Source organism: Podarcis cretensis (assembly GCF_951804945.1).
Source record: "Podarcis cretensis genome assembly, chromosome: 6".
Classification (NCBI taxonomy): domain Eukaryota; kingdom Metazoa; phylum Chordata; class Lepidosauria; order Squamata; family Lacertidae; genus Podarcis; species Podarcis cretensis.
In genome coordinates this window covers 37,580,904-37,652,992 of record NC_137175.1, presented here as the reverse complement: position 1 = coordinate 37,652,992, position 72,089 = coordinate 37,580,904, and the positions used below count along the sequence as shown (strand labels likewise).

General features: G+C 41.8%; 1 protein-coding gene across 2 annotated transcripts; it reads left to right on the top strand.

Moving 5' to 3' along the window:
• Window positions 1-26,370: 26,370 nt before the first annotated feature.
• CTTNBP2NL (CTTNBP2 N-terminal like) lies at window positions 26,371-57,054 on the top strand. 2 transcript variants are annotated; one of them, XM_079979300.1, is made up of 5 exons: window positions 26,371-26,429; window positions 35,364-35,471; window positions 49,727-49,957; window positions 51,342-51,449; window positions 52,294-57,054. In XM_079979300.1, the coding sequence occupies exons 2-5, from the start codon at window positions 35,373-35,375 to the stop codon at window positions 53,737-53,739; spliced, it is 1,884 nt and encodes a 627-aa protein (XP_079835426.1). In that variant the 5' UTR covers window positions 26,371-26,429; window positions 35,364-35,372; the 3' UTR covers window positions 53,740-57,054. The 2 variants fall into 2 exon arrangements, with proteins under 2 accessions (XP_079835426.1, XP_079835425.1); XM_079979299.1 differs by lacking the exon at window positions 26,371-26,429 and adding an exon at window positions 26,510-26,663.
• The last annotated feature ends 15,035 nt before the right edge of the window (window positions 57,055-72,089 follow it).

Below are 72,089 nucleotides of genomic sequence, written 5' to 3'. Positions count from 1 at the left end.
TATTATCGGGCAAATGATAGATTTTTGCAAGCTTAACTGGGGTCATGTACCACCTGTACATCATTTTCATAATATTCTCTCTTAAGGCACTACATGCAGTAAATTTAACCCCAGTGGTCCACAACTGTTCCCAGTCAGCAAACATAATGTTATGTCCAACAACTTGTGCCCATTTTATCATAGCAGATTTTCCCATTTCATCCTCAGTATTCCATTTCAGCAGCAGGTTATACATTCTTGATAGTATCTTAGCATTGGGTTCTAACAATTCTGTTTCTAGTTTTGATTTTTCCACCTGGAAGCCGATTTTTCTATCCAAATTGTAGGCCTCTCTTACTTGAAAATAGTGTAACCAATCCCGCACCTTGTCTTTAAGTTTCTCATAGCTCTGCAGTTTCAATTTATCGCCCTCCTATTCCAAAATTTCCCAGTATTTTGGCCAGTTAGTCTCCATATTAAGTTTTTTCAAAGCCTTTGCTTCCATAGGTGAAAGCCACCTTGGGGTTTTGTTCTCCAAAAAGTCTTTATATTTAGTCCAGACATTAAACAGTGCTTTTCTGACAATATGGTTTTTGAAAGCCCTATGCACTTTAACCTTACCATACCACAAATATGCATGCCACCCAAAAGCATTATCATAACCTTCTAAATCTAAAATGTCTGTGTTCTCAAGAAGCAGCCATTCTTTCAACCAGCAAAAAGCTGCTGATTCATAGTACAACTTAAGGTCCGGCAGGGCAAACCCCCCTCTATCTTTTGCATCCGTAAGTATCTTTCATTTTATTCTGGGCTTTTTGCCCTGCCAGACAAATCTAGAGATGTCCCTTTGCCACTTCTTGAAACAGTCCATCTTGTCTATGATTTGCAATGATTGAAACAAAAACAGCATTCTCAGCAATACATTCATCTTGATAACAGCAATTCGACCAAGTAAGGAAAGCTTCAAGTTTGACCAAATTTCAAAATCCTTTTTCACTTCTGACCAACACTTCTCATAATTGTCTTTAAATAAGTTAACATTCTTAGAAGTCATATTCACCCCCAGGTATTTTACTTTCTTTACTAATGTTAAATCTGTCTCCTTCTGAAACCTCTCTTTCTCAATCGGCGTTAAGTTTTTCTCCAAAACCTTAGTTTTTGACTTGTTCAGTTTAAAGCCTGCCACCTGACCAAATTCTTGGATTAGTTCGAGGGCCCTTTTAGTACTAGAGACTGGCTCCTGTAATGACAGTACTAGATCATCTGCAAAGGCTTTAAGTTTATATTGTTTAACTCCGACCTGGATACCTTGTATCTGGTGGTCCCTTCTAATCATGTTCAGCAAAACCTCCAGGACCGAAATGAAAAGCAATGGGGAAATTGGGCAGCCTTGTCGTGTCCCTTTCTCAATTTTAACTTCTTCTGTCACCACATTATTAACTATTAATTTAGCCTTTTGTTCTGAATAAATCGCACCTATACCATTTTCAAAGTTTTCTCCCACCCCCATCCCCTGAAGATTTTTCTTCATAAAACTCGAAGCAATGTTGTCAAAGGCTTTCTCTGCATCTACAAATATCAAAACTGCTTTTGAGTTGATGTTCACTTGTAACTTTTCCAGAATGTTAATTATATTCCTCGTATTATCCGATAAATGTCTGCCAGGGAGAAAACCAGCTTGGTCTTTATGTATCACCTCTGCTAATACTTTTTTCAATCTTTTAGCCAAAATGTCAGCGAAAATTTTGTAATCCACATTAAGCAGGGATATGGGGCGGTAGTTTTTAAGCTGTGTCTTTTCAGATTCAGTTTTCGGTATAAGTGTGATATAAGCTTCTTTCCACGACTCTGGCGCTTTTTCCCCCTCCATGATTTCATTGCAGACCTCCTTTAGTGGCTGAATTAAGTAGTCTTTCAAAGCTCTATGGTATTTGGAGGTTAACCCATCTGGCCCTGGAGACTTGCCCAGTTGCATGTTCTGAATGGCACCTTCCACCTCTTGTTCAGATATTTTGTAGTTCAATAGTAATTTACTTTCTTTGGAGATTTTTTTGTAATCCATTAGTTTTCAGAAATTGGTCAATTTTAGTCTCATTCTGTGGCCCTTGTGTATACAGTTGTTTAAAGTATCTCTGGAAGCAGTCCCTAATTTCCTGTGGGTTCTGTATATTCTTTCCATCCACTTCAAGATTGGTGACGGTGTTTAACTTTTGTCTCTTCTTCAACTGCCACGCTAATAACTTTCCACATTTATTAGCTGATTCAAAAGTCTTTTGTCTCATCTGTTTAATTTTCCATTCTATGTCCTGATTTATCATTTTCATATATTGAACTTGATATAACTTGATTTCTCTCAGGATCTCCTGTGATTTGGTTTAACTCTAAGCTTCTTCTCTCCTTCTCTTATTTTCTCCAAAATCTTTTCTTTTTTCTCCTCTTGGGTTCTCCTTTTTATTGCATTCTGTTGAATCAGAAACCCTCTCATTACAGCTTTACTTGCATCCCAGATTACTCTTTTTTCCACTGTGGTCTTCAAGTTTATTTCAAAATAGTCTTTCATAATTTTTTGGGCCTTCTTAATAATTTCTGGATCTCTAAACAAGGTGTCATTCATCCTCCATCTGAAGGAACCAGTCGATGTTGATTTCATTTCCATCTTCACAGGGTTATGGTCGGAGCAAGTTTTTGGGCAGATTTCCACTTTTCGGATCTTAGGAGTCATTCCTCTGGTTATCCAGATTTGGTCAATTCTTGTCCAGGTCATTTTGGCTTCAGAGAAGAAGGCCCCCTCTAAACCTAGGGGGTTCTTAATTCTCCAAGTATCAATTAAGTCCATATTGTCTGTCATTTCAAAGAAGGTTTTCGGTAATCTTCCATCTTTTGTCACTATCTGTCTTTCAGACATGTCCATATTTGTCGACACTATACCATTCATATCTCCCATCAAAATAATATTACAGTCCATAAAGTCCAACGTCTCATGCAATTTCTTAAAAAATTCTGATTTCCCCTCATTTGGCGCGTATACTCCTACTATCAAGAGTCTCTCTCCTTGAAATTGTATTTCAATAGCCACGAATCTTCCATGTTCATCTTTGATGATAAATTTTGGTGATAAACTTTCTTTTGCATAGATCACGACTCCTCTCTTTTTAACTTTGTCTGATGAAATAAATTCTTGGCCTAATCTTTTATTTACTAATACTTTCCTCTGTAGTCTGGTTACATGAGTTTCCTGCAGGCAAATCAAGTTCAATTGTTCCTTTTTCAACAGGTGAAAGACTCTTTTCCTCTTGTCAGGGGAATTAAGACCCCTAATGTTCCAAGTTAATATCTGCAGAGACATGTTGTAGTTATTTAGCTTTTCCTCCAACTGCTCCCAATAGCTGTTCTTGTTCCGTCGGCAGTGTCATTTTCTCTGGTTTGTCCAATCCCAAGGGATGCCTTCCTGGGTCTAATAGTCCTGATCTCGGTGCTTTCGGCTCTTTTTCTTCAGCCTCTTTTTGTAGATCTTCCTCGTAGTCTCTCAGGAATCTCACTTTATCTTCCTCTGATCTTATCCTTACTTTTTCCCCTCTAAAAGTAAAAGACAGGCCCTTAGGAAATTCCCACCTGAATATGATGCTGTTTCTTCTTAACAGGGCTACTAAATCTCTATAGTTAGCCCTGAGGTCCAATAAGTGTTTTGGGATGTCCTTAAAAATTTCTATTCTTGAGTCTTCTATTTCCAGTGATTTCTGGTAGTGGAGACTCAATATTTTGTCTCTCTCTTCTTTTGATCTAAAAGTAATCAAACAGTCTCTCACCCTGTTTTTCCTTCTACCTTTTCCAAGCCTGAAAGCACTCACTATCTTGAATTCTTGTTTATCTTGGTCCAGGCCCCAAAAATCTTCAAATTCCTGTGTGAGAAAATCACACAGGTCACCTTCTTCTGATTCCGGTACCGCCCTGACCCTCAGATTAGTCTGTTTATCCTTAAGTTCAATCATAGACAATTGTGCCCTATGGTCCTCTAGCTGTTTGTTAATTGACAGTATCTTTTCTTCTACCGCCAACACCTTCTCTTTCGCTTCTTCAGCAATCTTTTTTGTCTCTTTAGATTCCTGCAGCAACCTGTCAATAGCCTGTGTATTAGAGTTCACCTTTTGCCCCAAGTCATTAATGCTTGTAGTATTTAAGTTCACCTTCTGCCCCAAATTGTTGATACTTATAGTATTTAAGTCAATTTTAACTGTCAGATTTTGCAGGGCTCCAAGTATTTTGTCTAATGTTGCAGATACATTCTCTTCAGATCCTGTTCCTTTTGCTCCCGTCTGCACAGTATCTTCCCTTTCTGGGGCAGAAGGGGCTACCAATGATGGTCTTCGTTGCTGCTGTCTGGTTTTAATCCTTGTTGATTTTTCCTGAGGCTTATCTTGAGGTTGAGGTTGATCCATTACTTTATGTCTGAGAACCAAGGTCACTCTCAGAATTCAGACTTGTTTTTGTAGCAAGAGAGTAGCCAGCTGTGATGGAAAATCCCCAGTTTTAACACAAAGTTCCTCTAGGGGAGCACAGTAGCAATTTATCTTAGCAATACTTGTTTCCAAGAGTGTCTTCCCCAACTTTCCAATTGTTTCAATAGTAGAAAACAGTAACAAATTTGAAATTTCCTTCCAAAGTTTCAATTTCCTTGCAGAGTTCATGAAAAGTTACAATGTCTATAAACGGTGCTTCACCCAGGATGACCTTTCTATTGTTTTAGGCAGATCGATATCAAGGATTGAGCTGTGGTCTTTTTCTCTCCCTTTCTTTTCTAGAAGTTAGATATTTTCCTTCACCCCCCTCCCACAACTCGGTGAGGGGGTTCTTTTATCTGGCATTGAAATTTAAGACCTTCTAAATCAATTTTCACAGTTCGTAGTTCCGTTTATCTTTGCTTTAGATCTATTTACAAGACCGGAAAGGCGGACTTCCTGTTTTCGCCTTCCCGCTTCAGTGCCAAATTCAAGTTCGTAATATCGATCAAAGGGACAATTCCTTTGATCTTTCAGTCTTTCCAATTTCCTACTCACGGGTAGTTGTTTCAAATCGAAGTTTCACAGGAAAGAGGACAACGCTCTCCGGCAACAGCTGTGCAGCTTCACTCCGCAGAAGTAGCGATCAACTCTCGGCACCGCGCCACACTCCCGTCCCGCTCCGGAGCCCTTTGCAGGGTTCCTTTACAAGTTCGGGGGGGCCCAGAAGGTGCCCGCCGAGTCCCACGGTCACAGGCTTCACCCACCAGCGGTTTTCGAAAGGGTCCCCACTTCGCTGTAGTGGTAAGACCCGATTTCTGCGGGGCTTCTCCCTCCAAGTCAGAGGGAGTCTGCCATTGCCGATGGCGCTGTTGGGATTCAGAACTTACTGGGTTAATTTTGTTCTGAGTTGTGCCTCCCATTCTGACGTGTGGAAGGAGGGAGGAGCTCTACTTGTTGTTCTCTCTTGGTCTCTGAGAGAGACGGACGCCATGAATGCTAGCAGTCCAGGAGAATCTGAGAAATGCTGAGCTGTAAATATTTGCTGCAATAAAGAACTGATGAATTTGGACACACAGTGCTTGGTGTGTTTGTCTGGATCTGAAGCAGACTGCAACAGTTTTGATCCGCTGTGTTTTTACTCTGCAAGGTGAAACCGGAGAGAAGGAGGGTCTGCGCAGCTTGAGAGCCGGGAAGTGTGCCGGACCACATTATACTGGGGCTAATTGGGGCCATAAAGTAATTAGCCAGCCAGTGCCAACAGATTTCGTCACAGGTTATGGGAGACCTAATTACCGCTAATAAAACTGTTGCTGAGAGTCTGCCGGAGCCGGTGTGCTTTGAAGTCTGCTTTGAAGTCGGCTTGCTCATGCTGGGAAGACGCTACCGAAGCGGAGGTCTGCATTCTGTGTTTTGCCTGCTGCAAAGAGGCAAGTGTTGCTGAGAGCTGAGAGCTGAGAGCAGCTGGCTGGGACGCTGTGTTTTGCCTGATGCTGAGAGGCAGGAGAGCTGGGAAAGCAGCTGAAAAACCGGGTGCCGGAGAGCTGACTGGTGATACGTGAGTACAGCAGCTGGGGCCCCGGGAAAGAGGAGAGAATGGCAGACAGCCAGGTCCTTGAGGACGTTCCGCTTGAAAAGCTCACTTTAAGAAGTTGGGCAACCTGGTCCAGAAGAGTAAGGGGTTGGTTTCTGGTTACTGGGCTTTGGGATGTAAGCCAGAAAGAGCCATTACCCCTGAATTCAGGTCCTGAAGGGACAGACATTACAGGCTTTGAGGCTGCGTTGCCTGAAGATAGCCAGCAGAGAATGCAAAGAGAGCTTGCTATGCTAAAAGCATGTGTACACGCATCACTTTTGCCCAGTTTGGAGGGCGTAAAGTCAGCAAGGGCTGCCTGGGAGGTGCTGAGAAGTTTGTGTGAAACTTCAGCAGGAGGCCAGGGCCCTGGAGAAGTCATGAAGAGCCTGGAAATGGCTGTAGCCCCAGTCCCTGAGGTTCAAGTCGGGGGGGCTGAGAATTCCAAAGGCAAGTTTCAAAAGTTTTCCACTGTGAGTGCTGAAGTGAAACGCAGTTTCAGCGAGGGCAGGGCTGGCACAGAGGGCTCTTCCGGAAGAAGGGGGGCCAGGCCAGCTGAAAGGAGCCCTGGGCAGTATTTTTCCACTGAGGTTTGTCGTCAGCCAAAGTCTGGAAGGCTGCGGAGAAGAGCTAGACGTTTCAAGGTCGGCCACCTGGACAAAGTGAAGATAAGGCCTAAAGAGTCGCGTGGGAACGCAGAGGCCAGGCCGGTCTCCAAGGCAACGGAGGAGGCTACTTCTACGGAAGCTGCCAAGGTCCTGAGCAAGGGGGAGTTGGTTGCCAAGACAACCAGAGAGAACAGCTGCAGAAGCCCAAAGAGAGGGGGCAGCGAGACGTTTGTTGCCAGTATGGCTTTGTTTGAGGACAGCTCTGAGAGCGGCACTGACTTTCGCTTTGTAATCGACTCAGCAGCTAACTGCAACCTGATTCCAGAGACCCCTGCAGTCGAGATGTGGAATTGCACGGCAATTCCGGCTGGGAAAACTGTTCAGTTTGCAAATGGGACAAAGAAAAATGTGACTAACATTGCAAATGCATTTTTTTCTGTTTTGCAGGAGCAGATGGAAGTTTGCATTGTGCCAGGAGTGCAACACTGTATTTTATCTGTGCCTTATTTGTTGAAAAAGGGGTTTAAGGTTTGCTTTGAACACGATTTTTGTACAATCTCCAAAGGAGGGAAGCAACTGGTCAGAGTTGCAAAGGGGCAGAATGATCTCTTCATTCTTAAAACGTCTCTGGAGGGTGAGGGGAAGGTTGAGAAAGCACAAGCCCTGCGTGCTACAGTTCCCACTCATGTTTCATGTTCTTGTGCGTGGCATAAGAAGACAGCTCATGCTTGTCTTGAAGAACTACAGGTGCTACCTGAGGTTTCCAAAGGCTGTAGAATTGAGGAATGTGCAAGAGTCCTAGATTGTCAGGCTTGCAGACAGGCAAAGGTAAGAGGGTGCAGTTACCCCAGGGTGGAGAGGGTAACCACAAAACCTTTTGATCTTGTGCACATAGATCTGTTGGGTCCCATGAAGGAACCAAGTTTGGGAGGGGCCAGGTTTCTGCTGACGCTGCAGGATGATTTTTCGCAGAACACCTGGACACATGGTCTCAAATCCAAGGAAGATGCAGCACAGCTGATTAGACGTTGGATTGAGGAGGTGGAACTAAGGTTCTCCACGAAGGTGCAGGAAATTGCTAGTGACAGAGGTTCACAGTTTACTGGGTCTGCTTTGCAGAAGTTCTTTCACAAGAAAGGGATAAGTCACACAGTGACTTCTCCTCAACAGAGGGGGGTGGCAGAGCTCAGAAGTGAGGCTCTGGTTAAGGCTGCACAGGTGATGCTGTCAGATTCTGGGTTATCTCCAAAGTTTTGGATGGAGGCAATTAAATATGTGAGCTTCACCTGGAATCGGTCCTACAATTCAGTGGTAGGAGACACGCCGTTTTTCATGCTTCACGGGAGGAAACCGCAGGTACACTTCCTCCGTGCGTTTGGATTAACGGCCTCGGTGCCAGTGCCTGAAGCTTTGCGAGGGCCAGGTGAACCCAAGTTCCAGAAAATGATCTTCTGTGGGTATGAGCCAACGGCTCGTGCATGGAGGTTTGCGTACCCGTCAGGTGATCAGAGTAAGCTGCTGATCAGTAAACACGCTGAGTTCTGTAAGCAGGAGGAAAGGTCAAAGACCCCTGCCAGACGCGATATTCTTTCAGAATGTCTTTCTGATTCAGAGCAGGAAGGTTCTGATGAGGAGGAAGGAGAGCCAGGGGCTGAGTCTGCTGATGACGATCAGCTCACTGACCAAAGTCAGGAGCAGGATGGGGCATCTCCGCAAGTTGTAAAAAGAGAGCCCAAGAGTGAGCCTAGTTCTCCTGTGAGGGTAATACAAAGGGTTCAAAGACGCGTTAAGTCAGAGGGGGAATCCCAGGATGCAGAGGACACACCTGCTGACCACAGTGAGTCAGAGGCAGTGCCTGAGTTTGTGCCCAGGAGGTCCAGTCGCACAACGAAGGGAATTCCACCTGAGAGGTATCAGGCCACAGGTGCATGGGTAAGTTTCGCACAGTGCGAATCTGAGAGTTGTGAGGATGTTCCACAGATGCCTGACAGGAACGCCAGGAGAGGGCGCAAGGCATTGGGGAAGGGATTGATCTCACAGAGGTCTGCAAAGGTACATCCACAAATCACCTCAGGAATGGAGGCAAGAGGGGGTGTTGGGATTCAGAACTTACTGGGTTAATTTTGTTCTGAGTTGTGCCTCCCATTCTGACGTGTGGAAGGAGGGAGGAGCTCTACTTGTTGTTCTCTCTTGGTCTCTGAGAGAGACGGACGCCATGAATGCTAGCAGTCCAGGAGAATCTGAGAAATGCTGAGCTGTAAATATTTGCTGCAATAAAGAACTGATGAATTTGGACACACAGTGCTTGGTGTGTTTGTCTGGATCTGAAGCAGACTGCAACAGTTTTGATCCGCTGTGTTTTTACTCTGCAAGGCGAAACCGGAGAGAAGGAGGGTCTGCGCAGCTTGAGAGCCGGGAAGTGTGCCGGACCACATTATACTGGGGCTAATTGGGGCCATAAAGTAATTAGCCAGCCAGTGCCAACAGATTTCGTCACAGGCGCCGCCTCTGGAAGTCCCTAGCACTACTTATCTCCTTGACAAATCCAGCACTGTCAGTTGGTTGCATTTTCAGACAGTTGCAATATGGGTTCCTGCTTATTTCTGAAGCCTACCATTTTTGCCAAAACTATACTTTGGATGCCAGCTACCACCAATTGCTCTGCGGGGAGGACAGGAGATCAAGAAGGGCAGGTGGGGAAGTCACCACAGCCTGCTCCAGTTGGGCTGTTGTTTGCCCTTCACTCCACATGGCCAAAAACCAGAAACTGTCCTGCGGTAAGGATGGCAGGTGAAGAAGACATCTGGAGCCTGCTGTTGCTCCAGCTGGAGTTTCTCCTCCACACACAGAGCCATCTTCTAACAGTTGGTCTCTTGTAAGGGCCCGGCCCCCTGACTTCTAATGTACTGCTATTGCTTACTGTGTTCTTTTTTAAGTGCCTTAAGTCACATGTAACTCACCTTGGAAGGATTTGCATCCTGAAAGGTGGATTCTAAATTATTGTATTTTTTAATGTTGTGTGTTTATTATTGCCTGTTGTGCACTTGGCAGGCAAATAGGTCATGGTGGAGGCTGGAGGTTGGTTTAAAGTCTATTGATGTCACAAAATGAAGTGTCAAAATTTGATGATGACCACTAGCTTAGATGGTTCCAAAACAGGATTAGACAAATTCATGGGGGATAACGCTATCAATAGCTACTAATCATGAGAACTATATAGAGCAGCAGCACACTAACAAATACAATCTTCCGGTGCTTTATTTTTCTGCAGAAAATTTCCACCTCATAAGTTAATCAGTAGTGATGAATGGATGCCAACTGCAATTAAATATTATGCAAGCTTGGCAGTTCAAAGTTTGTAGCTTTGTTTACTATATACAAATAAAATAGGAAAGCTAAATTAGATCACTCTCCAGAGCATTAGAAAATGTTCCAATGCAAATGACTCTAATTTCCATTTGGTAAGTTTTCCAGAAAACCCACATCATGGCTGGGAAGCGTACTCACATCCCACTTCTTTTTAGATGGACATAACTAAGTGCTCATCCCTACTTCTGCATGTCCCATGACTAGAACGGTTTTCCACTTGTCCTGTGACTTTCTAGGCACAGGTCCAATGAGTTTTTCATCTGTCCTGCCACTTTCCCCAAGAAAACCCACTTTTTACCACTGAAGACTTTACCCTCCTCTATTCAGGGCTCCCAAAACAGTAAAGATTGTTCTTTCTGTGCTGGTGATCACAGGTCTTCTGCATTTTAATGGACAGATTTATGTCTGAGGATGCCCTTAAACCCACAAACCTGGCCTGGCAAGTAGTTTTTTTGAAAGCAGCTTTTAGGTAGGCTGGGAAGTGAGGTTTTAAGGAGGAAACAAATGTGCAGGGATGACCCGCTCGGTGTGTCTATATTTCCATGAGTGTATGCTCACCTGAGTGATTGATGTCTATGTGAATGAGTTTGTGTGTGTGTGTGTGTGTGTGTGTGTGTGTGTGTGTAGTGCCGGATTTACGTATAAGCTAAACAAGCTATAGCTTAGGGCCCCACTCTCTTGTTGTTGTTGTTTAGTCGTTTAGTCGTGTCCGACTCTTCGTGACCCCATGGACCAGAGAACGCCAGGCACTCCTGTCCTCCACTGCCCCCCGTAGCTTGGTCAGACTCATGCTGGTAACCTCGAAAACACTATCCAACCATCTCGTCCTCTGTCGCCCCCTTCTCCTTGTGCCCTCCATCTTTCCCAACATCAGGGTCTTCTCCAGGGAGTCTTCTCTTCTCATGAGGTGGCCAAAGTACTGGAGCCTCAGCTTCACAATCTGTCCTTCCAGTGAGCACTCAGGGCTGATTTCCTTCAGAATGGAGAGGTTTGATCTTCTTGCAGTCCATGGGACTCTCAAGAGTCTCCTCCAGCACCATAATTCAAAAGCATCAATTCTTCGGCGATCAGCCTTCTTTATGGTCCAGCTCTCACTTCCATACATCACTACTGGGAAAACCATAGCTTTAACTATACGGACCTTTGTTGGCAAGGTGATGTCTCTACTTCTCAAGATGCTGTCTAAGCCTGTCATTGCCCTTCTCCCAAGAAGCAGGCGTCTTTTAATTTCGTGGCTGCTGTCACCATCTGCAGTGATCATGGAGCCCAAGAAAGTAAAATCTCTCACTGCCTCCATTTCTTCCCCTTCTATTTGCCAGGAGGTGATGGGACCAGTAGCCATGATCTTCGTTTTTTTGATGTTGAGCTTCAGACCATATTTTGCACTCTCCTCTTTCACCCTCAATAAAAGGTTCTTTAATTCCTCCTCACTTTCTGCCATCAAGGTTGTGTCATCTGCATATCTGAGGTTGTTGATATTTCTTCCGGCAATCTTAATTCCGGCTAGGGATTCATCCAGCCCAGCCTTTCGCATGATGAATTCTGCATATAAGTTAAATAAGCAGGGAGACAAAATGCAGCCTTGTCGTACTCCTTTCCCAATTTTGAACCAGTCAGTTGTTCCATATCCAGTTCTAACTGTAGCTTCTTGTCCCACATAGAGATTTCTCAGGAGACAGATGAGGTGATCAGGCACTCCCATTTCTTTAAGAACTTGCCATAGTTTGCCATGGTCGACACAGTCAAAGGCTTTTGCATAGTCAATGAAGCAGAAGTAAATGTCTTTCTGGAACTCTCTAGCTTTCTCCATAATCCAGCGCATGTTTGCAATTTGGTCTCTGGTTCCTCTGCCTCTTCTAAATCCAGCTTGCACTTCTGGGAGTTCTCGGTCCACATACTGCTTGAGCCTTCCTTGTAGAATTTTAAGCATAACCTTGCTAGCGTGAGAAATTAGTGCAATTGTGCGATAGTTGGAGCATTCTTTGGCACTGCCCTTCTTTGGGATTGGGATGTAGACTGATCTTCTCCAATCTTCTGGCCACTGCTGAGTTTTCCAAACTTGCTGGCATATTGAGTGTAGCACCTTAACAGCATCATCTTTTAAAATTTTAAATAGTTCAGCTGGAATACCATCACTTCCACTGGCCTTGTTATTTGCAGTGCTTTCTAAGGCCCATTTGACTTCACTCTCCAGGATGTCTGGCTCAAGGTCAGCAACCACACTACCTGGGGTATATGAGACATCCGTTTCTTTCTGGTATAATTCCTCTGTGTATTCTTGCCACCTCTTCTTGATGTCTTCTGCTTCTGTTAGGTCCTTTCCACTTTTGTCCTTTATTATGGAAATCTTTGTATGAAATGTTCCTTTCATGGGCCCCAAAAAAAATTAAAGGGAAAAAACAACAACAGTGTGGACTACTATGGTGATATTGATATTGTATTTTAAAAATGCATTGTACTAACTACAATTGCATTGTACAGGTTATAACACTTAATTTCATATTAATAAAGCTATTTATAATTATTAGTAGTTTGCATCATATATTTACACCTATTATTATTTCATCTTATAGCAAGTTTATAGAGACTAGATTATGAGTCTCTGTAAATTGTGTTTCTAAAGGAACTTTTGTTATTGCCAAATGCCAATGTGTTTGCTTTATTAAGTTTGTTATGAATAAAAAAATCATTTTAAGTTAGAGCTTAATAATTATTTCGCTATTAATATACTTCTTCTTAATTGTATTTCAGTTCAACAATTACTTTGATAAAATACATTTTTTGTTATGTGCAAATGGCGTTAGATACCTATTAGGTCCATAAATTACCATGTAGCATATATTCAACACACACAAAAAGCAACAATTTGTTGTTGACAAAGGACAGCTAGACATATAAAGGGCCCCATTGTGTGGACAGGCGGAGTGCCCCAGATCCTGAGCGGGCCCCCCGTCATGTGGAATAATGACTCAAGACAACGTTCTATGGGATTAAATTGGCCACAACTTTATTAAATTTCAAATGTGGGTAGACCTTGGCTCAGGCATTGGGCGTTCTCCCTCCCCAGTCCCCAGCCGAGGACTCAGGGAGCATCAGGGTTATCCAGTGTGGGGGTGGGATGGGCCGGCTTTGGAGAACATATGTTCAAGCAGAGATAGCAGCCCCTGTTACGCCGCCACCGCAGGGGAGAGTATCGATGACCTTTCGGCGTACAGTCAAAGCCTCCCTTCAGAAACCCCTTTAACAGGGAACCCTGGTATTGCCACTGCAAAGAGGAAGATGGACTAAAGGATTCCGCCCAAGGCCTGATACCGCCAAAGTTGTGACGTTTTGCTACGGGAAAGGCAAAATCTGCCAATGCAGGGAAATTCCTTTCCAGCCCTTTAACAGCGACCTTGACGTAGCAGCGCGTGCATACCTGTGAAGAAAAGTTAACCTGCAAACCTGTGAAGAAAGGTTAACCTGCAAAACAAGACATTAACTGAGAGTGGGTAGGGTGGGAGAAGCTCTGGAGCCAAGTGAGGATTCCCAGGTAAGATCCTCCCTCTATTGTGTGGGCAGGTAGTCCCTCCCCTACCTGGCCTGGTCTCCTTGGCAACGCTTCCCCCAGGTGGCATTGGACAGCTGACTGAGGTAGGCGGAGACCTCCAGGTATCCCACCTGAGGGAAGGTGAAGCCAAGCCTATGCTGATGGAGCAGCTCCAGATCCAGGGGCTGTGCGGGTCCACGCAAAGGGCGCCCCCCGTTTTATGTGGGGAGCGGTCATTACCTTCCGTAGCTAAGGGCCTCATCAAACCTAAATCAGACCCTGTGTGTGTGACTGCCTCCAGTAACACCTATTGGCATGCGGCCTCCTGTTGTTTTTGCAGAGTCTTTTACGCAGTGGAATGATGAGCAGTACGTGCCACATACTTTTCTTTACTTTATTTACACTTCAATGCTGAGAGATTACAAACAAGCATCTTGCCTCTGCGAGAGCAGAGAAGCAACTCCTCTCTCCTCGGAATCACCGAGAGAACAGTGAAAAACAGGAAACCAGTGTACGTCACATCCAGTCTCCTATTCCCGTGGGAAACCCAACAGTACGCTGACTGTGGAATGTAAACACCTGTCTCGTGACAAGCACTTCGCTGCACAGTGAAGAAAGCAGAAACCAACATCTCCAACCAACAATGCACACCTCTCATGTGGCCTACAGGGACAAAAAGGTTGCCCATTCACCATCATCATATGACTTCCTTGTTCTGTAGATTGCTACAGCAGACAGTGGCTAAAGAAAAGCATTCAGGCCTCTAAATATCTTGGGGAAATCAATTTGAAAACTGGATATGAGGGATTGCCCTTGGGTAAGAAATCTGCCCATGCTCAGACAAGTAATTCTCACGGCTATTAGGAGCTAGGTGATTTTACCTTCATTTTTTTAAAAAATAATAATCTGGAAAAGTCCTTTTTTGTTTCCTTTGCCACCCAACCCTAACTTCCTGGAAGCAGTTTTCATGAAGAAAAAAGAGAGAGTGCTATGATTTTTAACTGTTTGTTGGGAAAAATAAAATTGGGAAAGAGGTTGGCTCTCTCCGAAGTCTAATCCTGCCACGTATGCCCTGCTCTCAGAGCCAAATCTTGGAGAATGATGGCTACCCAAGTAAATAGCAACACTGCTTACTTCAACTTCAACATTTCTCCTCCAAATCACTGTGACTGGGATGCACTGGGAAAATAAAAATTAGACCTGTCAGATGATGCCTCAATTCTCCACCTCCTCCCCTCTTGAGCATTTTCCGGGTCAGCTTAGTTTTGTTTTTCAGGAAAGGGAAAGGAAGTCCTGCATTTAACTTTCTGGAACAAATGAGGCAACAGAGCATTGTTAACAGTGCATTCTGATTTGGGAATATGAGAATCCGGCCAGAATCATCCTAGTTCACCTCAGTTGGGGTACAGGCAGAGCTGTTGCATACCCCTACTTGATATACAGATCAGGATTAGTACAGTGGTACCTCGGGTTACATACACTTCACATTACATACGCTTCAGGTTACAGACTCTGCTAACCCAGAAATAGTGCTTCAGGTTAAGAACTTTGCTTCAGGATGAGAACAGAAATTGTGTTCTGGCGGCGCGGCGGCAGCAGGAGGCCCCATTAGCTAAAGTGGTGCTTCAGGTTAAGCACAGTTTCAGGTTAAGTACGGACCTCTGGAACGAATTAAGTACCGTATTTTTCACTCTATAAGACGCACCAGACCATAAGACACACCTACTTTTTGGAGGAGGAAAACAAGAAAACAAATATTCTGAATCTCAGAAGCCAGAACAGCAAGAGGGATCGCTGCACAGCGAAAGCAGTGATCCCTCTTGCTGTTTTGGCTTCTGGGATAGCTGTGCAGCCTGCATTCGCTCCATAAGACGCACACACATTTCCCCTTACTTTTTAGGAGGGAAAAAGTGAGTCTTATAGAGCAAAAAATACGGTACTTAACCTGAGGTACCACTGTATTTCCATAACAAAGATGACACAACAATGTGATGTAGTACAAGGTTTTGGTCACAGGGTGGAGGTACACATTCACAGAAATGGTTCTCAAAATCTTTACAAGATCTGCAAGCTGTAACTGTCCAAACAAGTGACTAGATTTAGTATCACAGTTAAGTTGGCTTGCACAAATATTTCGACTGGCGTTTCCTTTTCAGGGAATTAATTATTGTTTAAAAGATTTGGACTGGCAGCAGGGGGAGGGGGGATCTCAATTAAATCTTGGGAATAGTTTATAATCCTCTGTCTTATAATGCACAATTGCTGGGAAAGCACATATACAAAAATAGGTTTGAAAGCTGGAGATATTTAGGCTTTGCAAGTTATTCTAACAAGTGGTCAGATATATTTTATTGTCTTTTTGGTTGCTAATGTTCTTTTCTGACATTTGTAATTTGATTTTCAGTATCAGGAAGGCTTTCTTGAAATCGTTAAATCCAGTGCTTTTTTTCTGGGGGCATGCAGGGGGATGCATACCCCTAAACATTTTGCGAATCTTTGTACTTTTGTCCATTTACCGTATATATTTTTCCCAATTTGAACTATAACATTTTGAGAGAGTACCCCTAAACATTTTTTAAATGGTTAAACCACATCTGGGTTTGTTTTATAAAATTTCAAGGGTGCTTGGAAATTAAAGCAAGTGTTGAACTATCAGTTTTGATAAACAGATTATCTACTTCACATGTATTTAAATATTTCTTTAAATGAGATATGTTTTTGAATGTATTTATTTTCTGCCGTATTCAAAAGTTTTCTTTCTTTCTTTCAAACAAAGTGTCTGGAACTTTCCACGTTTCATCCCACTTGAAAACCTCTTAAATAATTACTTGCACTTATTACTGATGTGACTTAATAAATGTGTACTTTACAATAAACCAAAAGATTATTGCAATTTAGGAAGCTTTGAAGGATTACAGCTGTTGGAAGGTTCTACCAACCAAATTCTATTTTATTTAACAGAAAAAAATATTCCTCAATTCTATTTAAAGCAAATAAGCATCATCAAGTACAAAATAATAGGTTAAGGAGCAAGAACCTGTGTACAAAGCACACTGATTAATGCTTTAATCTACAAAAAAGTTTGCCCTGCTCTTTCCCTCTCCAACTTCATCTCTCTTCTAGGAGTAAAGAATAATACATGGTTGAGAACACTGCTTTGGATATTGGCTAAGCGGTTATTTCACTGTTTGAGTGTTCTGTTACCCCACCCAACTTTTCCCCATTTTCCTCAAATGCATCCTTCTATACACTTTTTCTACACTTCCACCTGCCCACAAACCCTGACCTCTTTAAGCGCCCTACTAACATCACATTTGGAATTGATGAACTGTGAATATTCTTTTCTTCCTTAGCATATAGTTAACTGTCAACACAGGAGCAGATGCAGTTGGCTTCACTAGTTTCCTCTCATGCTGACGTTGTAAGAAAATTATATTTCATATTAAAAGGTTACATGTTCCTGTGCTGTTCTCTTGGCTAAAGATGATACTGGGGATGTAATATTTAAAATTAAACATTGTTAATGCATAACTTCTATTTTAATAAGAAAGAAAGTCAAATGTTTAATTTTGATTTCTATGTTTTAGTTGGGAATGGAGTCTTGAACAGATCTATAAAAATAGCAGAGGATGAGTAAGTAGAGTTCTGAGGATGGCTGAATGAACTGGGCCACTTTGGACAACTCTTTATTGCAAACAACGAGAAGTTAGAAAACCAACATAACAAGGAGTGGGAGCTAGCTAGCCTCTATTTTCTATTTTTATTTTAGCATGCAAGACTATTCAAAACTGTTCCACCTGCCTGTAAAGCAGGCTTATGAGTTTCTTTTGCTTTGTATACTTGTGGATTTATGGCTTCCATCAAAAATAGAAACCATTCTGTGCAGCAAAGATATTGCTTGTTTAAACTCATTATTTGCATTTGGTGTCCTTTCATCCCACCTGTCTTCAAAAGAGCACATTGCATATGGTTCCCAGATGGCTTCCTATCTAGGCAGACCCTGTAACCTTTACTGCAAAACAACTGCACATGCTTTCCGACAATTATTTAATAATCCGGTTGCTGCCCCATCCCCTATAGCTGTGCAAGGAAGGAAAACGTAATGCCGGTGGTTAGTAGATTGGACAAAATGAAAGCCCACCCACTTTCACAAACCTCCTCTCATGTTTCACAGCTTAGCTTGTTGTACTCCAAATTAGCCTTCAAAGAAAGGAAGAGGAGGAACTTTAATGAGCAGACATTTCATCCAATGAATGTTCTAATTCATCTTAGTTTTAGCTTTGCACTTTGGGAAGTATAACTGTCCCATAATTAGACTTTGTGTGATTCATAGTATCACACACAGTACAGTATATTTTTGGGAAGAGCCATAGTTCACCCAAGGTTCAATCCATGACATCCTATCTGAAACTCTGGAAAACTGCTGTCATTCACTAGATGGACCAATGATCTTATGTGGTATCATTATTATATTTATTTATATCCCACATTTTCTCCAGACCGGGACTAACAGCAGCTCTCACACAAATTGAAGTAACACAGATAAAATACAAAAAGCTAGGAACATATGAAAGATAATCATTAGAATTGATTTAACTCAGTCAGTTCCTGAAGGCCTGTTCCCACCAAGTGTGCCTGTGACGGTGGTGGGACTGAGAGAAGAGCCCTCCTCAAAAATCTCAGAGCCCAGGTAGGTTTGTATGGGAGAATATGGTCTCCCAGATTGACTGGGCCTAAGTTATAGAAGGCTTTATGGATCATAACCAGCACTTTGAAGTGTACTCCGTATAAGGAAGATTCCTTTCGCTCACTAACATCCTATAACTTTTTAAATGTGTTTATTGGAGAGGGTAGGGAGGGGGTGAGAGGATTATTGGTTTGGTTTGGATTGGCTTGTTCTTGTTTTTATTATGCATTTTATATTTTATCTTGTATTTTTATGCTGTGAACTGCACTGAGATCTACGGATAAAGCATGGTATACATTTTTTGTTGTTGTTGTCATTGTTGCTGTTATGTACAGCACCATGTTTATAAAGGCTGCATATCTGAACTTCATTTTTTGAAGTCACAGGCTTTAAAGGAATGTGTGATTTATTCTTGACACATCTTTTATCCAAGAGTAAAAGCTCCTGAGATTGCTTTTAGCTCAGAAACAAAAACACATGTGACCACTTTGTTTTACTTCTGTGAAGTAATTAAAGTGGCAGAAATAAAAAGATTTGAAAAGTAGCAAATGGTCTTTTGTTCCACAAAGAAGCTGATAGATCTTATTAGTCTCTTTTTGCATCTGATAGTCATTTCATTGTGAGCTTTTGGAACCCAAACAAAGATCAGGCAGGGGAATTGAACTCTGCTTAGGACACATATTTTGTTCTGCTGTCCTATTAGAAAACTAATACTTGCATACACAGTAGAGGTCATTTCTGCTTTCACTGTTGTTAAGTTTCATTGCTCTTCAGTCAGAAAGTTTAATTACTTCTAGACAAAGGGGGGAAAGCACACTATCACAACTGGATGCTCATAGTAAATGATGAAACCATTTCCAAATACTGAGAATTTTAATTAAATGTGTGTAAAATACTTCAAAGATTAGACAGGCTGTTTTTTTTAAAAAAAAAACATGGATCTTCAACCACTATTACATTTAAAACTTGCAGCCCTCCTGTGACAAATAATATGCACTGGGTGTTCATCAGTATGTGGATGATACCCAGCTCTACCTCTCTTTCAAATCAGAACCAGTGAAGGCGGTGAAGGTCCTGTGTGAGTGTCTGGAGGTGGTTGGAGGATGGATGGCGGCTAACAGATTGAGGTTGAAGGACTGTTTTGGGGGGACAGGAGGCGGGCAGGTGTGGAGGACTCCCTAGTCCTGAATGGGGTAACTGTGCCCCTGAAGGACCAGGTGCACAGCCTGTGAGTCATTTTGTACTTGCAGCTGTCCATGGAGGTGCAGGTCAATTCTGTGTCCAGGGCAACTGTTTACCAGGTGGATGTTGTATGTGTTTTTGCAAATCACCCTAGCCACAGTCCCTCATTCAGTACAATCCTATGGATTTTAAAATCAGATGGCGGAGGAAGAGGAGTGCGGGGGGAGCGCAGTCCAAGTGTCTCGGGGTGGTGCCTGTTACGATATGGATGCAATGCAGCTGCAAACTGCTAGCTTGAAAACATCACATGATGGAATGTTGGGACTGTTCCGTGGGAAACAGAGGGACAGTCAATTCACAGGGCAATGCACTGAAATTAGCTCAGAGTGTAATATGAGCTCTTCCTCTTGCTCTTGTACAGGAAGTTTTTGTCACTCGACTGCTGGAGTTTGAAGAGAGCAGTCATGTTTTCTGTAATGTTGCAAAGACAGGAATAAAAGCATGTAAATATGTTTCTGTCTATCTCCTTTTCCCTGCCGGGAGAGCAGGAGGGAGGGGGTGTGTTCTTCCCACGCTGAGAAGAATCGCCTATCGAGACCTAGCCTGGATCTTGCTGGGGAATGCAGCCAGGGAGGTCAACAGGAGACCAAGCCGGGTGCCTGGGAGTGTTGCCAGTTACTCCCGATATAGGCTTGATTTCCGACAGTGCCAACCACAACCGTGTCCACTAGAGCGATTATAAACGCACTCAGGAAGCTATTTGCGACACACAGCTTGCCAGACACACTGGTGAGTGATAATGGGGCCGCTTTTACTTCAAGGAATTTGTAACCAAGAATGGAATCCGCCACATTCGTTCCGCTCCTTTTCAACCAGCCACTAATGGCCAAGCTGAACGCATGGTCCGTACGACCAAAGATGAGCTTAGGCGCATAGTGCATTGAGACTGGACTCTCCAGTTAGTGGAGTTCTTATCACCCCAAGAGCAGTGACCGTTCGGAGATCGGCGGAGTTGCTTATGGGGAGGAGGCTTACTACCCTCCTTGATCGTGTGCACCCCGACCGAGCTCTTGAGCAATGGCCATCCACTGTGGTGCAGAGGGCTCCAAGAGGGTTCTCCCCAGGGGACACTGTGTACATCCGAAACTATGGGCCCGGACAGCGTTGGGTCCCTTGTATCATTGCCCACTGTACAGGTCCAGTTTCCTATGAAGTAGGGTTGGAGGGGGGACTGGTTTGGAAGAGACACCTCGACCAGATCAGAGCCAGGGCACCTCCGAACATGGAACTTCAAGGGGAACCAGAGGACAGAGAAATGGGTACTTCAGGAGATTCTGTGCCAGGCCAGGGTGGGAGCCAGTGACTGAGTTACTCCAGCAGGGTGACTTCAGGCCGGAATCTTCAGTGGCTCCATCGGCAGTGACCCCTCCCTGACCGCCCCACTCAGACCGGGGGTACCGGAGGAACCTCCTGGGTCATCCACTTGGGCAAAGGAACCATGATGGTTGAGGAACTTATATTGCCTTGGGCTTCTGACTTTTTCTGAACATTAAACAGGGACCTACTGAATTCAGCAGGAATCAGGTGCATAGGATTTTATTTATTTTGTTACAAAAAAAATCTAGATGGCTGTCCATCACAAATAGTTTCCAGCGTGTTATGAAACAATATCACATCACATCAAACAATAATAGAATACAGTTATTAAAACCAATCAGTAATTAAATACCGGGGCACAAAATTAAAGTTTTGGCCTTAAACAGTCACAGCACATCTCCTACAGAGACCCAGTAGAACAGACAAGTTATAAACATGGGAGTGGAATCATTGCCATCAGCACCACAAGGGAGACAGAATTATAGTCAGTGCACTACAACAGAGAAAGCCCTGTCGCTCATTATCGCATAGTGAGCCAGGCTGATTGGCAGGATAGCAAGGATACTTGCACACACTTGGCCAACTGTGCGGTGTGGATCACTTGTTAAGTGAGGAAGTGTTGCAACAAATAACTAGGTCCCAAATCAGTACTAACATCATAAATTGGCCCCAGCAGTATTTATATAGGCAGCCAGTGCAGATCCCACAGAATAGGTGTTGAGTTGTTATATGCAGATGCACCTGTGAATATACCAGCAGATGTATTTTCAACCAGTAGCAATCTCTTGACCTTCTTGAAGGAAAGCCCAGTATAGAGTGCATTACCATAGTCTAGATGTGAGCTTCCAAGAACGAGCACCACAGTGAAGGGAATAGCTGTAGTTGGGACAAGATCCATAGCTGATAATACGCACTGCTGGTCACCTGGGCCTCAAGTGTCAGCACTAAGCCAGGAATACTCCCACACTACAAATCTGCTCCCTTAGGGAGCATGCGAGTCCATCAAGCACAGGCCACACAACCAATTCCTGAGCACAATAGAGAAGGCCAGAGATGCATCCTTGCAAGGTGCCAAAATGACCAAAAAAATGTTTCCTTTGCTTCAAACATTTTTTAAGCCTCATGCTCACCCAGAGCATCACAGGGCTCTTTGCAGCCCCACAAGGCTTCCAAAAATGATAATTTTAATTTAAGTGGGGGATAGGCTTTTAAAACTTTAGAAAAGCCCCATTGTGATTGAGTGCACAGATTTTTTTTTATTAAAAAAAAGAAGTTTGAAGAGCCCTCAGCTATCTTGCACATTTCCTAAAGTTGAGCACAACACACAGGACCCTCATGACAGCCTCATTTATACAATGGTACCTCGGGTTAAGTACTTAATTCGTTCCAGAGTTCCGTTCTTAACCTGAAACTGTTCTTAACCTGAAGCACCACTTTAGCTAATGGGGCCTCCTGCTGCTGCCATGCTGCCGGAGCACAATTTCTGTTTTCATCCTGAAGCAAAGTTCTTAACCCGAGGTACTGTTTCTGGGTTAGCAGAGTCTGTAACCTGAAGCGTATGTAACCTGAAGCATATGTAACCCGAGGTACCACTGTACAACATTTCATGCATCTTTACTTATGCCCAGACAGGCCACTGGCTCTTTTTAATATGTGCTGACATTAGGGCATGTTGTCCAGAAAGGTGGATAGGTTAAACCATTGCTTGTTTTTCATCTCCTGTCACGTGGATCCTGGACCAGAGGAGAGCTGGCTGGGCAATTCCTCCAGATGCTGAGTTACAAAGCAGCTCTTTTGAGTGGTCAAACAATGCTTCTAATGTTTGAGGGATGTTTTCTACAGTTCAGTTCTTCTGTGTAAATAAAATTGGTCTGCATTCATTGGCATTTCCTAGCAGGATGAGATATTAACACTGAAACATTGCTGAGTTAAATTAAATGCAATGCATAGTGTATAGCTGTGTGATATTTTAAGTGAATTGGTGGTTTATAAATACTTCCATAAAGAAATAAACAAATTACTGTTGGCAATTTGGGGGGAGGGATGCATGAGAAAGTGACTTACAGTTAAAAATGTGGAAGACTCCTCTTGTGCACAGACCTTATTTGGGGGTCTGGAACCCTTTCATTAGCCAGCCACATTTCTTATCCTGTGTTCAGACACCTGCGGATAATGTGACTAATTTCTTATCTGTCCTATAGTCAGGGGCAGTTCTTGGCAGGGCTTCAGTATCAGCCACCTGTTAGAAGAGCACTGCTGTATCGTCATGTCGTCACAGACAATGTTTATGTAAGATAGGGAAGCGACTTGGGAACTCACCTCACTGTAGACCAAGACCATGAAAGTTGCAACCTACTGGTCATTAAATAAGTTCATCTCTTGCTGTTCTGAGAAAGTTCCACCAACTGAAGGGACCTAAGCTATCTGGCTTTTGTTTCCTCGTTCATCAATAATAATAATAATAATAATAATAATAATAATAATTTATACCCCACCCTCCCCGGCCAGGGCTCAGGGCAGCTAATACAGAATATAAATTACAATAAAATGTAATAGAAAAATAGAAAAAAGAAAAAAAGTTAATTGAAATATGGCTTAAAATGCAGCTTAAAATGCAGCCTCATTTTAGTAGTAGCCCATAAATCAAGACCATAAAGGGAGGAAACATCAGATATTCACCTGAGCCAGCTATCCATGCTGGTCCTACATGGGCCAGCAAAAAAGCCAAGGGAAAATTTATATACCATATCCCATATAAGGGGTAAGGGTAAGTCCAAGCCGAAGGCTAGGCGGAACAGCTCCATCTTGCAGGCCCTGTGGAAAGATGTCAAATCCTGCAGGGCCCTGGTCTATTGTGACAAAGCGTTCCACCAAGTCGGGGCCAATGCTGAAAAGGCCCTGGCCCTAGTTGAGACCAATCTAACCTCCTTGACGCTCGGGATCTCCAAAGTGTTATTATTTGTGGACCTTAAGGTCCTCCTCGGGGCATACCAAGAGAGAAAGTCCCATAGGTACAAGGGTCCTAGGCCGCATAGAGCTTTAAAGGTCAAAACCAGCACCTTAAACCTTAAATCTTGCCTCAAATTAAATGTTTGTCAAGGAACAGTACTGGTGTGCTCTTTGCTTTGTACCAATCTAAAAAGAACCTCTGCTCCTGGCAGAACACCCTCCAGACAAAAGAGTTTCCATAAGAACATGAGAAGTCCCTGCTGGATCAGGCCAGTGGCCCATCTAGACCAGCGTCCTCTTCGCATAGTAACCAACCAGATGCCAGTGGGAAGCCTGAAAGAGGGACCTGAATGCAACAGAAACTTCCCTTTCTGTTGTTTCTAGAGACTGGTATTCAGAACTATTGCTGCCTCTATCAGTGGAGTTAGAACATAGTCATCAGGGTTAGTAGCCATGGATGTTCTTCATCCACTGTCATTGGTCAAGGCAATTTCCCTGCCGAAACCAGGCCTGAAGACAGATTGAAAGGGGTGCAGGTAATTAGAGGCAGTGCCACTGCCAGGTTATTTTGCCCCCTAGGCAAGACTAATTACTGGGGGGGGGGGGCGCACACACACACATACATGCTAACTTCAATTTTCAAAAAAAGAAAAAAAAGAAAAGAGTATTATAGGGAAAAAATGAAAGGCAAAAAAGTTGAAACTTCTAACAAAATTAAATTGCAAGATTTAGTAATGCAACAATCTTTGATTGTCTTTCTCAAATAAAAAAAGAAAATATTTTAGGACACAAATCATTTTGAAAAGAGTCTCTTCAAAGGTTCCATTTCAGGCACATCAATTTGTTACCAATTCCTTTAGGTCAGGTGCTGATGCTTGGACATGTTCAATTGATATAGTTGCCAAGCAATTATATTTTGCAACATTGTTGAGCAGATAAGTCTATATAGTTGCCAAGTAATTATATTTTGCAACATTGTTGAGCTTATGTAAGTTTTTGTAAATTAGAGCTTTGAGAAATTGTATTCAGCACTTTCCACTGGCACTGAACGTATGGGAAGGATCGTTAGAGCAACAGATACATTAGACAAATTATCCAGGAGTTTTTGTTGTAGTGTGAAAAGAAATACACTTTGTGGCAACATGGACTTTGGAAGTCTTCGAGCTATAGCTATAAGTTCATGGCACAGATCTTCAGTATCAATATCTTGCTTCCATTGTGCATCAATGATTTTTTCCAAATTATTGCTGGCTTTAAGTACGTACATCTTCAGGAAGTTTTTTTGTTGATACTGTATATATCATACAGGAAGTCAGATAGAGAATTATATTGTTGTAGCTGTTGGAATCTCTCTTCCACAAACTGTATGGCCATATCTAAGACAGCATAGTAGAAACCTGTTTTGAATTTCTTCTTTGGAGTTTGTGGTGCCTCTTCTAAGGCTTCATATTTCAGTTTCTTTCTCATTTTCTAACTTGTTCTCTCTCAAAATTTGGTACTAGTATTTCTAGCTGCTTTGCAATCTCAGTAGCACCTATCAGAACTTGCTGGAAATTTTTTCATCACACTTGCAGACCACAAGTCATTTGGTCATTTGCAACTGGCTTGTAGCTGAATTTAAATCATCTTCCTAATTTTGTAGTAGCTTGCTGTAAGATTGACTTCAAAAAGGATCTCTTACCATGAAGGAAGGGATACCACAGACTCAAACATACCAATTGCATCAGCAATGGCCTTAACTTCAATTCAGGAAGCATTTCCAGATAAACCTTTTAGGTGCGTGTCATCAAAAATCTCACCAAAAATATGGGGGGCACGTAAGCCCCACCCTGCATAATCAATCACATGATGTAGCACACGCACACCGTTTGAATGGCATTGCCCATTAACAGGGGTGGGGCTCAAATATTTTATTGGGGGGGTGGCAAAGGGACCTTGGCCCCTGGGGCTTGGTTCCTATGCCCAGTCCTGCTGCAACCCCCCCCCCCAAATGCCACAGACTCTTTTGCTTGCTGAAGCGCTGGGACCAGGGCCAGATTTAGGTTTGATGAGGCCCTAAGCTACTGAAGGTAATGGGACCCTTTAGATATCCAGCTGTCCTTTGTCAACAACAAATTGTTGCAGTTTTTTGTGTTGAATATATGCTGTATGGTAATTTATGGACCCAATAGGTATCTAAAGCCATTTGCACATGCAGAATGCAGGCACCCTATATATAGAAATGAACGAATCGATTATATTTTAGGGAGCAGGCTAGCAGGCGGGGCCCATTACTTACATCATAGGAGCCTACAGAACACAAAACACTGTTGCTGTATGTAGATTATGTAGATTTTATTTTATTTGTTTTTTATCTTATATTTTGGAAATGTACACCCCGGTGTGTCCCCCCCTTTGCTTTTTTGTGGGGGGGGCGCCAAGAGAGTGGGGCCCTAAGCTTTAGCTTGGTTAGTTTATAGGTATATCCGGCACTGGTTGGGACAGAAAAGCCTCCACTGCTACATTTCTGCCAAGCAGCCCCGACTGAAGCTTTACCTGGAAGCATTTTTGAATTTGGCGCCAGAGGGTCCGTCGCTAAGGTGGTTGCTAAGGACGCCCTGGGCTCTCAGAAAGACGTCGCTATTTCCTCCTTCCTGCATTCAGGCCAGGCTGGAGAAGGCACTCCTTGCGAATCGCTCTGGTAAGGGCTGCTTTCTCCGGGTCCTCCCCTCGCTGAGCCTTTTTGCATAAGGAAAGAGAGCTCCCTGTTTCTCTCTGCGTGTTTCCCACCCTTCTACCCTTCTCTCTGTGTGTTCTTCCCTCCTCCACCCGGTGAAAAAGGCTGTTTGCTTTGTTTCACTTGGTCACTGATAAAGTCTTCCATCGGGAGCTTGCCTACTTCAGCGTTGCCTGCCTTCTGTGCGTTGCCTTGCATGTAAGTTTGGAGCTGCTGGCTTAGAAAAGCTTCCTTCGAGTTTAAGTTTGGAGCGGCAGGTTTGAAATGCTCTGTTTGTTTGGTTAGAGAGCACAGCTTTTGATTATTATTTTTTAAGACTACAGCTACTCATGTATTTATTTATTTTTTTAAAAAATGTTCTCTGTGTTTTGCATTTACGTTTGGAGATGCTGGTTATTTTTTATTTTTTTAAAGGCTCTGTTTTTCATTCAGCTTTAGCTCCCCCTTAACTTTTGGCCTCGTCCACTTGGCCCTCAGAGCGATGGTAATAATCTGGCGCTCTGGCAGAAAAAGGTACCCTGCCCTTGTTTTAGAACTTCAGGTACTAGGGAGAGGGGGGTGCATTGAGCAAGTCCCAAAAGGAAAAGCAGGAACTGGGTGTAGGGCCCCTTCAGAGATCAGTCTGCACCTTCAAATGCAACTGATGATCAATAAAAGTTATTGCAAAAAAATAATAATTGTACCTTTGGCAAAAATAAGTGTTTGCTTGCACAGTTGTAACAGATCCTATCATGGGAAAACACAATTACAACTATATAATGTGTGAAATGACCCTGCATGTCTGAGACTTGGGAGCTGTGTGTGTGTGTGTGTGAGAGAGAGAGAGAGAGAGAGAGAGAGATTCTAAGGTTTGGTCGTCTTGTAATCCATATTTAATTTCCTAAATGAGAAGTGCTGCTGATCAAGATTTTACTGAGAATCCTCACAATCTCAGAAGTGTAAGGATGGTTGTGGTAGCTTGAAGCACTTTGCACATGCCCAAGCTGAGCAAGTTTTTAAAAGCATATTTTGAATGGATGAAAGTTTATTTATTTGTTCTAAGTAATAAAATGAGTATTTGGTGTGATAACAACGAAGAGGGGGAAATGAAAATTACTGGTGATTGTGGGGTACCATGATCACAAAGGTATGTTTTGGGCAGGAGCAGGTCAGATAAACCTTGTGGTCACAGACTTCTTTAGAGGATTGCTGTATGAAATGTTTGGTTTTGGATTGTTTTAGATCTGCTTGAAAACAATTTGGTAAGTATCAGAAAAGAATTGAGGGTTTTTATTTCTTTTTAATGGGTGCCAGGATAGTGTTCGATAGGACTTCTTTCTGGAAACAGATCGAGACTAGGAAAAGCAAATGGCTGAAACAAAAATAGAAAGTATTTATAATGACTGCTTAAATAAAGGGCTGCTTTGGACTACTGAAACATTTGCAGTACATGACAATTTGTTTACTATATTTCAAACTTTATTCCTGACTCAGTGAAGGATTCTGGCAATCACTTTATGTTTTGACATCGTCTCAATTAATATTATAGTGATCTTACATGTCACCTGCAGTGGTATGTAGTTTTGTATGACATTAGAGAATATTGTAAAGCATTTCTTCCTAGAATGATTTTTTTTTAAAATTTAGAAAACTTCTGAGTAATGAGATTACTAATTTAGTAATTAAAAACTGACTTATTTGTATTTTCAAAAATCAATATTAATGTATGATATGGTTCCTCAAGGTTTGCCATCACTGTAACTTACTCTAGCCACTACCTCCAATATCTCTGCTTCTTTTAAAGTTATTGCTCTTGCATGCCACTGCTATACTGAATCTGTGTTTGTTGAAGGTGTGTTTAGTGCCCATAACAGCACTGACAGCATAAGTTTGCAGGAATTCTAAAAGCAAACACACTGTTGTATAGGAAATTAGTTGTATGTTCTAGTTTTTTTTTCTAAAAATGAAGATGTTATATTTCTAACGATTGCTAGCAGTAATTAATTTGGATTGGCAGGAAACAAAGATTGAGGTTCTGATTTGGATATATTGAAGAATATGATTTTAAAACTTTTAATTCTATGCTCATGAACAGATTTGTATGTATTTCCTTTTGACTATAATAATACAAATATGCTCCTGCAGATCTCTTTAACTGCCACCACCCAAAACTATTGCTATGCATTTTGTAAATTTGATAATTTGTTATCCTCACCGCTTTGGCTATTGTGCCTCCAATATTAAGCAGAAATGTTGCGGCAACTATAGTTTGTTCACGTGCAATACTACACACATGCCAGTGACTTCAATGGAGGAAATGGAAAGAAACCAGATGGCCATATGGCCATTCTAAATATTTCAGGCAGCAAACAGTGATCTGGATTAAACTCAGAATTATAATTCTCAAGATCCCATAATGCAACAGACTATTCCAGGACCCACTAGTGACATAGCTTTAATGGCTTTAATGTTATCTTAGGACACCACTAGATAATATTGTGTGTTCTTCACTTCCCCATGCCTTTTTCAGCTTTCATTGTTGCTGCTGTCTCCAGCTGGCTTACCTCCGGGAGACTAAAATGGGGATTTCCACACTGAACACTGTCTGCCTCTTTTGGAAACAAGTTGTGTCAGACTGAATTTTTTTCTTACACTCCTTCTGACTGAGAAATCCAAGATGTAAAGTAAGGGTGGAGGGAGGTGTGGAGGAAAGTGAGAATGAAACAATTGTTCATGTGCATGGGAGGTAACTTTGCACAATTAATCAGAATGCATGGCTGCCTCCTGAAGGATGGCGTATGTCTTCCTGCTCGTGAAGTCCAAGTGGTCTGCCCTTGATTCAGTTCTGGGTTTCATGCCATGTCACGTAAAAGGTCCCCTTTTGCATTATTTTATTATAGACATAGAATGGTTGGGGGACACTGAACAGTCCTTTTCCCACCCCTGGTAAAGGCTCTATTTGATTTACTTGGAAAAGCTGCCTTTCACACATTTGCAACTACTGTACTAAGAGTATGTACAAGGATGAATGAGGAAAGCCCTTGAAAGGCTAGCTTGTATCTCAGAGTAAATGTTTAGCAGTCCCTGGATTAGGCAGAAAGATATCCAGTTAGAATCACCAGAATATGATATGACATGAACTGAAAAAAAGCTCTTTATTAGGGGGATGATTGTGAGAAATGAATTGAAGCTACTATCTTCAGTTTGGAGAAATAAAGCTACTGTCTTCAATTTGGAGAATTGAAGAAGGTTGTCAGGGAACTGCCATCGGAAGGGCAGGTGGTGGAAGGGCTCACGGAGGCTAGGAGAGACTTGGCAGCAGAGGAGGGAACCAGCAGGGGGAGAGAAGGAGCTCCAAGGGAAAGTGAGTCGGAGGGATGGCTCAGAGAGACTTCCAGCGAAAACAGTGGGGAAGTTTCAGGACCTCCTATAGGGACACCCACCCCTCACCGGAAACTGTCGCGCCGAGAATCTCGAAGACGCGTTTCCGTTAAGGAGCTTTTATGTTGGAAGAGATTCCGCAAATGCCCACTGTCGGATTCTGCCAGCGATTGAGGGAGTTATGTTTAAGGGGCTCCGCTATAGACAGAGCTTTGATAACCAGGCCAAACTCTGAGGGACTAAGCTTTACGCACAAGCAGCTCATCATCCCATCACAAAGGTAAAGCAGCAGTGACTTTGTATGCTACAGTAGGTTTTGTGCAGCTTTCTATAAAAATGGCCATCTAGCTATATGGTTTATGAAACAAGGGTGCTGCCATTTATCTATATTTTACTCAGGGTTTGTGCCTCTGATAATTTCAAGATGGCAAAAAACTTTAAAATCCCTGCTGCTGCCCATCACTTCATGTTGGATGAAGGCAAACAAGTTGAAACTTCTTCCAGTAAGACAGAAGCTGTGCTCAAACATTTTATCTGGATGGTGCATTGGAGCTCTGACCCAGCCACCTCAGGTGCATGGGCTTCTCTTCATAGAATCATAGAATTGTAGATAGAGTTAGAAGATACCCTGAGAATCATCTAGTCCGCCCCCCTGCAATGCAGGAATATGCAGCTTTCCCAAACGGGGATCGAACCTGCAATAAGCACCATGCTTTATCTAGCCAACTGAGCTATCCAAGCTTTTCATATCTGATTTAACTGGGCTCCCAGTCACAGGGAGGTTTCTAAACTTGTTCAACCAAATGCACTTAGAAATCCTCTTTGTATGTTTGCACTAAACACACAAATGTCTGAAGAGGAGTCCCCACATCCAAAGAAGTTGGTCTTATTTCATTCTTATGTTGGGGTGAATGTATTACCATGGCTGAAGGAACTATGGTTTAGGAAGCAAGCTGATTTTGATAGAGGTTTTCAACCAGTTTTCGATGGGTTGCCCTCCCGTTGAAAGACCTCATTCATAGCATGTTCATTGGTGGCAAGGAGTAACTTTCATCAGTTTATGGTGTTATTAACTTTGATTCCTATCATTCCTGCCCATGGGCCAAACTACTTGGAGCAGATGAGAGTTGTCCAAAACTTTTGAAGGGCACCATGTTGGCTACCCGTCTTCTATAAGTAAAAAAAACCAAACATAGACAGGGTAGTTCTGATCATATCTGTTCTGCTTCCATTGCTGAATGTGAACAGATACATGCCAGCTGATGCTGTGAACCAGATTTGGCTTGACAAATCCAAGCATTCATTCTTTACAGCACCAGTTAGCTATTTCTAGTCTCTTTTTAGGTGCTTCCAAGTCACACAGCCTGGCCTGTGTAAGTGATATTCATGAACAGCATTTCTTTGAGAACAGCCTCCAATTCACAGGCCCCATAGATGTGACAGTTGCAAACTCTGCCTTTAATGGACAAAGTGCTGGCTTAGATCTATCACTTGGCATCATTGCTAGCTGATTCTCAGAACAGTGCTGGAAATTTACAGTACAGCAAAGAGGGAAGTGCAAGAGAATTGGTGACAGAATAAATAAAATAACAGGCATGTTTTTCTGAATAATGGAAAGAATGTGCATCAAGTACCTTTCCTAGCGTTGGAATTTGGCTTCTCAATAAAAGTTCTGAAAATGCCTCTCAAAAGACAGTGAAGATTATTGTTGCATTTTAAACCTGAAGCAAAGTGGTAGCAGCACTATCAAGAGTTCTGTAGAAAAAAATTAGGGTATACAAAAAACTGCATCCTCACAGACTATAAATGTAGAGGAGCCTGTGATTTTACCATATCAGTACTTAGAAAGTACTGAATGCCTTTGCAATCACTGAGAAGTCATTTAATTGGATTTCTTGTGCACACGAAGACTGAGCAAAAAATATCAGATTTGTACATACAGATATTTATATGGCTGTTGCTGAATGAGTCCTCCTTCTTCTTTTTTTAAAAAGGAAGACCTTTATTTTAAGCAGCTATCAGTCAGCATAGAAAAATAATAATCTATTTTTATTTGGCACAAGGATACATACTTGACTTTTAGATTTTTCCAGGTTCATTTTTCTTCATATCTTTAGTACGAGACAGAGATAAGGGGTTAGTGATTGTGGGAAAGTGATTTTTTTTTCCTCAAATGAAGAAAATTGCATCTCTTAGATTTTATATGCAAAGTTCTGAGTTGTGAAACTTTATAGTAAGCAATTGGACCCAACTGAAGTGTGACTTGAGATCGACAGTGCATGATGTGATTGTGAGTTACTTCTAGGTAAGTGGGCATAGGATTGCTGCCTAAATAACATTTTTGGAGTCCCATTGTATACTTGGCATTCTATACCATGTAGAGTGTAAATACTTTGTGCCATAAAGCCTTTGATGTGCCACAAGGCTTTACTCATTTTTTACTTCTTAGTAGACATGCATTGAACTGTGCTTTTAAGCTGCTGCCCTATATATTTACTTATTAACGTCAACTGAATTTTCTTCTGAGGCTACTGACATCTGGGTAAACACAATCTGAGTTGCGGTTTTTAGGCTGCATTCACAGTCTACTTAAAAATTACTCAGTTTAAGGATGCTGCAACTGCCCTAGAGTAAGTGGGTTGTAGACACTTTTTAGCAATAGATTAATGGAAATAACTTTTTAAAGGTATACAGATAAATTGAATTAGCGCTATACATGTAAACTTCTGTAGACATTGCTGTGCTTGCATATATACTACAAGGAAGTAATACATTCCACATAACATGAAAATGACAACATATTCTCAGCGAGTACATAGGGGAGTTTTTGAAGTGCTGAAAATTCCAGAGTTACTTGGATACAATGAATTTAAATGAGGCTTGTGCACAGAGGAGCCTTGTTTCAGTAACAGGTATGTGTTGTCAAAGAGTTAGAAGGACAGGAAATATCTTCAATAATTGCAGGAAAATGCTGGCCTCTGTTTATTGTAGTTTATGCCAAGGAAATAGCACCAGGCATCTGAGGCAAAACCTTCAAACACAGATCTTAAAAAAGAAAAACCCTCATATTGCTATACTGTATTGGGCTGGCCTTTCAGAAACACTGCAATCAGTGTTTTTTTCTGATTGGTGCATTTGTGGAAACAATATCATTCAGAAATGTCATTCTTATTGAATTATGATGCAATAGTCATGGTTTGTTTAGGTTTAACATGAAGGAGGCTTTTGACAGTAGTTCCTGTTCAGCCTACAAATGAAATGCAAGTTGTTGTATTCACAAAATAATTGTGCTGCTTCACTCTGGCTAGAATGTGTGCGCATTTCTTGGTGACATTTTAAAAAATTGAGGATAGCACAGAACTTACTAGCCGCAGGGTAGAGAAGAAGAAAGCATACTAACAAAATAATGTGGTCTATGTTTCTGCAACAGATAGTTCCCTGCCCTCTCTAGGTTTAGTAACTGTGAAAATAATAAATGGATTCAAAGGTAGGTAGTATAAGACACCTAAAGAAAATCTACAAGTGTATAAATTATAGCGTGATGTAGAAACCCTGATAAGAACAAGAAGCAGCTTCCGTCTACAGTATAGATGTCAACCCTTCCCAACATGAAAATATCTGTCAGATTTTGGGTTTTTATATTACAATCAGTGGAATATATGGTCATCTGTTTACTGCTGTGAGTAAAGCATTTCTGAAGTTCAGTTACCAACCATTTGCTGCTACTTCTATCTCACAGCTTTTCTGTAGAGAAGTGCTATTTCTTGTCAAGGTTCTGAGAACTTTATGCAACTCATCAAACTCTACAGGTAGATGTAAAAACCCAAGACAAAGGTGTACTACTGTTTGGAATGGTTTACAGTGGTACCTCAGGTTACAGATGCTTCAGGTTACAGACTCTGCTAACCCAGAAATAGTACCTTGGGTTAAGAACTTTACTTCAGAATGAAAACAGAAATTACACGGCTGCCGCGCAGCAGCAATGGGAGGCCCCATTAGCTAAAGTTGGTGCTTCAGGTTAAGAACAGTTTCAGGTTAAGAACGGACCTCCAGAACGAATTAAGTTCTTAACCCAAGGTACCACTGTATTTTTAAGTAAATTGTGGTCCATCATATTTTGCTTTATGTAGCAGTGTCTTCCTGAAGGGCCTGTTGGAGTTGCCAGGAAGTTATAGTAACAGTGCAAATGTGTGCCTGAGGGAAGGATTTCAGAAAGCAGGGAAATGTGGCTGTTAACTTCAAGATCAACATATCACCTCCTCTGTTGTGTCGGTACCAATTTAGGTCTGTCTGGTCTTGTTGGAAATTATGAAAGCAGGCATTTGTGAGTTTTCCAAAGTGTTTAAACTTCCCCTAGACAGTCAACTTGTTTATCTGCAGTACTGAATGTACCTGTACATGGTATGCTGACTGTTGTAATGAGCAGTTATGTTGGGTTCAAGCTGCCACAATATCACAAAGAGTCATACTTATGCATTCATTTGGAGAAGAATCTCTAATGAGACCAGCAGTGTCTTTACTCTCCCTGCCCTGCTTTTGACATCTTTAATGTTCTGCTGAAGAACCTAATATTTCATCCTGAACTCCAGTATGGGACTGATCCAATAAATGCAGTGAGAATTCAGCAGATGGCCTAGTTTCTTATGACATATTCAGTACATTCATACATCTTCTCTGAGCAGCTGGATCACTACTATGCCTTAAACAAATCTAAATGTGTCTTTGTTTAGATCAGCATAGAATAATACAAATCACTTGTAAAGTGGTAATGGATGTGGAGCATTTTGCATGCAATAGTCTCTTAAGCGTACAGAAACGTTGAGATAGATATATCATAATTTCAAGATGCTGGCTTGCTGTAATTTATTTTTTGACTATTTGATGGAATGTGGTGATTAGTTGGACTCAAAATGTGTAAGGAAACTGACTTTGGGTAATATGCTTTCAAGTAATTGGTATCACAGTGACTTCTAATAGATAGGGCTTCAAATTTATTAGGTAGGATGACTCCTAGTGATTTCAGCATGAGTGAACACCTTGAAACTTTGTCAGAGTGTCTGTATGTAGGATGTGGTTTTGCCACACTCTATGTACTATTTCAAACATTAATTTTTAAGTTTAAAATCATAGGGCTTTAGAATGGTTCTCAATGGGATATTTAGCTATATAGTCTAAATGCCAAGTTTGCTTAATGAGCCCTCTCATTATCCTAGTTAAATGGGTTGTTACTTGGTTGCTAGTGCTGCTGTATTAAAAGTTGTGTTGTTCCCAGGCCATCTGGGTGTGCATATGCTTGTGAGCCCAGGAGAAACGGTGAAGGATTGCTGATTTGCAAAGTAATTAAGCTGGCCATAAAAAAAGAGAAGTGTTGGGTGGGTGGGTTTTTTAAAGGAGCTTCCAGACTGAAACCTTGGAAACATCAAACCTGTATGTCATAAGTTCTTTATGGCATTATAAAAGTATGCTTGCTGGCTGTTCAAAAACAGTATCTAGCTTAATGTTCTCTCTCTCTCTCTCTCTCTCTCTCTCTCTCTCCAGGTGTTCAAGATGAATCTGGACAAACTCAGCAAACCTGAACTACTGACACTATTTAGCATTCTTGAAGGGGAACTAGAAGCCCGAGATGTTGTCATAGAAGCCTTGAAGGTAAGCTATAAATTACTGGAAGAGCTGCTATGCAAGAGTGCTGCTGCAGGTGCTGTCCTCATTTTCTACCCAAAGATATATTGTTCACTAGCAATGGTTTATATACTGTTCAACAGTTCAGGCTTTATTAGCAGTCTTGGACCTTAAATGGTATGTAGCCACCTATATATTGGCATTTCATGTCCAAATTGATAACAGGTACAGAAAGTGCTCTGGTTAAACACCTTGATTATTACAAATTCAAACACATCATTTTAAAATCAGAATTGTTCTCATTTCATCACAGAAAAATAGTGCAACTTGAAGATCTTGTTCTAACTGTCATGTTTCAGCATGTTGTTCTAAAAAAAATGGCCTGGTGAACAGCAGCTGTAGGAGTCTCAACAGGCAGAAGCAGCAATACAGATATTTCCTCTGAATACCTAACTATCCTCGCTGGCTTCTATCAGTCCTCTTCTGAGGCCTCCTCTGCAGTACAATATTTGTACAGGGTTAAAGTCTGTTGCTAGGAGACATATTGGCATGATTTGGTTCTCAATAGACCTTATCCGCCTAGTATTTTTAAGTGTTTTCATCACATTTAATTTATGCTTACCCCTTTTTTGCATTTTCGGTTGGCGGTGATGAAAACAAGGCTTGCTTGGTAAATGTATGTATTTGCTTAACTGCTTAAAGAAAAAACAAGAAGAATGAACCACCACAATTTTTTGTCCGTTGGTGTTTTCTGCAAGGGTAAATAACAAAACACGTACGTTTCCAAGCACAATTCAAAGTGTTGGTTCTGACCTTTAAAGCCCTAAACCAGGCATAGGCAAACTCTGGCCATCCAGATGTTTTGGAACTACAATTCCCATCATCCCTTGCTAACAGGACCAGTGATCAGGGGTGATGGAAATTGTAGTCTCAAAACATCTGGAGGGCCAGAGTTTGCCTATGCCTGCCCTAAACAGCCTTGGCCCTGTATACCTGAAGGAGCATCTCCACCCCCATCATTCAGCCCAGACACTGAGGTCCAGTGCCGAGGGCCTTCTGGCGGTTCCCTCGCTGTGAGGGAACTAGGCAGAGAGCCTTCTCAGTAGTGGCACCCGCCCTGTGGAATGCCCTCCCATTAGATGTCAAAGAAATAAACAACTATCTGACATTTAGAAGACACCTGAAGGCAGCCCTGTTTAGGGAAGTTTTTAATGACTGATGTTTTAATGTATTTTTAATCTTTTGTTGGAAGCCGCCCAGAGTGGCTGGGGAAACCCAGCCAGATGGACGGGGTATAAATAATAAATAATAATAATTACATAACTTTATAAAGAACTTTTTAAGCCTAGCTATTCTGAGCATAATGTCTAGGCAAGAGGAGAGGAGAGGTGGCGAAAATACAACTTGTATAAAATGGCATTTTTCTTAGTGAAACGGTGTGGCAATCAATCATATAAAGTCATTTCTCTTAGCTTTTTATTCAGTCTGAAGGTGCCCGTTATGTAAAAGTTAGAGACAAATAAGGATGGGTTGGAGCATGTGAAGACAAGTGATGTCATTGGTAGACTTGTGCATGGCTATTAATGAGTAAGAACATAGATTACCTTAGTATATTTTATTAGTATTTATAATTTTATTATTATTTCACAACATTTATATCCTGTTTGATTGTAATAAAACTAATAAGTCATTTACAAAAATAAAAATTAAAACATTAAAATCATTGATAAAAGACAGTTAAACAATTCTTAAGAAAGTAAATCAGCTGTAAGCAAAAAGAGACCAAAGCACATGTCTGCATTCTACATGTCTGGGTAGGTTTGCCAAATTTTATTTATTTATTAATGTTTTAAGCAGCTGCCAGATAGAGCACAGCAATGGGGCCTGCCTGTTGTCAACAGGTAGGGAGCTCCACTAGATTCCTCCCACATTAAGCTGTATTAATTGAGTTGTGTGCCAGATGCAGTCACCCAGGCAAGGGCAAAATCTGTAATGAATGTTTTAGTGCTGCCTAAAAGCTAAAAGAGAGCTACTGCTACTGCTGTAAGACTGTTCTACCTCAATATCTTCTAGGGCCAGTGTAAAAACATGTGATTGTTTAAAGGAATTTTAAGACAATTAACACCCAATAAAAGCGAGTTTGCAGAACATTTGCTGCAACATCCACTGCTGCTATGCTGTTAGATCCTGGGTTCTCCTGGGGCGCAGCAGCTGGAACTTTCTGTCTGCCAGCCTCATGGGAATCTGTAAACAAACAAAACCACTCAGGGAATCAAGTTGTTGAACAAAAAGAAAGAAAAAAAACCTCCTTTCCACTGCCTTTACCTGCTATGAATTGTTGCAAGTCCCCACTTGTCTGTATTAAAATTAATTAGAAGGCATTTGAATGAGTAGTCTGGGCACTTGCTGTTGCCACAGCAAGTTAACACAGCAAGTTGCATGAGAGATCAAATCAAAACCCAGATCAGCAAAACAAATATCAGTTTTGCTAAAAGTCTCACAAACGTGAAAAGAAAGAAAACAAGATGCCATCTTTGAAAACCTGTCTAGTCGCTTTGAAACCTGTAAGTGCTCTGACTTCTCTTAATCCACCCTGTACCCCCACTGCACACTGACCCACCACTGTCACTGCCAGAGGTACAGGAATGTCATAGAATTATCATAAATATTTGAAGTACTTGGCAGTTAAAACACTCAGCCTATAAAGCCTAGAAAAAGAAGGAGCTGCATGCTTTTGGTGGGAAGGGATACAAAGATGTATGGAGGCATTACCAATGCAGAAGGAAGAGGGGATGCTCTGATGCTTATCTATCTTATCATCTATCTATCATCTATCTATCTATCATCTATCTATCTATCTATCTATCTCCCACCCATCTGGCTGGGTTTCCCCAGCCACTCTAGTGGCTTCCAACAAAATATTAAAAACACGATAAAACATCAAACATTAAAAACTTCCCTAAAAGGACTGCCTTCAGATGTCGTCTAAAAGTCAAATAGTTGTTTATTTCCTTGGCATCAGATGGAAGGGCGTTCCACAGGGCAGGTGCCACTACCGAGAAGGCCTTCTGCCTGGTTTCCTTTAGCTTTGCTTCTCGCAGTGAGGGAACCACCAGAAGGCCCTTGGAGTTGGACCTCAGTGTCTGGGCTGAACAATGTGGGTGGAGATACCCCTTCAGATCTTCTCTTCGAGCTCCCTTTCTGCCTTTCCATTTTTTAACATAGGTAGTTGATGTGCATATGGCAGCTGTAGTCTATAGACTCCAGACTTGGCTGCCTGAGTTACACCTGAGTTGACTCCTCATCTTGTTCCAAATAGAACAAGGAAGGGAGATAAGTCATTCTTCTTTTCTGTTCCACATATTAGGAAGAGGAAAATCAGATGCTTACTGCCTATCCTACTCTGGATACTGAGGGATGAAAGCTGAGTGTATGCACAAACTTTTTTTTTTTTTTTAAGCAAGCCTGTTTGAATAAAAGCATTTAATAATGCCGTCTTGTCTCTTTTCTCTTGGGAGAGATTTGGATATGGGTTCCAGTTTCAGGTTTTTCATGTGGTATAGACTAAACTGATTTCATTTCTGCAAAATATGTGCAATACTTCCTCAGCAGACAATGATTTCTGGTTCTGTCTGAGCTGGCTGTCTTTAAAATAAAAAAAAGGACGCTTTATTCTCCTTTCACTTGGCTTCTTCCTCTTTTTGTTTTTTCATGCTTTTTATTTACCACTTTCTTATTACTGTTTCTGAGGAATGAATCCAGTATTTTAGTGACTTTATTAAAGCTTTATCTCGTACATGCAAGCAAAACCAATTTGTCTTCCCATTTGGTAATTTTGGAAAAGGAAGGAAATGGGCCTCTTTCTGCAGCCAACTATGGGGAAGTCCATGTGCTCATCCTTTTCAAAATCTGTGCCAAAGCCAAGATACCTACTTCTAATCGCAAATGACACTGGCTTATATCCAACAGAAGCCTGTGAAATGACTTCTGAGGAAGGGGAATTTCCTGCCCCCATTGCTGCAGCCCTCAGAATCCCCTGAAAAGTGTCTCCTGAGGGTGTTAGCCTTTTGGGTGAATTGCCTTACAGACTAAGTAAGAACTCCCATTCTAACACTTTAGGATAATAGATTTGGCACTTCATACCGACTTATGTATATGGTTATGCATCAATGCTAGTAAGAACAAAAGGGGTTGTTCACCTGCTATGCATGTATGAGAAATTCAGTTTGCATTTAAAGGTGAACTTACCTAGCACACTTTCCTTAACAAGATGCAAACTAAAACAGACATTCTTTGAAATTTGCACTTCTCTGAATTTTGCAATGCAGTTCTGTCCAGTAGAAATGTGTGCAAAAATGCATACATTAGGGAAAACAACATTAAAATGAATTATATTTTGGAAAACTGCTTTGTGAAAATGTGTTTATGTAAAATTACACACAAATAAGTGTATATTAGTAGAAATTCAGTGATGAATTTTCAACAACTTTTTAAATTAAAAAAAAAAAAACCTGACATGGATATGTGAAGAAATGAACTTATGATTGAGAACCTGAGAGAAACTAAAACTGACAGATTCACCCATCCCTGCCACCTGCACTAAGTTACACAATAAGCTGGGCATTATGCTTTCTCAAGTGGCAAGCTATACAAATACTGCGAGATAATGAAAAATTGCTCATTTAAATTGAAGCTCATTTGGAAGAAACCTGTCTTGTTTTACTTCACCTTTGTGATTTAATTCCTGCATCATTGCAAATTTCTTTGCACATGAATTTAATTAGCGTTTGTCTAGATGAAGAATTTACAAAAATAGAGAGAGAGAACTATTTCAAGCTAGTTTGAAGAAAATTGGAGAAAATTGATGAGAGTAACATTGGCCTTTCAGCCTTGAGGAACAGTCTTAATTGTGTAACAAGAAGATTATCTGCCTTGAGCTTTTTCATGAAGAAATGAGAGTAGTAAAAATAAAATCTTGAAGTGAATTAAGCAATGATAGACCATAGTTGAGCATGGTTTTCTTTTCAGAAACTAGGATGAATGTTTTAATGATTGGAACTGCAGCTGGGATTACTTACCAGGATAGCTAGGAGTCATGCACAGAAGAGTGGAGACAATACTTAGCTGATTCCTGAAAGCTGAACAGGATTTGAACAGCAGGTGATAGTGTGTGTGTGTGTGTGTGTGTGTGTGTGTGTGTAAAAATTAGTCAGGATCTTTGAAACTTACTCTGCAAGGTATGTTTATGTTAGAAATCAGTATTGGCTCATATCACAGCCCATTTTCTGCTAGTAGAAACATACTGCAAAGAAAACCAGAGAATGCTGGAATTAGCTAGTATGGCTTTGGAATTCAAATGCCACTGGACTAACCGTGCAGATTTGGGCTTGGATTATAGCCAACAGCTGTTTGTGCTTGCCAATGAGACCTTGGGCACACAAGACTCGAGAAGGAAAATGATTCTTTTCCTGTACTTCATGCTCAGCTCTGAAGAAGGAAAATCCTGCACAAGTCCTCCTTGCTACTCCTGCTCACATCTGTATAGCATGGCATGGGCCAAACTAACTGTGTGAATGCAATTGAGTGCTTTTTTGTTTGTTTTTTTGTTTGTTACACAGATAGCCTTATATGGGGGTGCATAGGGGAGTTTAATTCCCTCTCTACCTGTTATGGTCCCAACAGCAAAATTTGTGAGGCTTCTGTTTCCATCTCAGGAGGCTTCATAGGCTTCAGTATCACAGATCAAAGGTGCAGGAGTAATCTACTGTTGCAAAGGTTGTGCACCACCCCCAATCTCTGCCAAGTGGTAGCAAGATTCCAGGTACTCTCTGAGAGTTGTTTCTGTTGGGAAAATTGAGGCACGGCGGAGGCTAGTGGTTTATTTTACACATGTTTACACCTGTCTTCCGTGGAAGGGGTGCAGAACATTACATCCTTAGAGTGTCTCTCACTGCTCTCATAGCTCCAGCAAGCTTTTTCTATGGCATCATGCTACTCATCATCACTGTGACAGCCTTCCAAATCTCCTACATCTGTCCACTCCTCGAGTAGAGGGGAAGGATCACTTTTTGCATTGCCCATTGCTCTTAATGGCCCAATACCTGAGTCCTCATTGTTGCTCAATGGTTCTGTGTTTTGCTAGCCTGGCCAGGCTGGTTTGCATAAGCAAACCCAGGAATTTCTTCAATGAAATGAAGGGGTTCTAGCGATTAAGATGAATAAGTGTATAAAGGGAAGGACAAAGGATGAATTTGAATAACATGATATTGCTGAATAAATTTTTAAAGTGGAATACAAGAAAGGTAGGCGGGCAGAAGTAAGGAAAATAAGATTTGAAATGGTATTAACTTGAAAGAGAGTTTCTTTTTTTAATGCTAAATTTCTTTTTTATGTTTTTATTTTCTTTTTCGTTTTTCTGTTTGTATTTTGATGTGTATGTTTGTTTTGTGATTTTAGTTAATTTTATTACTGTTAATTTTGTAAAACCTAATAAAATATGATTATATATAAAAAAAAAGGAATTTCTTCTTCTGGTATAGTTCTTCAACTTGTATTTCCCCCTTGTATCCCAAATAGTATCTAAATACTACTGTTTATTAATTTCTACCATCCACTAACAGGCCCTGGTACCCTAGATCTATGATACTACTAATATAGAACTTGAGAAGGGGAAAGAATTAATGGCAGCAGCTCAGAATTTGTTATGAGAGCCAGAAACCTTCAGAGGAGTTCTGTGTTAAGAAATACAACTTAGAAAACTTCCCAATGAAATGTAAACATATTTTTTGCTATTAAAGACTCCATTTACCTGGGTAATGGTAATCTAAAGTCATTGGGTGCAAATTTCATTCTGCAGAGGTGGTAAAGTGTAGACAAAGTGCCACACCTTATTCTTGTATATAAAGCAGATTGACCACTTGATTGAGAAAGTGGCATGATTAGCCAAATAAGCTTTGTGTGTCTGTGTTTTCTTTTAATACACTGGCAACTTTTAGCCATTATTATATAGAACATCATTTTGATTTGGAGCTTCTGCAGACTAGAGATAAGAGGGTTCAGTCTTTTATCAAGTTTCTGGCTGACAGATTACTTGCATTAATCTAGTCTCATTTTCTCTCTACCCCCATGCTATGACCTCAGTCTGTGTTTATTTTCAAACGTCTGTCTCTAGGAGAGAAAAAACTAGCAATAAGGAAGCTCAAGATTTCATGGCATGCTATTTAAAGAAGATGCATTTCTGTGATCTAGAAGAGGCACTGAATTATAAACTGACCTGTGATCTCTGGATGAAGGGTGTTATAGAAATTTAATAGTAGTAGTAAGTACTGTAGTAGTAATGATGATGGTGAAAACAGCTTGAGAAATGTAGGATCTTATAGCCAGTGCTTTTTTTCTGGGGGTACACAGGGGTACGCATACCCCTAAACATTTTGTGAATCTTTTTACTTTTGTCCATTTAGCGTATTTATTTTTCCCAATTTGAACTATAAAATGGTGATTTTCTTGAGTCACCATGAGAATACCCCGAAACATTTTTAAAGAAAAAAAAAGCACTGCTAATAGCACAGTGAAGCCAGGTATTTAAGCAGCTTACATGTATGATGTTATAAAGGGACAAGAAACACAGTGGATGGTATAACTCTGTTTCTTTGCTTCAGAAATACTGATAGCAACTAAACATTTTTATTTTTTAAAAAATAATTTTTATTGAATTTTCAAATTGTAACAACAAATTTTCCACAAATCTTAATTGAACAATTTATATGTCCAGTTTTCTCCCCTCCCCCCCCTCTTTGGACCCATTGGCAGGTTTTGACTAAACTTTCACAACTATATAAGAGGTAAAACCAGCAGGGTATAGAATTTGTTTAATAAATCAATATGGAAATACGGGGGCAACTAAACCTTTTTGAACAGATCTAGAGGATGTGTAGTGGATCAGGAGGAAACATTCTGTTAAGCCCTTGTAAAAAGACCATCAAATAAATGTTAAAAACCCTGTGGGAAGTATTCTCCAAAGGCAGTATGGAAATAATAATTAAAGTGTCTTCCTTTCAAAGTGTTGCAGTGAACAACTCTTAATTTGATACAGTGGTACCTCTAGTTACTAACTTAAATTTTTCTGGAGGTCTGTTCTTAACCTGAAACTGTTCTTAACCAGAGGCGTGCTTTCACTAATGGGGCCTCTTGCTGCTGTTGCATCACCGGCACACAATTTCCGTTCTCATCCTGGGGCAAAGTTCTCAACTCAAGGTAACTCTTCCAGGTTAGCGGAGTTTGTAACCTGAAGCATTTGTAACCTGAGGCGTTTGTAACTCGAGGTACCACTGTACTAGCAAAGTGCCCTGTACTCAGTGGCATCTTTCCATATCTGTGTTCTTGCTCCTTGCCCTGCTCATTACTGCAGCTGCTACTTGCCCATGCCTCCATCGAGTCCTTTTTTCTTCACTCGGGAAACAGTGTTGGCGCTGATGCTGGAGGTCTAAGCAGTTCTCTTCTCTCAGGAAAATGTTCTCTGGAGTAAATAATGCAAGTGTTCAAGGCAACTGCCTTTGTCTCTTTAGCTATTTTCCTTTTTGCAAGCAAACTTAATAATGGCTCATTACTCTCATTCAGACTCAACAAGTTTGTCAGTGCTGACTTCCCTATCAGTGTGGCTGACTTCCCTATCAGTGTGGCGGCAAGGAAATGGGAAGTTTTCACTTTGGTTTTAGATTAACTACCACTTGCCATATCTTCCAAATCTGAACAAACTGGTTTTCTTGCAGGCATCTTGATGTCTACATGGCAATATAATGGAAAATACTATAACTGACCAATAATTTAAAATATGCATAATCGTTCTTTCTTTAAAAAAAAATAATCCTCTCAAATGAGTCAACGTCTCATGATCTGTCTGTTTCCTGTTTTCCTAATCTCATCAGGCTTTAAAGATTTGTCCTCCCGGACAAATTACTCCATACTGGAGAAAGATCTGTCTTTTAGGATTTCCTGCTTTGTGGTTGTAGTTTTTTAAAACTCATAGCAACCCATGAATTGAACAGTTTTTTGAAGTAAACAATTGTTCCATTTCTGGAGAAATATGAAATTGAACACACAGTTATTTCTACACAGTTATTTCTACTTCCCACTCGTTCCAGAAGAGTGGCTATTCACAAGTCTATTTTATATATTGATATTTTGAGCTTGCTTTAATCTAAGGTTGTTTTAAAGGCTTCTGTGAAAACATAGCTATGGTTTTCTTCTTGAGAAAAATACATTCTCTGGTCCCTGTCCAAAATGCTTACAAACTGGGAAGTCGCTTCATTTCTTCAGAATCTCAGTGAAAATGTTTTCTTACATATTTATTTAAATTCTATTACATATCCCACCTTTAAGGCTACCAGGAACCCAAGGTGGTGTGCATGAGGTTTTCAGGCAATCACTTCAGGAAGGTAGTGACCTCATGAGCTTTCAGACCATATCCTGGAACATGCTTAAATCATTCCTTGCTAATAGTGGCTCATTCTGTTTTAACAAGTGAAATAGATCCAGCAACAAAATGTTACAGATTGTAAAGGGGACATTATTGCCTTCTATACAAATAGCTTGCTTTTCCTGTAGTTTTAACTGCTGTATGCTGTTGAACAGAGACTCAGCAGAGCTGTTGCTTTATAGAGCTACTGTTTAAAATTAAAGTCTTTATTGAAGCTGAAAGGGCTACTGTACTTAACTTGGTATGGCTTCAACATGTGTTTGTGTTCATGGAGACCCCCAGATGTGCAAGCACAGCCATCATTTAATACAGCTACGGTATTAGTCTTGCAGGAGACAGGATCACTCTGCCACAAGAACTACTATATTTTTAAAATAAAACAACAACAACAACAAGAAGAAGAACAATGCATCCCATCCTATTAATCCCAAAGTGTTTTGTGAACAATAAGCAGGAATAGTTTTGCTTAAAGAAGTTGCTCTTACTATATGGTGCTGGAAGAAAAAGCATGATCCCCGTTTCTATTCCTTTTGTTGCTTTAATTCTCTGGCCAATATGACAACATAGCTGCAAAACAAATACACCTTTCTGAATATGCAGCCTCTTCTTGCAGTCCCTCTGCAAAGTACTCTGTTTTTTAAAAAATCATCTCAAGATTTTTGATGTTTCAAAAGTAGAATAGGAACCTGTTGGGGAAATTTCTCTGCAGAATAACTCCTGCCTAGAGAGGATGACAGACAGTGTTGCATTCTCAAGAAGCCATGATGATAAGGATTCTAGATATTAAAATTTGAGAATTGTTATGCTGTACCGTTAAAGTGCGTTGCACTCTGGAGTAGGAAAAGAAGAAAGAGACTTTCTTCCTCTACCAGCAAGTTAATAATACAACCCCTCTTTGCGTCATTGAGCCATTAATAAATATAGCTGTATTGTTCTGTGGTTTCCTTGGTGTATCTGAATCCCCTGTATATATTTCAGTATGTTGTTTGCCTATTCTTTTTCCTGTTTTCTGTTGGATGTTTACAGTAATCCTTTCCAGCCAGTGTATCTCAGATAGTGAGCTGGGACCCACCAGTGCCCTTTCAGACTGGTTTCAGTTCCACAGCTTATCCTAGCTCTTGCTTGGACCAATGTCTGCACCAGAAATTCCTTGCATACTGAGTAAAGGTGTCCAAGAGGCAGAGAGGTTCATGGTGGGAGGAGGGAAGGAAGGCTTCCCTCCCCTGAGGGGAAAAGGCCAGAGGAAGCGTTTGAATGAGAGATAAAAGGTTAATATTTAATATCATCATCATCAAAACTGGGAATAGAGAGGAAGGAGGATAAGAGAAGACAGCTAATATGGGAGGAAAAAGTCTGTGTAAAAGAGCCAGGAAAGGAGGGTTAAAGGAACTGGTGTTAGGGTTCGGTGAAGATCCTATGCTATAAAATGAGTGTGAAAGAGGCTCCCATGCCTGCAGTTAGCAAATGTCTATACTTAGCTTGATGGAAGCTGAGCTACGGAATTTCTTGCCATGAAGAAAACAATGTGGGAAAGAATTCAGTCATTTCAACATGGAGTAGAAAATGATACCAGTAACTGTCAGCAGATTACGGTGCCATGGTGAAAATTGAAGTCGGGCAGTATTTATTCCAGATTAGTTAATTCAGAATACAGTGGTACCTCGGGTTACATATGCTTCAGGTTACATACGCTTCAGGTTACAGACTCCGATAACCCAGAAATAGTGCTTCAGGTTAAGAACTTTGCTTCAGGATAAGAACAGAAATCGTGCTCCGGTGGCACGGCGGCAGCAGGTGGCCCAATTAGCTAAAGTGGTGCTTCAGGTTAAGAACAGTTTCAGGTTAAGTACGGACCTCCGGAACGAATTAAGTACTTAACCACAGGTACCACTGTACTTTTGCCTCTGAGTTTAGCATCAGCTGTGGCTCTGCCCACCAGGGTTATGCACCCTTTGACAGACAGAAACATTGTCCACCCTTGGGTTTAAATTATCTGTTTTGGGAACAGGTTAGTGTGATTTTTCACAGGTCCCAGGAGCTCAACTGGAGTTTGCTTGGATAACTACTCTTGTCTGAAGAAATAGCTTTGCCCTATTCATTAGGTTTACAGTAGTCAAAACAGGTCAGGCTTGGTCAAAATGACATTGTGAGCTGCACTGGGAGGAAGCAAATGCTATTGGTTCTGTGCTGTTCATAAGAACAGATTTTCACAAGACAAATGGTGACATGAATTAATTTTTTGGCTGCTTTTGTATAAATTAATCAGGGATTCCATGTAAGATTAATGTTTCTGCATACTTCAGGCCTCATAAAGATGAATATATGATGGATCAGCAGTCTAAACTCCAGAATGGTATTAAATTTACTGAACAATTTAATTTATTAAAAATGTACCACTCTTTCATTTAGCATTTGTGTGGACTGAGATTAGGCAAGCATCATTCTGCTTCTTGAATTTCCTGGAGTATTTTTCCTCTCCGGTTACAAAAGCCATTCATGAAATGCCATGTTGTTCTGTGCTCAGTAATTCTGAATGAGTATCAGTGTTCTCATCCCAGAGGGGGAAAGCAGAGTTGTCTGTAGTTCGGAACATGTGATTCAGCTGGTAAACTGGGACTTGTTTTGTGTGTAGAGAGCTTTTATGGGTATTGAACAAGGAAAGAGATTCTGAAATAGATTTCCCAGAACAGTCTGAAAGCAAAGTATTTCCATCAGCCTCAAGACTGAAGGCTGCTTCACTGTTTCTTTGTTTAACAAGAACTTTATAGACCCACACTGTGTATCTACTACAGCTAAAATGCTAGAAGTGGAACTGTTCCTTGCTCCTATGTCAAGCGTGTGCCAGTAAAGGGAATGTGTGGAGCAACCTTGAGCTGAAACAATGTCAGCAGCATGGTATTGTTGAGTTAAGCTGCAACTGAAGTAAAAGACAATCCACTGATTATCTTGTATTTGGAGTTGGGAGAGCAAAAGTTGACCTGTCAAATATGCCTTGACATCAATAAGCGTTTGTGTAAGTGACACTCTACCTTTATGTTTGTGTCATCAGATAGCAGGAGTGGGACATAGCAGGAGTGGGACATTCCCTCTAGGGAAATATTGCCTATACTTATTGGCAGTATCTCTCCAGGGTTTTAACCAGGGCTTTAGCCCTACCTGGAGATATAGGGAATTAAACCAGGGATTTTCTGCATGCAAAACAAATGTTCCAATACTTAGGAACATGGAGAAGTGGGGTGGTGGTGAGGTGGTGGTTCTGTGCACTTGTGCACAAAGCTGTTTCCTCTTCTCTCCTCCTTGTTCCCTACACTAAGCTCAACGTGCTCAAACCCAGCTGCTCTGCCCTTTAGCTCCCTGCCCCTGCCAGTCTAGAGTGTTTGCGAATAAAGAGTGAAGAAGAAACCTCCTCCCTAGCCTGTTTGTCAAGTTGTTTGAACCCTATTCACAAAGGAAACTTAATACTTTTCTGAAACAAATCCCAGAATCCTGACAAATTATCCAATCTGCTTTACTATGTTGTACTTTTTTTTGTAATAGATCCAAGTGAGTGTATTTGTAATCTGTAGGCCAGCGTTGGCAACAATGGAAAAGGAAGCAGCTGTATAACCAGCAACTGCCTGACCTTGATATATTCATCAGCCACCATAAGCAAACACAAAGGGGTCATGGGGCTGTGCATGTACTTTGGTACTTTAGTTCAAAGGGTTCCTTTTGTGTTGATCTTGGGAATTTCTTATTTGGCACTAATTAAAATACCACAGACCTCTGCATTTTGAAACTGGGCTTCCTTTTCCTGCAAATGGTTTCCTGCAGGGAAAAGTGAGGATGTAAATGGATGCTGTAGTTAATGATGGTCGAGATCATGGTGAGAGGAAAGGATAGTAGTCACTTTCTGCTCTTGTAATATCTTGTAATAAGATATTAATTCCAATGCCACATAGCATATTGCATTAACCCCCATGCATCCCTATCCATTGTGGTCTATGTCAGAAGTACGAAGCCACCCTAAAGATTACTCAGTAAGCAGTACTTTAAAAACAACCCACTACTTAATCTTAACATTAAATCCCCATGCCTCTTAAGTGAATATGTTCTGTAAAGAGAAGCATGCACCCCATTAGATTAATTTATCACCACACTAACAGGTAGTTTATTGCCATAAAGAGAGGCTGTTGGGTAGGCAAGTGCTGATCTCAGCTTCTTCCCTTCCTCTTCTGAAGTGGCTCAGGAAGAGAACCCCCATGCTTTCTTTGTTTACTGCAACACTACCCTTCATAGCGCATAGGAAGCTGCCCAAATCGGGCACATTGGATATCCGGGATTTCAAGTGAAGTTTTCTCCCAGCCCTATCGGAAGACACCACAGATTGAACCAGACACCTTCCACATGCAGAGCAGATGTTCTACCACTGAGCTACAGCCTTTCCTTGGCCCCTGCTTCTTTCAAGGCTGCTTTCTTGCCTCCTCACCCCCTTCACTTGGTATCTTCCTCTCTTCAGCCCCATTCTGTCAATCCCAATGGAAGGAACCTCCCATTTCTCAAGTTCTCTTGTTGTTGTAAGTTGTTGTTGTAAAGTAGTAAGGCAGTGCTGTAATAAGTAGCTCTCATGCTGTTTTTCCCCCTCCCAGGTCCTTCACAGTCACTCATTCCACTCACAACCAGCCAGTTGTGCTGGTTTTTGCACTCCTGCCTGTCCAGTATTTCATGACTCCTGTTTCCATGAGGTGACAGGATTTTATCTTGAATTTTATTTCTATTCTCCCCCTCTGGTAGCTAATAACATTAAAAACTTAATCATATGTTTCAGGCCCGGCGCAGAGATACTTTCATTGAAGAGCGCTATGGACAATACTACATTAATAATCCATTTACAGCTCTTCAGAGAGATTTTGAAGCACTGAATGAAGAGAATCGTGATGATAAGCAGCCTGTTTGTACCAATCCCTTGTCCATCCTGAAGGTAGTGATGAAGCATTGCAAGAATATGCAAGAAAAAATGTTGTTCCAACTAGCTGCAGCAGAGAGCAGGCACAGAAAGGTGGGTTCCAAGACCTTTGTACTTTGATCAAAGGAATAAAATTCTTCCTGCTTAGCATTTGGTATTGCAGAGCAGTTTAACACTACGTGTTGAACCACATTTTCTACCTCTTGATGTGACACTTTCAGTGTGTGACATTCATGGTTTTGTACATTTCCCAGTCTCAGCCTTGTAGTTTAGCTGATTAAAATAGCATTGCAGTGCTAACATTCTTTTTATGAAGCTCCCAACAAGCACACTTCAATTTGTAAAGCACAAATACGTTGCTGTTTTGTTTTTGTTTTTAATTGATGCTGCTATTGGAATGTAGAAAACTTTTCAGAACTGACCCAAGTCTTGTTATCATCCAGCTTCTCCTTTCCCTGTTGTGCTGGATGTTCAGTTAACCCATTTTAGCGCTTTGACCTTAAAGTTTCTGCCCCCATAAGATGATAATTATCAATCTCTGGTTGCAGTTTGATCATAGGCAGCTTTAAATCTGCAGATATGTGCTTTTCCAATAATTACAAATATCCTAGAAAAACAGCTGCTGACAATTCTGAAAGGAAGCAACCACTTCCTTTTAGAACATTAACAAACTAGAAGCTCTTTTGTTCAGTTATTGCCCTGCATTTTGGTCATTTCCCCAAGTTCATAATTTAGAAAGATGCAGATCAATCTTTTCCTTCCTCTCTAAATGGTCTTGAGTTGTAGACTACCATGCCCTATTGTATGTTAATATATCTGTCCCAATCCTATAAAAAGAGTTGTCCAAATTGATTTTATTTACACCAGTTACACAGTTTCATAAACTCCAGAACAAGCACGGGGGCTTGGGAGAAGCAGAAGCTTACACATTTTATCTCTTTTGCCATGGTCTAATTTCTAGTTGAGGAAGACCCATAAACTAGCATGTAGAAATGCCTGTTGTGCTAAAAAATGGGAAAAGAAAAATTGAGTGCTCTCCAGTTACTGGAAGAACAATATTGGCAGCAGTTGGATCTAGTTATAGCTGACAGAGACATGAGACATGAAACACCCCACTGGTTCAACTGGGAACCAAGTGCTGTTTGGCTCCTCTTGGTTCCACTGAGAACTTGCTCTCACTCTCTCAGACTCAATTCCACCTGGTCATGAAGTATTTTCTGTACCTGTAAAGAATTAGCATCTGAATTTGTTTGTTTTCCTGTTCCTTCTCTGTTCCACCATGAAGTGACACTTTAGCGTTGTTCAGAATCCTTATGCTACTAGGTAAAGGTCAAAGATTCTGTATGTCTGTATTTTTGTGTGTTTTGCTTGAAATGTTGCTGTAGGCAGAAAGGGGCCTGGCCTGTACATCTGGATACATTTGTAATTGTTGCTGTATTTAAAGGTGATTGATGGTGTTCTTCTTCTGGTCTGAAAGGTAATCTTAGATCTTGAGGAAGAGAGGCGGCGGCATGCCCAAGATACTGCTGAAGGAGATGATGTCACATACTTGCTGGAAAAGGAACGAGAGCGGCTCGCACAACAGGTATGCCTCCTCACTAGTTAGTCAGCACTTGGAGAGGAATGATTAATTGCTGCTTAGCACAGAAAACATGCCTTGTATGGGTGGGGAAACTGATGGCTAGCATTGGTATTTGTGTATTTGAGAGCTTCATTCTCCACCGTCAGGGAGAGACTAGACTTACTAGAGTGAGATTTTTATCCAGTGTGTGAAAGTAGTCTGCAGAAGCAAGAGATGTAATAACATTTGAACATAAAAGGAAATCATGTCTCTAAGAAAAGGTTTATTTCCAATGCAAATTGCAAGTCGTAGCAGGGCGACTCTAAATGGGACTGCAGTGGGAACCCCATGCCTGCACTTTGGCACTGGGACTTTCTTCCATTGCCATGCCACTAGTTTCCTCACCCACACAAGGCAAATAGTAGATGCACAATGGAACTGGTGTGTGTAAGGGTTGGGGAATGGATGGGAGAGAACATGTGGGTAACCACAATTTTTTTTTTTTGCTCCACACTTGCACACTGTAGGTATGAGACCCTTGCCATGATTATGCCTGAGGGAATGTGGCTATCAGTTGGCGGGTGGGGTGGGGAGTGGAATAAAAGGTCCCCACCCCTAATCTACATTATGTTGACTTTACACCTTATGGTTAATGTGTGTACTCCTTAATCTGGTCATTTTCTGTGCACACATTGAGCTGGGAGTGCAGACTGCTCATGAAACTTAATTTTTATCTACAGTGATCCTTATATCCATCCACTCACTAATTGATGTGACTGCCTTTGAGAATCATTGTGTGTACGGAGTGTGCACAAAACTATTTTTTCTTACTTCCCCCCTCTGAGCTTCTTTACCTTCCTTTCTATAGCTGGAATTTGAGAAGTCGCAGGCGAAGAAGTTTGAGAAAGAGCAGAAGAAGCTATTGGGCCAGTTGGAGGAGGAGCATGACCGCCAGCAGCAGCTTTCTGCCATGCTTGTGCTGGAGTGCAAGAAAGCCACAGCCAAAGCCGCAGAGGAAGGACAGAAGCTTGGGGAGCTGAGGCTGAAGCTAGCTGAGGAAAGAAGCAAAGTAAGCCACTTGGAAGGACAGCTTGCAGCCCAGAAGAAGAGAGGCTTGCAAATGGAGGCGCGAGTGGAGAAGCAGCTGTCCGAGTTTGACACTGAACGGGAGCAGCTGAGAGCCAAGCTGGATCGGGAAGAGAATCACACCAAGGCCCTGAAGGAAGAAGTAGAGAATCTGAAGACAACTCTAAAAGAATTAGAGGCCTCATATAAAGCTGGGAGAGGCAAAGCAGAGCACACGCCACCAAAGGTCTCAAAGGTAGCCGCAGCAACTGCCACAGAGGGCTCGAGTAGGTCAGTCACTTGCCAGACAGAAAGCCCCTGGACAGAGAGCCTCAGCCAGGGAAGTACTATTCGACGGGCACCTATATTATCGCCTATCTCTACCACTGCTTCCCACTCTTATACCAAGGCAAATGGGCATTGTGATGCTCGTGTACAAGCAAGTAGGGAGCCAGCTCTGCCCAAGGATGAGACGATTGGACCAGCAGCTGAGAGGGCCACAGAAATTAGCAGCTCCCCAGCGAGAACAGTTTCCCTTTCGCCTTCAACCCCACCAGTCCCTTCCAGTGGGATATTCTTTTCTCCAAGCAACACAGCTTCTTCATCTCTGACACCCTCCCCATGTTCCTCCCCAGTGACAACTAAACGTTTGGTTGGAGCATCAGTCAGCAGCCCCGGCTACCAATCTTCGTACCAAGTGGGGATCAACCAGCGCTTCCATGCGGCACGTCACAAATTCCAATCCCAATCTGATCAAGATCACCAGCCAAGCGGTCTCCAAAGTCCTCCATCTAGGGATCTGTCACCCACCCTGGTGGATAATTCTGCCGCAAAGCAGATTGCCCGTAATACAGTCACTCAGGTTCTCTCCAGGTTCACCAGCCAGCAGGGTCCCATCAAGCCAGTTTCTCCCAACAGCTCCCCCTTTGGCACAGACTACCGAAGCCTGGCCACTCCCCTGAGCCCCAAAAGTGAGTGTGGCCCAGGCAAGGTCTCTGGCCCATTGAGTCCACTGTCACCTGGAATTAAATCACCGACCATACCCAGAGGAGAAAGAGGGAACCCTCCACCAATTCCTCCCAAGAAACCTGGACTGACTCCTTCTCCAGCCAGTCCCACTCCACCAACTAAAACCTCCTCTCAGGCATCTTCTCTGGGTTCTCCTATGGACTTGGCAAGTAGCTGTTCAAGCAATCCTGTTGTAGCCAATGGGAAAGAAATTGAGATCTTATTGCCAACCAGTAGCTAGCTTCCAAAAGTGTTGCATTCCAAGTGTTTGCCATTCCTGGAGCTGAAACAGCTGCTACACTGTCTTATCCACTTTATGTTATTTATTATTTGGCTAGTAACAAGATCTATTTGTATAGCACGTTTAGTGTACTTTCCCTTTTGATTTATAGTATATAGAAAATAATACAACTTGTGTACAAACCTTTAAACACTAGATCTTCGAGGTGTCTTAACGGCAGCAGGCTCATCGAACGAACAGAGAAGCAGTTGATTTCCTGTGCTGGGAGCTGACCAGTGGACTATGACAATGAAGCAGTTGCTTTTAAATTATGCAGCAAAATACACTCCATGCAAACTTCCATTCCAGATAGACATTTCCTAAGAAGTGCCTGAGCTTAAGCTGCACTGCAGCCATGCATGTGTTTCTCTGCAAAACCAGAAGTGATTGTCCAATTGAAGCAAGCCCAGATTCCTCTCTGAATCATGAATGTTGAAATAACCACTGTCCTTAATCCTTTCCAGTAGTTCTGTTATCAGCAGAAATGAAATGTTCCAGAGGCCGGGCAATTGTTTCCCTCTTAGGAATCAAGTCAGTTAATGTCGCTGCATTGTCAGGCACATTTGGCCTTAATAGGGAGCTTTGTACATCCTGAGCTTTTCCTATGTGACCATGTAAACATAAAATAAAAGGGGAGGGGGGCTTTAAGCAATCAGGGTGCCATTTTCCCCCAGTCGAGTACTCATTTCTTTTTATATGTAGAGAGAGAAAATAGGTGAGATTAAATCTGGAAGTGTTCCACTAGTTTTTTAAAAATATTTTTCACATATTTTGCTGTTTTGTATGTAGAAGCTCTGAGAGCAGAATCTTCTGTGATAATGATCTTAACATTACTTGAAATGAGAAGTGGTTAGTCAGTTCTATGTATGTTTTAGCACTGGAAAGATAGGGATCCATGCTAGATGATTCAAAGCAATAACGTTGAGTTGTATCCAGCTAAGTTTTTCTCAAAGTAAACCCATGGAAATTAATGATGCTTGCAAAACTCATCCCTCCCTCTGAAGAGTATAGCATTTTCAAAAGTTGTGTGTGCTGCAAGGTGAAAAGGAAATTTCTCCGTCATCTACACAAACACAAACTCTTTCTTTTTCTCTCAAGATCCTCAGGGAGCCAGAAACATTGTGTGGTGCTGGTGACTTGCAGTTCTTGCTCTGCCCACCAGCCGCCCTGGTCACACTGACATCTGGACCTCTGCAAAGGTCCCTCCCTGGTGAGGAGGTTGTCTTCTCCTGCACTGGACACGAGGTCTTGATGCTGCTTCAAGACTCCACTATCTCCTACTCTAAACTTTATTTCTAAGCTATATTGAAGTATTTTAGCAAAGTGACTGATATTTCTGAGACTAGAAGGCCATACCACTTGACCATATACCTCTTAAATTTTGATCAGAGTACCGTAATTTCAGTTGGCTGCCCCTACACTAACAGTACTCCAGAATGTCTTATAGACAACTAGGAAAGCACACAAACAGTTCATTTGTGCAGTACAAGTTTCTGAATATGGTCTGTGCAGCTGCATACTGGGTGAATGGTTTCTTATTGGTATCTCTGTGAATCATGAACTATAAGGGCATTGTAGCAGGTCTTAAAATCTTTCCTTGGAATTAGACTAACTTGTATCTTGATATGATAGAGATTTATAGATAATAATATTATTAGGAAAATGCACAGAGTATTGTAGTCTACAGTGGATGGAGGGAAGGGAGAAAGCAAGAGGAGATTTATATTTTTGCCAGTAGCCTGTCTTCAGAGATTAAGCTAAACACAACTATTAAAATGTTCCCAGCTAATCCAGTAAGACATCTAGCGTTAGTATTGTAGGTTTTCTATAGACCTGAGTGTATGCAGGAAAAAAACAACATGTTTATTCTTCTCAGAATCCTGTATCGCTGGAAAAGTTCCTGGATAATAATGATGATAATATATTTTAATGAAGTCAAAACTGCATAATCTAGTATTATCATTAACACTGGTATATTTGTAAAGTCAAATGTATGAAGCACAGTCTTTTTACCATTTTTATAACTGGCAGCATTAAACACCTCAAACGTTCACACTATCAACAAAGGGTTATATTTTTATGATGTGAATATTGTGCTAGAACATGTTTGAAAAGTAGGTTGGGCTGCTTGTATCATGAAATGTTTTTACTGGATAGCCATGAAGCATTTGCTAGCAATTTTTAGGCATTTTGTTAGCTGTAGTATGTCTGAAAGACATATATAAAAATGTGCAAACACTTCCAGAAGCTGGCAATACCAGGGACAAAGCTTTTAAAACAAAAATAAGAAACTCCCTACTACTTGGTAGGAATGCTGCCAGTATTTGCCACCACTTTTGCCCTAAGCTTCTGGGCAGTTTAGTCTTTACTCTTTACTCTTTACTCTATACCAACATCCATGCCAACCATTGCCATGCAACATAACATTATGATGTGATGGCACCTCTCCAGCCAGCTTTTGGGTAGGGAACCACACCTCTTCATTTCCGCTGCACATTCTGATTCCTCAGTCTTGCATCATGCAGCAGTAAGCCAGCACCCTTGGGAAATACGTATGCATTTGTAAGAGGGTGCATTAGCTGCATACCTTAAAAATTATCTGCAACTTTGGTACATCTGAGATTGCAACCAATGACACAAATTTCTGTACAGAACTTTTAGTGCTTAGGTGCCAGCACTTGGCAGAGGATATGGGCACTTGTTCAGCTAATTTCCATCTATTTGATCACACTTCTGCATATAACCTGATTCTTTTTCCACTTCTGGGGGTGGAGTCAGACTTTGCATAAGGCAAAGTCCTCTCCCTGGTCTGGAATGTTGCAAAACAATCCGTACAACATCAAAAGCCTGTTAAGGTTCCACCCACCACTTTCTACCATCCAGCGCTCAAATCTATGAAGGTATTAATCTCACCTGTGACAATCTATTTAACCCAGCCCATTTTCTAGAGCTATGACTCCCAAGAGCCTTAGAGCAACTCTGCAACCTGCTTTGAAACTACGGGAATAGAAGTAAAGAGACGATTGCCGACAGAGCATCTCTATGCTGCTGCCTTATTTTGTTTTGTCTCTTGCAGCTCACATACAGGATTTTTTTTCTTCACAGACTATTACTCAAGAGAAAGGGGGAGGGGGAGTTTTGTCCAAAGTCTTCTTTCCTTACACTAAGAAGAAAACAGTGTCTGCACTGTCCCGGAAGTCAGAGTCTGAGACTTTGAACTAATTCTTTTTTACTGGATGATGGGACAAGTTAAAAATATATTTATGACTAGGAAAATTCCAGTCTTCTGACTCTTTCTTAGACTTCTTGCACTATGACCATGGGATGATGTGGTTAGAGTGTCAGACTTGGAGAACCTGTGTTCAAATCCGTATTTGGTCTTGAAACTCACTGGATAACTGGCTGAGAATATGTAACTCGTCCAAACTTACATCAGAGGGTTGTTGGGAAGATAAAATTAGCAGAGGTTACTTCCTACTGCAGTTACTCTCTTCATTGTTAGAGCAGAGTCTTGATTTGTGCAGCAACTTGTCTGCAGCTCTGAGAGCCATAATTTTCCAGTCCAGGAGTGTTCAAAAATAATTCTCTTATGCCACCTTGTGTTGTGAATAATACATGCTTCTCTGTTGACTCTGGCAGAAATATATTCTTGCAACTTTTAAAATGAGGGCATTGAAAGGCATGCTTGGATTTAGACTTATCTCTTGAATGTTATTTCTCCAGGTGACTGGTATTTTTCTTAATTCAGTAGAATTTCCACCTCAGTAGGTCCTCCCCCCAACTACCAACATATGGGAGAAAGATTACAGCATTTGGGACTTTTTAGTTTAGAGAAATAGCGAGGAAGCAGTAACTGGATTCAAGTTTTTCAACTTCTATTAGAGAAGGTTAGAGAAAAGTTATTTTCCTTCTCTCATAACACTAGAACCCATGGACATTCAATGAAGTTGATTATGCATAGGCATAGAATTGAAATAAACACACACAAAATATTCATTGCACGTTCTGAGCAGCTAGAAAATTTTCAGGTTGGAATGCAAGTTTACCAAAATGCAAGTTGCCTGACTTTACTGGAAGAATTAGGTTACAGCTCCCCAAATAAGCAAAGAAGCAATGGGTTTTAGCAATGAGGCACAGCAGAGACTGTGGTTGTCTTTGGGATATATTATTTACTTACACATATATACAACCAGGGCCTATGATAGAAGGGTTCACAGCACTGACACCCCAAAGGGGTCTTGCTTTTCCCATAGCCGCAGCCTTGGATTCAAGCAGAAATCAGCCATAGCGCTCTCTCTGCCTTTCCAACCTGCAGCTTTTCCCTCTAGGTCAAATCACAGCAAACTCTGCTCTAAAACTCAGGTTTTGTCCTTTTAGCTGAGAGATGGAGGAAGGCCCCCACCCATTTGCTGTGCCAGAGTCCCCTCTCCTTTGCTCTCTTAATGGCCCATCACCTTTCCTTTGTTCTTCTGAATGGTTCATCATCCCAAGTGGTTACCACATCAGGAAACTAGCCTGCCTTATGTTTTAACACTTGCTGGGTCCAGGAGTTAGAAAGTCTGGCACCCACAAACAATACATTGTTAGAGCCCAACCCCTATCGCCCCTACCTAGCATGGTCAATGACCAGCGGTGGTGAGTTTTGGTCCAGCTGCATCTCCTCATCCTTGTTGGCATGTTCTGTATCCAGGCCCAGGTTGTGAGCCCCTGAACAGGTGAAGACTTTGCCTGTGTACCTGTACCAGGAGTATGAAAGAGGCTTAGCCTGTCCTCTTTATGCTTGAGTTGGAGGAAGGAGAGAGCAGGATAGTGGAAAGGGTGCAGGGGTGACAACTTGAATAAAATATTGGGGGGGGGGACAGTTAAGCATGCATAATCAATCACAAGACATGGCATGCACACACTGTTTGAATGGCAATGCCCATCAACTGGGGCAGCAGCCACTTTAAATATTTTAGCGGGGAGGCTGAAGGGACCTTGGTCCCTAGAAGTGGGCTCCTATGGAAAGGGGTGCTAAGCATACAGTCTACAAGGTGAGAGTGGAATAGGATCCTTGGGAGTCAAGGAAAGAAGCTCAATCTGCCCAGATCTGGCGGGTGCTAGAGAGACAGCTGAGGAGTTAGCATTGACTCAAGGAGGGAGTAGAAACTTGTGGGGAGTGCAGAGGGTGAAATAATGTTGGAGGCTGTGGGTCTTGTGGCTCTAGGTCATAGGAAGTTCTCAGAGGGATTAGGAAACTGACTGGCCTAGTATTTGGCAGTCTGTAGCATTTGTGACTCATGATTTCGTGAAAATTACAACCTTTAAACCAGACTTACAGAATGTTCCTTGTTCTGCAGAGCTGCCTGTTGGAAACTTCAGCCAAAGGAAATATTGGTTGCTGAAAGGCACTTTCCCTGAATCTGTTGACATTGCCCATTCTGCCACAGTGGACCCTCCTGCCAGTTTATTAATTGAAACCTGCTATGATTTCTAGAACAATGATGCTAATAATGAGCTTTCTGATGAAAACTTCCTCTGGAAACATTTTCCTGGCTTATCCACCAGAGAGCAGCCTTTCCATATCAATTCACTCGCATGGCCAAATTTTGCTTAGGGTCCCTTCCAACCACAGTATATGATTCCAACTGATCACTGCTCAGTCCTCTAACCAAATGCTAGTGGCCAAAAAGAGTTGACTATTTGAATTGTTTGTTTTATTTTATTTCAGAATGTATAAAGCATTCTTCATATAAAGAAGACCCGAGTAATGTAAAGAAATAGAATATAAAACATGGTGTATGTCATAAAATAGTATTAAAACACAGAAACAGACAAGAATTAAAAACTGCAGAAATAAAATTGACTAATCTGGGTAGGCTTGGGACAAAATAAAGGTTTTCAACAAATGTTGATAATTGATAACAGTGTTGGCACTTGCTTCACTTGGAGGGGAGGAGAAATTTCAGAGCGCCTTGCTGTCCCATAGTCAAGTCACAACATGCTTACTGCAGGGGCTTGAATGGGGCTTTTGGGACCTGAGTGCTGTTGACAGCTTTTAGGATGCTCCAGAAGAGAAGAATTTTTCCTTGGCAGCAAGTAACAGAGCAATCACTTCAACTAGTGGAAGCGAGAATTAAGTTAGTCATTTCTGGGGTTTGCATTTGAGATTACTGGTGCCTTACTATGGGGTAAATTGACTTATTATTATTATTATTGTTACATATTTATTTATACCCTGCCTTTTGCCCCCTGAAGGGACTCAAGGTAGCTTACAAATAAAAACATAGAAAAACCAATCATTAAAATACAATTAAACCCTGATAGAATTAAAGCTACATACATACATACATACATAAAATCTGTTTACATATATAAAATCTATTTAAAACATACCAAGATTTCGATAAAAACAGTACAGCACCAGGTCTCTCATTAAAAGCTGTCAGTTCCGAAAAGCCTGTTGGAGTAGAAAGGTCTTCACCTGCCAGCAAGGAGGGAGCCAGTGTCGCTTCTCTACGGAAGGAGTACCAAAGCCTGGGAGCAGTCGCCAATAACATCCTAATAACTCCCAAAGTTTAGAGCTGGGAGACTACAAACTAAAGTGATGGCTAATACTTGTGACAAAGGGGAACTGGTGTCAAAAAGTGTGTTTGTGCCTACATAAACACACACGAATGAACCTCAAACTGATACCTTAGAAATTGACTTAAGTTGACATGTTCATTCTGTGGCATTAGTTCTGTAGCTAGGGAATGTAGGAATTGGATGAACGAATGAACGCAAGTAGAAAGCTCTTTCTGGTGGTGTGGTGTAGTCCTGTATTCTGATGTAGCTCTACAATGCCACCTAGAGTGCCCGTCACCAGGGCACTCTTTTGGAAAGACTGCAACAGACCTACATCCTGGGTTGTATCCTGTGTTAGGTGAATGGGCATGACAACTTAGAACCATTTGTTTCAGTGGGCCTTAACTGCCTATAACTCCCTATCTTTTGTTTTCCAACAAATTCTTTTAAAATAATACCTTAAATGGTTGGAACTGGCCAGCTTATACTGAAAAAGCAGTCCATTAAGAAGGTGGATCTTCCTCTAAGTCAATTTATCATTGGCCACTCAAACAACTGACATCAGAAATGGAGCTTATTCTGCCCCTGGAGAAAACAGCTTATGGTGGGCTCAGATGCCTATAAATACGTGTGGCTTTAGCCTCAGTCTCTGGAAATATCTGATGTCCAAAGATGTTCACTTTCAGAACCTCTCTTCTGCAAGGTACATGCTCTGAAACCCAAGACTCAGCTTAAGCAGATAACATATAACGAAGTTAAATTTATTTCATTTTATTTGCAAGCTTCTCTGTGTGTGTTTGCTTGTGTTTCCTTTTTCCTCACCCCACCCATTTCCCAGATAAACTGCTTAAAAAAATATTTAGACAATGAGCTCCCTTGAATCAAAGAAGAATTTCTCACTAAAACTTTGAGACCACATGGTTAAGTTATACTTCATAAGGATATTTCACAAGGTTTGGGTGAGGTTCTGCATCCTCTGGAGTTTTGGGGGGGACAAAAACCTACTGGGCACAATAGGTGGGGCAGTAGGGCCCAGAAACATCCCAAGCACTAAACAGACAAGTGCGGCAGCCTATCATAATTCTTTGAGGTGAGGAACCCTTGTCTAAAAAGGGGTCTCGCAGCAAGGAGCTCCCCCAATCCACAACAGGTGGCAAAATCTGTGTGGCCACTGTAGTGGCCAGTTGTCCATGCATTGACTTTCACATCTCCAAGGCATGAACAGAATCTCCTCAGATACCTGGCCCTAGAGTTTCTCCATCACTGAAGGCCAGGATATAGTGTCCAAAATACCTCAGATCAGAGGTCCACAGAAGCATCCTGTTTCAAAGGAAGTTCTAACAGATCCTGTTTATAAAGATACCCTGGGTAGAAAATGTCTCTAAGAACGTATGCTGGTCAGCAGAGGGCAGCGTTGTTCAGGCAGATGCTTTTTACTCCTTTCCACCTGGCAGAAAGAGGTTATTATTTCACTCCCAAATCGGTGCAGAGATGCAAACAGGCTAATGGGAGTTATGGCACTTTTTCCTTAGGCCTCTGTGTGATGAGCACACAAGCTTTCTGGCGTCACAGAGCTGCTCTTGAAAAGCCTGGTTCGTCTTTCGCAAGCAACCGCCCATCCCGCCAGAGGCGACTTCATACCTCTATTCCTAGGCAGCCAGGTAAACACAGCACTTTCTCAAATGCAGAATGGCTATTGGAATTGTTGCTGTGCGCAGCCTGCTATCTCTAGCTCCTGAGATAAGGCCGGATGTGGTATACTTCTTCACCAGGCACACAGGAGCGAGAGATACCAGGCTGCACACAGAATGAATGCGATCAGAGCACCAATGGCAAGCAGCCGGGAGCAACTTAAGGGGCAATTTCTGTGAGGAAACAGGGTGGTGAGGAAAGAGCTAAAGCCATCCTCCCACCATCACAGACTGATCATGGGCCTGGGTGAAGCTCTATAACAGCTTTTTGTAAAAACTTTTCACTAAGGGCCAATGAAAGCAATATTTGGGCAAAAAGGACAATGCCCCACCAACCTACCTGCCTTCTTTCTTAAAAACCAGTTCAGGAAGTGGCACTGCCTGTCAGTTTTCTCCTCCTCAATCTCAGTGCTGCTGTTGTAGCAAGAAGGATGGGGGCAAAACTAGAATTAGTTGGCTCTGCCTGTTCATGACTCGGGTTCCCCCTACTGCTGGGCTCCCTGCCTTCCTCCCTAACAGTCCCAAAGGATGCAAAAATAACCCCCGCTGGTTTGTGCTTATTGTAATGCAGTTCATCATATGTATCTAGGATCAACAAAGAATATTTCCCTCCTGGAATTTGTAGTTGTTTCTTGACTCACTTTGGGCAAATCTCTTTGCTCCAGAGCCCCTTTTCCCCCTTACAAAGGGAAATTCCAACATCAGCAGCGACTGTTCTCCTATTGTCAGCATAATAATTCCATCCTGAAGAGAAAGTGTAACCAGATCTTTCCCAGCCCCAAACACTGAGCAGGGCAGAGGGTTGGCGTTTGTTTAGAAAATCAATGGAGAAAAACCTAATTACATGATGCGGGTGGGATGGACAGCCTTAAAACCATTTCGTTTTAGAATAATATTTGGCACAGAGAAGAAAAGAAAGAAGCAGCATTTAACACAAGTCTCTCTCTCTCTCCCCACCCCCCTTCTTCCTGGAAATTTCACTATATGGATCACATTGGGCCATGCCAAGGATAAAATATGTCCAGCTGGCTTTTATACCTCTCATCCTCAGTGTTATCATGAGCTGTGAGTGTTAAAGATGGAACAAATGCAAGAAGAGTTGATGTGCTGCTCTTCATAGGGCTTTGATGTGCTAGCAGCACAGGGGTGCATGGAAGATGAAGGATGGAGGATGAAGATGGAGGCTAGAAGGCTGGCGGGGGGGGGGTGGAAAAAAGATTGTGTTAAAAGATTGTGTTAAAAATCTCTCTCATCTCCAACCCAAACAAAGCCAATGTTGATGACTTTGATTTGGCCTAAGTGAAATACGGTTTGGAAAATTTGGCAGAAACTCAGGTGGCTGCAGGAAATGAGGGGTCACTAACTTTTTGGGGTTCATGAGCACATTTGCAATCTAGAGAAGCAGTTTTGGGCACCACACACTGTGAGCTATTGGGTACAATAGACTCCTTCTCACAAGCCTAATTTCAGCAGTGGGAGGGGACTTCAGTGCCAGGGAGGGCTGACCCAAGGTATCGTATTGACAACTTGTGGGGTAAACTATAGGGCACTAGAGCCCTATAGATTCGAGGCAAGTGGAGCCATGTAGAATAGGGGGAAGAAAAGGCCCTGCTTAGGGATTCCTAGAAATGCTACATGACCACTTATGGCTTCCGTTGTAGCACACTCCCCGCAGACATAGGATGATTCGCTGACATTGATTCCGTCTTTGTCATGGGTAGAGCATTTTAAGGCAGTTTTCTTCAATGACTGTATTCCACCTGATAGTCAAGACCATACCACTTTTACTTTTGTGGATGAGTGGCCGCCTGTCTCCATCACCGAAGTTATAACTTTAATTGACCAGATGAAAGCAGGAAAGCCCTGATGCTATTCCATCTGAACTGATCAAAGTCAAGCCAGAGTAGTGGGCTCCGATACTAGTGGAACTATTCGCTATGATAGATAGATCTGGTATCATACCTAACTCATGGCAGCAATCTATAATTATCCCAGTCTTTAAAAAGGATGACAAAAAGCTGCCATCCAATTATCGGCCAATAAGTCTACTGTCAAACATCGGGAAATTGTATGCTAAACATCTGTTAAATAAACTAACTACTTGGCTTATGGCTTCCTGGGTCTGTCTCTCATGTTCTTTCTATGTGTTTAAGCAGACACCTAATTATTCTAATTGCTGTGATTTTCTGGATATTCCCCCCCCCCCCATAATTATTCCAAATTTTTTACTTGTTCTTTGGAATTTGATCAAAAGCCTTAAGGACAATTGGTATTTTATGGATTTGACAGACATATATAATATTTAAAGCTCAACCAATCAATCAGAAATTTATCTGTCTTTGATTAATGATCTGAACATACATAATTTGATTTAAATGTTTTGCTTGAATTAATAATCATAAGGTACTGATTAGTAATAGTAATGGGTAGCTTATTTGTATGCAGCCTTTCCATAGTTGAAACCATGATCAAGGCGGCTTACAACATGAAAAGATGTGGATAATTACAAGCATAACAAAAGTTGTCAGTATATAAAACACATCAAAAAGTACACAACAAAATTTAACAATTTCCACATAAATCACAGTAAGATCTAAATATAAAGATACAAAGAAGAAGAATAATCTCCCCAACAAAAACCTGTAAACAATAGCCCAGCCCAAGAGTCAGTGTCCTCCTGTTTTTCCCCTGGTTTGCTAAGACAATTATTCTGGATATCTTCCATGAATCAGGACTGGGCTCATCTTGCATAATTCAATTAAATAATACATAGTATTTGTGTTATCATGCATTGCTTTGCTCTCTATTTATTTTCTGGTCAAGTATTGGGCAAAGATCCCAAATGTGGCATGTTTTAACAAGATTTTGACCCACTCAGCATTAATGAGCAAGGAAGCTGTCCATCACTGGTAGATTTATTCCATCTCCTTGTTTAAAATTTAGATCATAGCTAAGTTGTATTGGCTATGGAGTATCTGTTTCCATCACCAAATAGGTTTGATTACTAATGTAGTTTATATGATTTCACCAATGGCAGACTCAAGTCGTCCACCATAAACACAGCTGACTTGTTTAGCTAAGTGGTGTTATGAAAAGATTTCATGTGATGGGTTAGTGCAAAGAAGCCAAAATCATCTCCATACTCCCCAGCCACCTTTCCTGTATTCAATTGCATTGGAGGAATCATTCTAGAGTCTCAATTTACTACTTTGGCATGCTGTCATTTCATGAGACTGACTCAAGTGACATTAAGGTGATTTGGAAACTGTTGATCAAGTTTACGGTACTTATCTCAGTCCCAGCTATTGACTTATGCTTTAAATGCTTGTGGATGAGCATGAATCTTGTGAAACCTGAATTTCTTGTGAAATTCCAGGAGCTCAACTTTGTTTTTCTGGCAAAGTTGAAGTTTGCAGATTCCATTCCCCCACCCACCTGCAAATTGTAAATGCATTCTTCTGATGTGAGATTCAAATGACTTTTGTGTTTGTTTTTGCTTTTCCTAAAGATGCTCAAAATCTGTATCCTTGGAAAACATCTGGAAGAACACCAGTTTCCCTACAGACACCTCTAGATTTAATAGCCCTCTTGCTTCCCTCAGGAGTCTGGGTGGATGGGGTGGCCCAGGTGCGGGCATTTTCTGTGGCATGCCCTAAATTGTGAACTTCCCTCCCCACAGAGGTGTGTGTGGCCTCTTCACTGTACAGCTTTTGGTGAATAATGGAGAGGTGCCTCTTTACCCTGGACTTCAACATCTGAGGTGTCTGCTCTCAGGGCCCACCTGTGACAGTAATCTGTTTTAACTGTTTTCAATTCTGAATTTTGAATTATAATTTGAATAATAACTTACCCTGGGACCTGCTGCTGAAGGGGGCCGTAAGAATCAGAATAATAATGCATTAAAAAAACTAATGCAGAGGAATAACTTGTCCTAGAAGGGAAAATGACACAACACTACTTGTCACCTAGCTGAAACCACTCCAGTATATCGGCAATTAGCAACAGTCCTGAATTGGAAGAGATGCAACAGGGGACCTAAAGGCTGGAGAAGTATAGTAGTACTAGTAGTATTTAGTGGTAGTAAAGGGATGCAGGTGGCGCTGTGGTCTAAACCACTGAGCCTCTTGGGCTTGCCGATTGGAAGGTCGGTGGTTCGAATCCCTGCAACGGGGTGAGTTCCCGTTGCTCTGTCCCAGCTACTGCCAACCTAGCAGTTTGAAAGCACACCAGTCCAACTAGATAAATAGGTACCACTGTGGTGGGAAGGTAAACAGCGCTTCTGTGCACTCTGGTTTCCATCATGCTGACCACATGACCTGGAAAGCTGTCTGTGGACAAACGCTGGCTCCCTTGGCCTGAAGTGAGATGAGTGCCGTACCCCATAGTTGCCTTTGACTGGACTTAACCGTCCAGGGGTCCTTTACCTTTACCTTTTACCTTTTAGTAGTAGTAAACTTATTAAATAGTGATTTTTAATGAGTGGGTTATTCTTGTGGTTGTTCTGCTGCCTTGGGAAAGGGCATTCATATTTGATTTGTGAACAGGAGCCCCCCTTTCTGCTGCGTTCAAATTCATCTTGCTCACTGTCTTTTGAGGAGACTCATTCTGCGTGCCTCTCCCCAACTCAGTACTTCGCTCTAGGAGACCAGTAAAGCTTTTCTGTCCACAGCTGCCTCTTGTCCGCCTCACAGGCAGTGAGAGAGTGTGTGTGTTGCCGGGTGATTAATCTCTTGTGCTTGAATAATTGGCCAAGGCGGCGATTAATAACCCACCCACCCTTCTCCAATCTTAGACACAGTGCTGCCTGGTAAACATGGGCCTTTTACTAACTGTGACTGGGGATGTTCCGACTGTTGGGACACAAAAGAACAGCACCAGTGTTATTGTAAAGGCTGCAGGGCCCAGAGCCACCAAGGTAGGCCGTGTGTTAGGATCCAGGGTCAGATGTGTTTGACGGCGAAGGGTCACTGCGGCGGGAGGTTTGTTTGTGGAGGGCTTGCAGCGATGGGAATGTCGGCTGTCACTTAGGGGCTGAGGAGCAGGCTGCCAGCCTGAGGGGGGAAATGCCTGACAAGTTTGGACTAGGAGGCGAGTTGATGAGCTGAGAGGTGAAAATTCACAGCTCAGCGCAAGGGGCTTCTCCTGAAGAGGTGTTTTATGTGAGGGGGGAGATGCAGAGATGCAGCTACAGATGATGCCTACCCACACACAGCTATGGTTGCATGGGGAAGGGCTGTAGCTCAGTGGAAGAACATCTGCTCTGCACTCAGGAGGTCCCGGGTTCAATCCCCGGTATCTCCAGGTAGAGCTGGATATCTCTGTCTGAAACCCTGGGAAATCGCTGCCAGTTAGTATATCGACGATCTTGAATTGTAGGATTACTAACATTTAGAACATGAAATGGGTAAGATTCACATGATGTGGTGAAGACTTGTGAGATCCAAAAGAAATTACTGAGATTTCCCTTGTGGAAAGAAGCATACAAGCAATCTCATGAAAGAAATGTTAGCTGCCAATGCAGAAATACACATACATTTGCTGTAGAAATGGAGGCACGTGCTCAGAAAAGCCATATCTGTCAATTTGAATTAGGTCACAAATAAATAAATAAATAATAGTTACGTTGAGATCAATGGGGTATACTCCCAGTTAAAGGTATAGTTTTACAGTCAAAGCTAAGTGTTTTTCACAATAAAGTTAAAGCAGAAGGCAAGCTCAAATGCAACTCTGCAGTAGGAAAATTCACCAGAATGCCCATCACGTTTTGTGAGGTGTTTAAAACTGTTTGGAAATACTGATAATGAATACTTGCTAGTGTTGTTGTTGTTGATGATGATGATGATGATGATTGTTATTAATTAAATTTGTATACTGCCCTTCATCTGTTGACATCAGGGCAGTTCTCAGCATAAAAATACAAGATAAAAACCTGAAATGCACAATAAAAACAAGAATAAAAACTACACAAATTCCATACAGAATAGTATGGAGGTGGAGAAGAGGGGAGATTGTTTTGTCAGGCAAGCTGATGGAATGATTGGAGGAGCGTGAATTGAGTTCCTCCCACAGGATCATAGAGTTGGAAGAAACCTTGGAGTCCCTCTGATCCAACTTGTGTCCTTTGCAGGATCTGCATACAACACAGGATGCAGTTACAACACCCTTGACTGATGGCTTTCCAGCCTGTGCTACATATTGATTAACAGATATTCACCACATTATGCATGGGAACCACAACTGCAACTAGACACAAGCGGTGACGGATAGGCGAACAGCCACACAAAGAAAACAGGCACAGACATATAGCTATCCATTACAACAGCCACAGCCACTCAGCCATATGCACTGACCCATTCAATGGCTATTCCTCTCTTGTGGCTGCCTTGCCCCATATTCCACTGCACAAACAAGCACTTTGTATCTGCATTTGTACCTATCTATTGACCAAATGGACATATGCACTATGGGTTTTCACCCTTTGAATATCAGCTGCTGGTGTGTCCCAAACAGACGGGTTCTGAAGCTTGCTCAACCATCATTGTGCAAGTCAGCTGACCCCACTTGACATGTGGTTCCCATGACTTTGCTTGTGTGCATTGAACTCTGACATTGTACAAAAAATGTTAATATGTTGGGAGCTTAATGTTGTGTGATGATACAAATATGCAGAATGCATGGCAATTTCCAAATGTGAAAATGCGATTTTTGGAAATTATTGGGAAACTCACATTTTGAAGTTTACGTTTCAAACCTCTTTTGGCAGGGCTTTCAAACAGCCCCCATGGAAGTAGGGCTCATTCACTTATCGTGCTGTAAATGCCTTGAAATCTTAGTGTATAGCTGGGGTGGGGAATCAGTGGCTCTTTAGATCAGGGGTAAGCAAACTTTTTCAGCAGGGTGCCAGTCCACCGTCCCTCAGACCTTGTGGGGGGCCAGACTATTTTTTTGGGGGGGATGAACGAATTGCTATGCCCCACAAATAACCCAGAGATGCATTTTAAAGAAAAGGACACACGCTGATTCTCGGACCATCCACAGGCCGGATTTAGAAGGCGATTGGGCTGGATCTGGCCCCCGGGCCTTAGTTTTCCTACCCATGCTTTAGATGTTTCTGGAATATTTGCTTATCCACAATACCATTTCGTGGCCCAAACGCCCACAAAAAGGTTGATTAATCCTGCAATGCATACCATGAAGTCTCTTGAAGGCATTCATTCTATGCCTGTAAATCAGGGAAGGGAAGTCCAGATATTCTTAGACTCCAGCTGCCATGATCTCTGACCCTGGGCCATACTGGTTAGGGTTGATGAGAAATGGAGCCTAGCAACATCTGGAACAGTGGAGGCTAGTCCATTAGGGCAAAGTTAGAAGTGCCTCACCAACCACTGCCTGGCTTCTTACTTACAACCCAGGGCAGGGACTGGCACTGGTTGTCAGCTTTCTCCTCCTTAGTCTCAGTGCTGCCCTTGTAGAATGAAGGAGGGGAGGAGGAAGAGGAGGACTAAACTAGAATTAATTTGCCCTGCATCTCATTGGCTCCCGGCTCCACTTCATATTGGCCTTCCTGTGCTTTGTCCTGCCAGTCCCATGGGCACCAGCCACCATGGATTTGGAGGACTACAGTGGTACCTCAGGTTACAGAAGCTTCAGGTTGCAGACACTTCAGGTTACAGACTCCGCTAACCCAGAAATAGTACCTCAGGTTAAGAGGTTAAGAACTTTGCTTCAGGATGAGAACAGAAATCGTGCGGTGGCAGCAGGAGGCCCCATTGGCTAAAGTGGTACCTCACGTTAAGAACAGTTTCAGGTTAAGAACGGACCTCCAGAACGAATTAAATTCTTAACCCCAGGTATCACTGTACAAGTTCCCAACCCACTATATAGGTATACTTGCCCCTATTCAACTATTGATATGTGTGTGGCACTTGCAGACATTTTTATCTAACTTTGGCCTTGAAGCAAGAGAGTGCCGGGGGGGGGGCAAAAGAGAGAGATCTGAAGTTCCTTTTGTGCGTCCCCCCCCCTCCACAGCTGGATCAGGGCTATATGTACAGGCAGGGTGTCACCTTGTGGATATTCAAAGTGCCTTTTCTAATTTTTTAGCTTTTTTAAAAAAAGAAAAATGTAAGCTTCCAACTTTTTAACTTATGGAAATAATAAGAAATACTACCCCAGGTGTGGACAGTCTTCAGTCATGCAGGGTTTACTCTTCTTATTTTCTTTTCTGTTTAATTCTTGAGTTTCCATCTGCCTTTACCAGGGTGCAAACTTTTAACACTGAAGGCCCTACCCTATGGGACTCTCAGTCAGTTGAGGTCAAGCAGGCATTATCTCTGCCTTCTTTTATGTATCTTAATAAAACTGGACTGTTCAGACACATCTTCGGAACATACTTTTTTTGTTTTTTACCAACTGGTTTTTATTGGATTTTTTTTATTTATTTACTCTAATATTACATTTTTATGTTGTACACTGCCTTGATTATATTTTTTATGTAAGTGTGGTGTATAAATATCTAAATAACAAAATAAACATGCATCTATTTAAATTATAGTAATTATTTCTAAATTTGAAACTATCTACCTATATTGCCTCTGTCATTTCTCTTTTTCAAGGGGCTTGCATTAATTTACAAAGCCCCGAACAACTTAGGGATCACCTGAACCCTTATATCCCAGCTCAGTCACTGAGATCTTCTACATCATTGGTTGTTCCCCAATCCCCACATTGGTGAAACCTACTTGACAACTGCAAGATATGGAACTTTTAGTGTCATTGGCCCAGTATTGTGGAATACTCTGCCAAGGGGGATTTAGCTGGCGCCTTCTGTTTCAAATTTTAAGTGCCTGCTGAAAACTTTTTTATTCTGCCAGGCAATTAAGAATACAACTTTCCACAATAGTTAATTGAAGTCTGAGTTTTATCTTTTTTTAATATGGCTTTTACTATGTGGTTTTATGTACTTTTGTTGTAAACCACTTTTATGTTTTATGAAACAGTGGAACGTAAGTATTTTTAATAAAATAAGTAAGTAAAATTATCATACACAAATTGTGTTCAAAGTCATGTAATCTCTTACCATTCTTTGGTGAGGCGTCAGTACATAGCTGCTAAAGATGCCAAAATGGCCAGGCTTGGGCGTTCCATACACAGACAGGTTGCAGAATCCAACATTCCTTGGCACAAAATTTGCACTTGTCTAGGCACAGAGCTTGAGCTGCTGTTAGGACAGAGTATGAATAGCATTACGTAGGATGCACACAATGCTTTAGAAATGAGATGAGTTGCAAATGGCACAGAAGATTGTGAAGACTACAGTGTATGGGGAAAGACCATGCCCTAGAATAGGGATGGGGACTCTTTTCAGCCCAGGGGCCATCATTCTTCATGAATTAGCTTCCAGGGGCTATATACAGTGGAATCTTGGTTGTCAAACGTAATCTGTTCCAGAAGACCGTTTTACTTCCAAAACATTCAACAACCAAGGCGCAATGGCCAGTCGGCAAAATCCATTGAAAAAATCTGGGTTGTCTGCATTCAAAAGCCGAAATGTTTGACTTCCGAAGCGTTCAACAACCAATGTTCCACTTTATCCTTGTTGGGTGGAGTCAAAAGCAAAAATGGTAAGAGCAATGGATGCAGCTACACAAAACTCAGAAGTTTTTCCACCCACACACCCCTTTGCATCCTATGTGAAATGAAGCTGGAGGTATCATCAGAGTTCAAGAGCATATAGGAGGAAGGATTGTTGCTGAGTCATGGAGCTTCTGATTTAGAATCATAGAATCATAGAATCATAGAGTTGGAAGAGACCACAAGGGCCATCGAGTCCAACCCCCTGCCAAGCAGGAAACACCATCAGAGCACTCCTGACATATGGTTGTCAAGCCTCTGCTTAAAGACCTCCAAAGAAGGAGACTCCACCACACTCCTTGGCAGCAAATTCCACTGTCGAACAGCTCTTACTGTCAGAAAGTTCTTCCTAATGTTTAGGTGGAATCTTCTTTCTTGTAGTTTGGATCCATTGCAGCATCCTCAGCATCTCCAGGCTTCTGCCAGCCAATGTAGACAATT

Coding starts and splice junctions, on each gene's coding strand:
- CTTNBP2NL (XM_079979300.1), top strand. CDS start 35,373: ATGAATCTGGACAAACTCAGCAAACCTGAACTACTGACACTATTTAGC. Junction 35,472..49,726: donor TTGTCATAGAAGCCTTGAAG/GTAAGCTATAAA, acceptor CATATGTTTCAG/GCCCGGCGCAGAGATACTTT. Junction 51,450..52,293: donor GAGAGCGGCTCGCACAACAG/GTATGCCTCCTC, acceptor TCCTTTCTATAG/CTGGAATTTGAGAAGTCGCA.